The sequence below is a fragment of the Lagopus muta genome, chromosome 2 (genome assembly GCF_023343835.1).
Source record: "Lagopus muta isolate bLagMut1 chromosome 2, bLagMut1 primary, whole genome shotgun sequence".
NCBI classification, from domain to species: Eukaryota; Metazoa; Chordata; class Aves; order Galliformes; family Phasianidae; genus Lagopus; species Lagopus muta.
Window position 1 is genome coordinate 37656794 of NC_064434.1, and position 72089 is coordinate 37728882.

The 72089-nt window shown below is 38.0% G+C and overlaps 1 protein-coding gene across 2 annotated transcripts; it reads left to right on the plus strand.

The window, feature by feature from the left end:
* Positions 1–13430: 13430 nt before the first annotated feature.
* On the plus strand, positions 13431–31212 carry MANEA (mannosidase endo-alpha). 2 transcript variants are annotated; one of them, XM_048935785.1, is made up of 5 exons: positions 13431–13680; positions 17033–17630; positions 22492–22601; positions 24204–24280; positions 24976–31212. In XM_048935785.1, exons 2-5 carry the CDS (start codon positions 17081–17083, stop codon positions 25610–25612), a joined length of 1374 nt encoding a protein of 457 aa, XP_048791742.1. In that variant the 5' UTR covers positions 13431–13680; positions 17033–17080; the 3' UTR covers positions 25613–31212. The 2 variants fall into 2 exon arrangements, with proteins under 2 accessions (XP_048791742.1, XP_048791743.1); XM_048935786.1 differs by lacking the exon at positions 13431–13680 and adding an exon at positions 13761–13917.
* The last annotated feature ends 40877 nt before the right edge of the window (positions 31213–72089 follow it).

Below are 72089 nucleotides of genomic sequence, written 5' to 3' on the forward strand. Positions count from 1 at the left end.
AATACAAATATTGTACACAACAAACCTGCAAATTCCTTGCCTAAATGATGTCACAGTTTGGCCCAAATAGGCCCAGTTCTGTGACAAGGGAGCAAAGGGACCACAGTCCCACACCTCAGGAAATTGGGAACGGGGAACAGAAAAGGTAGGGAGATGGGCCTAGACAAGGAAAAAACAGCAGCAATAAGCTAAGGGAAAAGCATAACTTATTAAATATAATAGTAGCACATGAAATAATACAATATAATACAATATGATTGGAATTGAAGCTAATGAATCAAATAAAATGAGAGCGTGTTTTTGAAACTGAAGTCTTTAATGCTGTAGGCGAGACAGCCATGGAGTGGAGAGAGCAGAAAAAGAGCCTCATGATTCCCAGTCAGTTTTATCTTTCCCTCCTAGTGGACAATGGAAACAGAATAATGAAGTCTTCTGGGAGTTTTAGTTCACTTTTCTCTTCTGAGACCAGGTAACCAGAACTATTGACAATCTACAGATCTGAGCATTGGCTCTTTAACTCCCAGTGCACTACATGATGTTACGGTGTGGGATACTGATAAAAAATCATAAAAACATAACTGATGAACTGCTTATTCTTCCTTTTACTATATACATCATTTCATGCCAAATCATGAATTTACATACGTTTGGATAGGTTTGTACTGGACCTATTTATTAGTACTGCGAGTTATAAAATAATAAAGTAATATAAAAAATGTTTGATTTACAATTGTTCATTATTTAAAGAGGTTTCTTTGAAGGTAATAAGTACAGAAAAGCTCAGTTCCCATTTTCCTCTTTTCAAGGTATAATACTCATTCCATTTCCATAATATCTTGCATCAAAAATCTTAATAGTCTGTCCCTGAATGCATTATTTAGCTCTTCATCCATTTTAGTCTCAATTCATATTTCTTATTCTTCTGTTGCTTCTCAAACACCAAACCTCCTAAATCTTTCCAAGTTTTCTCCCATTTTTTGTTTGGTCTTGTGTGTTGTATGTTTTCAATAAGCCCATTTGTCTGGTAACACTTAAGCTAACTTTCTGCCTCAGATCATGATTGTAGCTGACAATTCATATATCCCACTTCCTTACTGTTTTCCAAATCCTCTGCTTCAGCCAGGCTTCAAAATAGCCATCGCTATCCACCAACCTTTGCAGCTGTCTCTCAACTAGCAGAAGTAAGAAACCTAGACAGACTATTTTCCAAAATTGTGACAAGAAAGGAATAATGAAAAGAAATGAGAGCTTCCCCCCAAAAATAATGATGCCTAACTTATTTATTTGTTGGCAGTTTGCAGCGTATGGTACAAATTATATTTAATTTTAACAAGCTAAATTTAATTTTAAATTGCTAAATTTCTTTTGCTGTATGTAATTGTGTCCATTTGGGATCACCATCTGGAGTTCAAAGAGAAGTAATAAAGATATATATAAATATCCAAGAGTATCCAAAATACAGACAATCTGCAACATAAGTGGGGAAAAAAAAAGAAGCAATTAGCAGAGAGAGAAAGCAGTCATTGCCAGCAAAGTCACATAAGCAATAGAAAGAGATTTATCAATGAGATTAAAACAAAATTGCCAAGAGTTTGCTGAAATAAAGAGAACTGATAGAAGTCATTCTACCAGTAGTAAGTGGGAAAGAAAGGACTTGTCCTACAAAGTAATAGAGGGCAAATAAAGATTTCCTTGTAAACTTGCTTTCTTTTCTAACAGTCACTTTTCTTTTTCAGCTTATTTTTGTCCAGTTCATATTTTAAGCAAAACTTAGTTTAGACGTCTAACCTTTTATTCCTTTTTTGTGTAAATAATCTATATGCCATCTCTAAGCAATTGGAAGAGAGAAAGATCATCGGGAATAGTCAGCATAGATTCACCAAAGGAAAATCATTCTCAACCAACATCGTAGTTTTCTATGACGGCATAGCTGGGAAGATGGGATAGAGCAGTGGATGTCATCTATCTTGACTTGACTTCAGCAAGGTTTTTGATACTGACATCCTGATACTGAAGCTGAGAAAATATGGGATAGATGAGTGGACACTGAGGCGGGTTGAGAACTGGCTGACTGGCAGAGCTCAGAGGGTTGTGATCAGTGGTGCAGAGTCTGGTTGAAGATCTGTGACTAGCAGTGTTCCCCAGGGCTTGGTGCTGGGTCTGGTCTTGTTCAGTATCTTTATCGACGACCTTGATGATGTCCACCTGCAGTAAGTACACCAATGATACAAATCTGGGTGGAGTGGCTGAAACACCTGAAGGCTGTGTTGCCATTCAGCAAGGCCTGGACAGACTGGAGAGCTGGGCAGCAATAAACCAGATGAGGTTTAACAAAAGCAAATGCAGACACTTGCACCTGGGAAGGAATAACTGCAAGTAACAGTACAGTTTGGGACATGACCTGCTGGGGAACAGCTCTGCAGAAAAGGACCTGGAGGTCCTGGTGGATGACAAGTTGGCCATGAGCCAGCAGTGTGCCCTGGTGGCCAAGAAGGCCAATGGCATCCTGGGGTGCATTAAAAGGAGCATGACCAGCAGGTCGAGGGAGGTGATCCTTCCTCTCTACTCTGCCCTGGTCAGGCCTCTCCTGGAGTACTGTATCCAGTTCTGGGCTCGCCAGTGCAAAACAGACAGGGATCTCCTAGAAAGAGTCCAGTGGAGCACCACAATGATAAAGGGCCTGGAGCATCTCCGCTATGAGGAAAGGCTCAAAACTGGGTCTGTTCAGCCTTGAGAAAAGAAGACTAAGAGGGGATCTGATTAATGTCTGTAAGTATCTTAAGCGTGGGAGACAAAAGGACATGGCCAACCTCTTTTCAGCAGTTTGTGAGGACACGACAAGGAGAAACAGCCACTGGAGCATAGGAAGTTCTGTATCAATAGGCAAAGGAACTTCTTCACAGTAAGGGTGATGGAGCACTGAAACAGACTGCCTAGAGAGGTTGTGAAAGACCTGCCTGGACGTCTACCTGTGCAGCCTGCTGTAGGGAGCCTGCTTTGCAGGGGGATGGACTCGATGATCTCTGGAAGTCCCTTTTAGTCCCTACAATTCTGTGATTCTGTGATTCTATAATCTCAGGAAAAATAGGCAGTCCCTCCAGAGCTTTAGCCTGTGATTCCTCAAAGTCTATATTGCTAAAGCAAATTTCCAATTTACATGGAAAAAAAAACAACACTTATTGATGATCTTTTGACAGGAGGAGATGTATAAAAGAAATACAAAAAAATATAATCTCATTCTCTTTCTTAGTCATTTGTGCAAAAGAGGTACAGAATCTACAGAAGTGGGAAGTTACCTATAATTGGCATTCTGTTTTACAACTGAGGAAAATAAAACATTAACTTACTGCATTCTTATTTATTATCATGGTAAAAAAGGGCATCATGACACATTTTATCTTTCTTATAAATTATTCAATTAGTTTTATTATACAATAAAAGCGATTTAAGGACCTGCTGGATATACCTCACAGTGGAAAAATTGTTTAAAAAGACCAGAAAAGTTGCATTTCCCTACTTTGGGAGAAAGTATTTGTTGGTTTGGAAAACATATTATTTGAAGTAATTTTATAATTTTTGTATGTATTTCTTAGGAATGGGGAATGTAATGTATTATTACTGTATTGTTATTGCCACTCTTATGCTTGATGGATAATTTTGGATATTCCTCCTTGCAACTGTACACACTGCATACTGGTACTCCAAGAGCAACTCTATGGGACTGCTTGATTAATGAGGTTTACTGATCTTGGAGCAACAGGTGGAAAGGGGCAAATGGGTGCTAAATGAGGCAAGGGAATTGCTTTATCCCCCCTTATTGAAGTGGGAAATAAATTTCTAACTATGTCATAGTCTTCAACATTACAGTCAGAAATTATGTAAAGCGTAGTCTAAAAGCAGATTATAAAATTGAACAGGGGCTATGGAAACTTGATTTGTCATTCACATGGAAGGCTGAAAGTTGACCGAAAAAGACTGCAGTGTTCTGGTGCAACAGGGACTGCTGGGGAGCATCTTCAGAAGAGCTATTTCTAGGAGAGCTGAATCAAATGGAATGAAAATAGATTGCCTTATTCTGAACAAAAACATTATGATTCTCCCATAAGAAGACTGATTAGCAACCTGGTTCAACTGTGCCTCTTCCATTAAAAGAGAGTCTGACTCTAAACATGACATGGTAATTTGCTTATTTTTGTTGTGATTCCGTTTTTTCCCCACAGCTTCATGGGAAAGATATTAAAACGAGATGCAGGGTGGTGTTTAAAAACACGCTCAAGTCTCTTCTGACATGCTAGTGAATGGCAAAAAGTATGCTGTATTGAACATATGGGAGAAGGACTTCTTAAAAATAAAAACATTCCTTGTATTTCTCAGTCGTGTGAGTTAGCAAGTTGCATACTTAAGGAATTACAGCACTTTGCATTGAAAACAATCTCACCTGTGTTATTTGATAGCTTTCACAGATTTTCAAGATTGAGAAAGAAGGTGCTGAAGACCTTGTTAAAAAAAAGCTCTTGTCTTCAAAGACTATCAAAGCAGAAACAGTAGCTTGTTTTTGTTTGAAAACAAAATGAAATGGAATGTGCTGGCTCTTGCAGAACTCTTGGGGGAATAGAAACAAGTGGAATATAATGAAAATATTTAGAAAATACAAGCACCTGAAGTGGCTCATGCATTTTTTAGATAGCATTTCCAAAGGAAGAAGTCATAATGTGAAATATTAACCCTGAGTCAAATCAGGGAAAATTATTATCATTAAAGATGAGATCAAACAACTATGTTCCATCTAGTTTAGACAACACAGCATCTGCAAACCTGTACAGAAATGTGCTTACAAAAAATGAATTTTTATTATTGTTGCAGTAACAATTTCTGATGAAGAAAACCACTTCAGACACTCTTCCTTAAAAGAAAAGCGAGGGGTCGGATTCATCTCATCCATAAAGAAAATTCTTGTGTATTTTTAAAGTCTAAGAAGTCAAATTTATACATTTTATAATACTTTAAATATTTACGATAATCTAATGATGTGTAAATATAAACACATCTGATAAAGACTACTAATTATGGGTGATTTTTTGATATAGTGAGAATCTAAATACAAAAGTAAGCATGTCGTTTTATCAGTTCTCTATTACAGGATCACTGAACTACAGAATTACAAGATGGAGCAAGACTCCATCACGTCTCCTGGTAACCTGTTCCAGCATTTGATCACCTTAACAGTAAAAATGTGCTCTCTTGTATTCAGGTGAAAATTAACGTGTGCCTACTGACTTCTGTCCTGTCACCAAGCCCTACAGAAGACTGACTCCCTTGTTTTAATTCCCTTATATCAAGTATTAATGTTTATTGATCAGACTCCCTCAAGCCTTTTCTTCTTCATGCTTAAAAATCCCAGCCTTCTCAGCCTCTGCACGTATAAAGGATGCTCCAGTCACTTAATCTTCATGAACTTTCTCTGGATTCACCACAGCATGTCCATGTCTTTCTGGTACTGAGGGACCCAGAATTGAACTCAGCACTCCAAGCAACTTCTCATCAATGCTGAGTGGAAGGATCAACTCCCTTGACCTACTGACAATGCTTGCTAATGCAGCCCCTGATGGTGTTGATCTTCTTATGCATCTCCTGGCTTATGGTCGTCTTGTCCACCAGTGCCTCCAAGGCCTTCTTTGCCAAGCTGCCAATGTTGTTATGGAAGACAGTGTTTCACCTGTAATAAAACCTTCCTGACACTCAAAGTAAGCAATATTTCCTGCTCTCTCCTCATCCACCAAGACTGCGATAAGTGATGGCTCCTACTACTATTAACACCTCATCCTATATCACTGAAAAAACTCATCTCACCTCCTACACAGAATTCACTTCCTAACCTAACTGGTGGTTTTTGATAAAATCTTACTACAATGATATTATGAAGCTATAAAAGTAAGAGCAAAATAGAAGTGTTAAAAATAATAATGAAAAGTGAGAATGCACCTTTCATTAATAAAGAAAGGTGATAAAGAATTAAATAAAGAAAGAACTAAAATAATGAAGCCATCAAACAGGACTGTGAGAAAATATCTTCTAACTACTTATATACTAGTGCTATGATTTCAGGCAATATAGGGACCAGACAAATAGTTTTCCAGCCAATGTCTTCTTTCATTGGAAAGTACAGTTTTGATAAAACACTGTTCTGTTGAAACTTTGTCATTTCTTTCCACAATTCATTTTAAGAAACAAAAATGCACATTTCTTTACAAGGTTATCAGAACAATTTGGCTAATTCGAAAAGAAAAAAAAGATGCTTTATTTAAAAAAATATTTATCTATATATGATGTAGATTTTTAAATTCAGTTTGAAAGACAGTATTTCAATTTTTGAATTTTAATTGACAGGAAAAACAAAATGATTTGAGAATACTGAATAATAATTAAAGAAGGATATATAATTACTGCACTCTTGTTTTGTCACAGAAGTTTTATAGTTTTCTAATTATATTAGTTATTTTGACGCTATGCCATATGTCATTTGACTTGCAATCTTGATATTTTTGATCCTGGAATCAAAATTATTACCACATAATACAATGCACAAAGCAATTGCATAAAATATGTTCACAATAGATAGAACCAAAGAAGTTTTCAGGCAATTCTAGAAATTATTCATTTTTAAACTAAAAGCTTAAAAAGAAATAGATAAGGATCTAAAACAAAGTTTCACTGCAGTTAGTCTACTTGTGGCCAAAAATTTTCTAGTCTCCTTACCAGCAAAATAGTAGTAATGATGTTCTCATGTTAAATAACAAAAAGAAAAGCAGCTGTAATAGTTCGGTAAACAGGGATGTAATCGTAGGTATGTGAGCTATCAGTACTGCAAAAACTATTGTAATAATACATTGAATTACAGTCTCTGAACAGATTTAATGATATCCTTTTTTGTTAACAGTTTTACCTTTGTATTAATATTTCATAGAACACCTGATCCTCTGATGACTCCTTCAGATATAAATGTGCTTTTTTGAAATGGTTTCTTCCTTTACAAAATGAAAAACTTCACACTGTGGTGATTTCCGCTTGATGGACAGCTAAACTTCACCATTTGGCTCTCTCAATCCCCCTCAAAGGAAGAGGAGAAAAATATAATGGAAAAGATCTCAAAGGCTGTGATAATGACAGGGAGATAGCTTACCAATTACTGCCATAGGCAAAACAGATTCAAAATAGGGAGATTTATTATAATTTATTGCCTATTAGTAACAGCCTGGAACAGTGAGAACTAAAAACAAAATAAATCTAAAGCACTGCTTTACAATATTGTTCTACAACAGTACACAAAACAAAAGAAACAAACAAAAATAAATAAACCTGATTTTAGCATTTGTTTTAGTTTAAAAAAAAAAAAAAGTGTCCAAAATTTATGCTCCCAATTGCCATTGATACCAGCTGTCACACTCCTCCATGCAACTGTGCACAGATTTTCTCCTGGGCTGATCAGCAGTGCCACGAAGGCCCTTTTCTGCAGATCCTACAAGGACCTAACCAATCAAATTCTAGCTTTTATTCCATTTTTGGTAATATCAAGATTGTAATGAAAGTAAGACAAGACAGTCATTAATAGTGTACCTATCCCTTCCAACTCCACACCGAATCATGCTTGAAAAGTTTGTAAGCCCTCACGATAGGCAGTACCTCTCCCCACCTATTTAAAGAAGCACTTTCATCCAGTTCAATGTCAGAAGAATTAAATTATTATTATTATTATTATTATTATTATTATTATTATTAAGAAGACACTGACCGCTGGAGAGTTTTCTCCTGTCAATAATCTAATGTCAAAAATTTTGATTATAATAATGAAAAGTGTAGTGTTTGATCACTTACCATTTCCATGAGAATTCCTCTATACTTTGTGATAGATCAGCTGCTAAGTTTCCCTACAGTCTCAAGTGCAACAATAACTGCACGGAGTTCATCCCTCTTCCACCATGTACAATAAGATCTTTGAATTAATTAGATGTCTTCATGATGCAGATGATTTTAACTGCATAATTACAGAAATTATTGCAGTCACTTGGCAACCTTCCAGGGACTAATGCTCGAATATGTAATGCAAATTGATACCTTATAGCATATTCTCGTTCCCATGATCTTGCTTTGCTTCTCCCAGTTCTAAGAACCTCCCAAGACTCCTGTACAAGAAAAGTATTCTGTCAGTAGAAGAGCTCTTCGGGTGCAATCTGTGTAGATAATAGCTGAAAGAACAATAGGAATTCTATTTTGATATCTGCACCAAACATTTTTTGCATCTCAATTACATCCACACTTCTATACAGATGGAAACAATACTGTTTTATAGAACAACACTGTAATAAAAATGCTAGTATGCTTCCCATTCTGGCCTTATGATCTCAAGCTAACAGAGATGTAATTGTGTTCAAAGTATTTCTGCCTTCCATCTTTTTTAATTTCTTTTTTTTAATGAAGAAAATCTGTGTTTGTTATCACTTTTATTTGGAAGTGCTCTTTTCGTAGTCTAATTCAATATCTTGCATTATCTTGTGACTCCGTCAACAGCAGCACCTTTCAAAGTGCAGACTGATTTGGCAGGATATAAATTTCTCTTTAACCTTGTATTGTTACAGCTGCACTGCTGTTGTAAGGCATGTAAGTGCTTTAAGATACTGCATATTTTCAACTTATCTTGAGCCAACATTTTTATTTAATATATGACTACAAATTGAAGCTTTTAATAATTTTTTTCCTGGGCAATACAACAATTTAACTCAGCCAGTAATCCTTAAAAAACAAATAAACCAACATTTTTTTACAGTTTATTTAACTACAGATTAATCATGTACCTAGAAGCAAAAATGAAGAAGTAGTAGCCTTTAAATTACAGTTACATTTCAGCACGAAATTTATGGATGTGCAGCAGAAATGCCAGGTCACAGCCCAAACCAATGGTTGAACAGCAGGTGAGGAGGAGTGACTAATCCAGGATGCTCAGGGACAAGCAATGAATCTGAGTGACTAGAAGGAGTAGAGCCTGGATCCACCCCTCCTCACCCTCTTTTAAGGGTTAACAACCAAGAGGGTAGTATTTCTCTGCACTTCTCTTGAGCTGCTATTGGTTGTTGGAAGCAGTAAACCAATTTTCCCTGTTTGTTACCTGCTATTGCTCTTACCTGCATCCCACTGGAAGACACTATCATCATCTTCCTTTGCCATATGTGGATAATACAATTATTCCTAAATTAAAAGCTACTAAAAAGCTAGAATTGCGAACAGCACATTGATATTAGTACGTTTTCATCACTGATGTTCCGCTCCTCCAAAAAAAAAAGTAGTACTACTAATACTCAGGAGCGTACAGCAATTAAGCATCTGATCCCTTTGAGCCTCACTTAGAACACTGGTGGTAGTTTAACTCTGCAGTAGTCATGTGATCTTTGCTGATTTCTTTACAAGATCAGAGGAAATTATCTTACCCTGCAGAGATATCCTGACCACAAATCAAAATCGCTAAGCCAATTTAAAAGTAAAGTTAATGGGCACTCTTAAATAGGGCCTCTTAAAATGTAAGAGTATAGCCTTGTCTAGAGGTACAATAAAGGAAATAAATGCATTTGCATTCTATATATATATTACTTTGTATATCAGTGAGAACACTACTTCTTCCTTCTGAAAGTTTGTATGCATTAATGCACAGCTAGCAAATGAAATGCTTGATTACTCTTAGTAATTGAAATATTTTTCTCTATTGGCATTAAATCAATTAAGAATGCTTAGGTTGTACTGAAACAACCTGAGTTCAGATTGATGTTTTCATGGAATAGGCACAGACCTAAAAATGTGCCATTTTTAACACACTCCCCTTGTCTTGGGTTCTTTGCTTCACAACATCACCTACCTCAGGTATTTTTAAAGCGTGTATCACCCTGTAACTGAAACATTATAATCTTTGTATCATCTTCCCTTGAAGAACTATCTCTTTTGCTGCAGTTGCTGATAAAGAAATAAATTAGTAATCAGTGCATAATATTATCAAGGTTCAATTAAATTTTCTACCCGAAGAAGAAAACTTCATTGTTTCATCAGTTTGTTTAATTGCACAAATGAGACTTCTAATTTTTGAAGGAGATGAGACTCTGGATCAAATACATCCACACATTGATAACTACAACAAAGAAAATTTTGGAAACAAAATGTATATTTTTCCTGTATCTCTTCCTGTATCACTTCCTTCATCAGCAGAGAAAAAAATATGTACGTTTTTTCTCCTAAAATACTATTTAACTTTACTTCTAACAAAAGAGTTAAAAGCAGCTTGCTAAATGACTCTGTCTTTCCAGAAAAGGCCTTAGAACCTAATGAGGAATGAATGAAAGAAAAAAAAAAAATACATCCAAATACGTGCTAGCCTAACCAACATGCAACATACTTTCTGTAATCTTCGCTCAGTTTATAGTCTCCATGCAATTCCAATATATGCAATAGCACTCTGTACTAAGCTCAGTAGGCATTTCTGTATCAGCAAGGTATACAACATTTTGACACTGTATAATTTTTAGCTATATTAGTACTATTTCTCTATGTCAGTACAGGAAATTTCTACTTATAAACATTGCGTAGACATAAAAATATGCATGAAACTGCTGAGGAGAATACAGTATCTTTACAGTGGCTGTAGATCATTAGTTTTTTTCTAGCTTATCCCAGTAGTTACTAATTTTACAACACAAATTAAAAAATATGCATAGTTTTCTAAGGAGAAACATGGATTTTCTACATTTGAAAATTACTTTTGAGTTTGACATAACTTCTATATGTAAAGAATAGTTTAATTTCTGAAAGGCTGGAACAAATCTCTAATAAATAAAACCGTGTAGTGAACCATTCTGTAAATCCCAGGATTAGTCTCATGAGAGAGAAAGACTATGATTTTTAATAGGACTTGCTTATATCTGCAGCTTAAGGATTTATAGTCATCCATGGTCGTTTCAAAATTACCTCTTCAAACTTGTAACAAGCATGAATAAAGCTATCCAAATCCAAAATCTGTCCAAAATATTATAGCATTTCTGCTGCTGTTGAAAGGTTGAGAAAAAAAAGGACCCACACTATGCTACCTTTTTGGCACAAAAGCAAGGTTGTCCTTAGCTTCTGCTAGAGACTGATGAAACCAAACAAGGAGCTCTGGAGTATGAACAATGACCACAATAATTTTTTTTTTGCTCACTATGTCCCTAAGGATCCAGTGTTATCAGATGCAAAGACCAGCATTAGGAGTGAAGCAGCAGGAACAGAACACTGACTCCACATTTCCAGTATCAAGAAAAAAAGAATGAAAAGGAATACATGTTCCACACGTACACGTAGTAACCTCTGTACTCGGTACACTGTTCTCTCCTATCTGGGAATATAACTCAGAATTAAATTTCAGTAACACATTAGGTTTCACTGGATTTTAGAAATTAAAAACCTCGTTTGTGGTGTCACTAAATGAACTGTGATACAACAATAAGGTTTCCAGATACCGGCTTCTTGCTGTTCCCAAGGGTATTTTTTCATACTTACAGCTGACAATTCAGTGTCTTCTAGGATAAAAGGTGGCTATTCTGAGGGCCTGATGAGTACTGAATTGTGAGAGTTTCATGATTTTATAACAGATAGAACTATTAAGAATAGATGAAAAGGCTACAAGCACAGGCTATTCCTCCTTTTGTGTTTGCTCCAAAGCCAGAACATGCTATTACAGCATAAAGAATAAGTGAGAAGACAGAGGATATAATGGAAGAAAAAATTATGAAAGCTACAGGAAAGATAAGTACATACATTGTGGGTAGATGAAAGGTACACCTTGATCTAACAAGAAAAACAAGCAAGTGCAAACTTAAGAATGTAAAAGATAGATAACATTGAAAAATAATCAAGTGAATAACCACGGGCACATTAATCTCCCTTGTCCCACATCAGCTAGCATGATTATTTAACTTCATTACTATGCAGAAAGGCTTTGAGGAAATTGTATGATATAATGGGTTTGTTTCTTTAAAAATCTGAACCAGTAGATTCAGCAAAAACATTCAGATGTAACAGAACAATATCAGAAGAAACACATTTATGATTTTTTTATCTGATGAATAGATTTATTCCTTTGCAGGTGAAATAATCAAACAAGGATTCATATTTACTTCTCAATTCTTAAGCTATTTAATTTTCAAATAAATATCACTAGTTCTGTAGTAGTTCTTCCACATTGTAAAGTACAAGTGAAAGTTAGTTATGCCCTCTATAAAATATTAATGAATGGCATCCTAGCAGTATCTTATCTTTTGAAGAAAGGAGGAAAGAAAGAATAGAGGAGAAAAAAAAAAGAAAAAGAAAGAAAGAAAGAAAGAAAGAAAGAAAGAAAGAAAGAAAGAAAGAAAGAAAGAAAGAAAGAAAGAAAGAAAGAAAGAAAGAAAGAAAGAAAGAAAGAAAGAAAGAAAGAAAGAAAGAAAGAAAGAAAGAAAGAAAGAAAGAAAGAAAGAAAGAAAGAAAGAAAGAGAGAAAGAGAGAAAGAAAGAGAGAAAGAGAGAAAGAAAGAGAGAAAGAGAGAAAGAGAGAAAGAGAGAGGAAAGAGAGAGAAGAGAGAAAGAGAGAAAGAGCAAGGAAAAAAGAAGGAAGAAGCAAGCAAAAAATTTCAGGTAAAAAAAATCTGTGAGCCAGTCAGTCAATTATATGGATATCAAATGTTCAAGTTTCAATCTCCAGTCTACTGATACACAAACTCATTTATCATTAAAGCACAGCATTCTTGATGTATTACAATGTATTGCCTGTTAATGAAATTCTTCAGATGCTTGCAGGAAGCAGTACTAGAAATACACATTACTGCAAATGCATTTCCTATTGGAGCACTCAGCATAGAGAAAATACCATGCAACAATTCTGCCTGCCCATTTCCTCAGACCGCAAGGAGGACTGCAAGAGCACTTGAATTGGTTCATCTTATTTCTTGTTGGCACAGTGAAACGCTCATTCCAACTCTTTCCAGGTGAAATCAATGAGGATTCTGCTATTGATTCCAATGCAGCTGCAATCCTAGTCACCGTTTCTGCTCCATTTCCCAAAGGGCTTAGAGAGGTTATTAAAAAATAAAATCAAACTGCACCACGGGGATCAAACTCATTACAGTCACTTTTCAGGAGGCAAAGAGAATAAATGCTTTTATTGTCTGGGGATACTACACTCTTCATTGAAGAGAAAATTTGTGTTGAGTCAGTCTGAGTGCTATCAACAACAGCTCTGCTCGACAAGCCTCTGATGCTTAACGGGGGAAAACGAGAATCTGTTTTTTCATTGATTTGTTTTGTAATCTCACTAATGAGAGCTTTTGCAGTTTACGTTCACAGTTCTGGGGAAGGAAAAAAAAAAGAAGAAAAAAAAAAAGGTGGCAGCCCAGCCCACGGCAGGAAGTTAGAACTAGACGATAGTTGAGACCCCTCCCAACCACAGCGCTCGGCACTGAGGCCGCCCAGCTCCCAGCGACAACCGACGGGCGGCACACCAGTCCCAACCTCCGGCCCCATCCTGCCGCCGCGCACGCGCGTCCGCTTGAGCATGCGTATCCCTGCGGAGCGGCGCTGGCCCGGCTCCCGGCGATATGAGCCCGCCCTCCGCGGCGGGTCCTCCTGGCTCGGGCCGGTGAGTAGCGGCCGCTTGTCCGCGGCACCTGGGCTGGGTGGGGTGGGGAGCAGCGCGGCGAGGGCGCTGCCGGCCCCCGGAGCGGGGGAAAGGATGTGAGGAGCCGGGCCGGGGCTCTCCCCGGGGCTGGAGGGAACGAGGAGAGCCGAGGGGCTGCCCTCACCCTGGAGCTGCTGATGGGCGGCCTGGCGGTGTTGGGGGGCCGGTACATCATCACCCGGTGTATCCCCGTAGGCTGTAAGCGCAGTTATGAAATGCTTGCTATGTGTGATGTCGTCACTTATCCTCAATGGTTTTCCAGTGCTTGCTTTTTTTTTCTTTCTTTGTTTTTTTTTTTCTTTTTTTTCTTTGAGAAAACCTTCTCTAAACAGTCGTGCTGACTTTTTTTTTGGAGAAATACCCTGTTTGTGTATTACTGGAACGAGTGCTAAGGCTGTTACAAGGAAGGCCTCGCAGGTCAACCTCTGTTGCTTTTTCTTTGTGTTCTCCAGACTGGAAGATGTTATGTAAATACGAGTTGTGCAGACCTTAGCAACCCCTAGGGAAGCGTACTGAACCTCACCTGATCAGTCACTTGGCACCTGAAGTGATGCTGCCAGGTGCTTATTTGCAAGGTGGTCCCAGAATGCAGCACAAGATCAAGAGTGGCATGTTTGCAAAGCATTGAAGTCTTTGAAGGCCTACAGACTTCAGCTTTGCTTAAGTCTGATCTATTCTTTCAGAGTTTTCAGGTTCTTGCAGCTGGGAATTCATAGCAAAAGTGAAGTTTGGGGACCTTAACTGTGAAGCTTTGGTATTTGCTAATGTTTACATCTTTGCTGCAGCAGTAGTGCTGGTGAGCACTATTTGCCTGTTACTATTTATGTCTTGAATGCAGTTGTTAAAGTACAAGTGTGTATGTCAGTGCTGAACCTTGACATTGCAAGTGGCATGCAGAACACCATCTGATAGGTTAGGTATTGTGTAGACATGTTAGAACTTTTGCTCTTCAGTTTTATGCCTCTATATAAGTATATTAGAGGTTCATAAAACACTGTGATAGACCAGGGTCTGTCCTGTTGCCAGTCAAATCAAAAACTTCTGATGGAAGTAAAGTTAGCATATATGCTGCTTGCTTCTTAATATACTTGAATTGTAAATATTTTATTGGAAAAAATATTTATTGGAACAACAGTGTGGAGAACTGACACCAGTTCCTGACACATCAGAAGTAACACTTCATGATAGTGAAATCTTGGTACAGTGGGGCAGGAGTTTTGTAGCTGCTATGTCAAGCAAAGAAAGAAAGGACTGCTTTCTCAGTAAAGGAGAAAGAGCTTGCAAATGTTCTAGTTACAGACTGTAATCTCTAGTGATGTGAAATCTCTTTACTGAGGAGGTGGGATAAAATAATAATTGGAGAAGAAAGTAAGTGTGTTTTCTGTCAATATCATCTGGGTTGAAAAACTGAAATGCATTAATACATTTAAGCACTTAAATGACAAAATGACATTGTTTCTGTTGTGGAAAAAGTAATTAAAAAAAAAACCTGATCCTTTAGAAAATTTAAAATTCTGAGGTGCAGCACGGTAAGTTAGATTGAAATGGTAACATTTCATGTACATTGTAAGTAAGATTGAAAATATCTCAGAAACAGTGCAGAAATAGTGTGCAAGTCTTTCTAAAGTTAATTTATTAGTAAGAGAAAATTCCAAATAAAATCTGCTAAAATTTTAAGGCCTAGGGATGGATTGCGTGCTGTATAAAAAGAAGTCTGTAATTTGATGTAAAGTGACATGAAGTCTGTTAAATGAAAAATTTCAAGTGAAGTGAAGTACTATAAGCATATATGTCATTTTCCCTGATGGTAACAAAGGATATGTTTTCACAGTGCAGTTGTGCTGCTTCATTTTCTTTTTTTCCTTCTTCTGTCTATGCTGTTTACTCACCTGTTGGCATTACTGCTGTTGTACTTGTTCAGCTGAGTCAAATCTCTAACAAAATAAAAGGGTATCTCTTTTTTGTTGTCTGTTTTTGAAATGTTAATGTGATTTTGCTCCTTGAGCATGTGTGTGACCATACTTTGAAACCAGCGTACCGGAGATAACAGGACACGGAGAGGAGGATCAGTGGAAAAAAACATTGGAAGCAAAAGCAAGACTTTTTGGCAGTGTCATAGCGGTAATCCTACTCAAACTATGTTGTTAAAGAAACATTCTAAAATTCTTTATCTAAATTTGTGACTCTAGAAGTGGTGACAAGCATGGTTACTATTGAAGCTATATGTTAATGTATTTTAATAATATTAAGTAACGGTAGGAAAATAAGATGAGATAGTTTGCATGTAAAAATGACCTGTGTATACCTTGATACTTTAAAGTCATATTCTACTATTTGGATGTCAGTTACAAAAATACAAAATCACTTCTGTGCCATATCTAATGACAGCTGAACCAGGTTTTTTTTCTAAAATCTTCCAGTTTTGTGCTTAATCATGTTCCACACCATTACGTGGTGACCTGAGCTTTTTTCATCACGTTCTCTCTTCTGTTTAATGTTGAATGGGAATTATTTACAAGGTAATCAGGAATTTTATTATAATGCTTTTCGTTCCCTTCCCTCCAGTGCTGAAATGTTGTGCACTATTGGTTTTACTTTGAACTTAATCCAGAAATTGTGCATGAAGTGCCATGCAGCTGTGATACTGTACTAACAGGTTACCAGCAGCTGATTGTAGGCTTTCTGCCTGAAGTACATCTTTAAAGCTACGCTCATTTTTTTTTGTAGTTCAACACATTGAATTTTAGGTATGAAAAGCTGGGAAACTCTACAGTATGAAGCTTAATTGGCCAAAAATGTTCAGTCAGTGAAGTTCCTTAACTTAACAAGAGGTGGTTGTGCCATTAAGTAGGTAGTGATAACAAACCTGTATTCTGAACATAAACTGTACTTTGTTCACTATCTCAATTTGATTTTTTTCTCTTTTACATTACTCTGTTGTCATGGCTTCTGCTTTTTTTCTTACTTTCTTTGCTATTTTGATCAGACTTACCAAAATAGAAGACTTCTGAAATAATATAGCCAAGATTTCATGGGATTTAATTAATTTAAGAAAAGAACAAAGTTCAAAAGTAAGATGTTTATTAAAATCTGGGTTTCTTCAGTGGTAAACTTTAATCTTTGACACACATTCTCAAACACGTGTTTTTGATCATTCTCCTTCACTTTAATCCTTTGAGAAAACTTGTCATTAATACAGTGTATAAGCGTCACGTAATTGTCTTCTAATATTTCCATTATGTAGAAACCTTATGAAAAAACTGTACTACTAGACAATAAGAAATCTGACTTTAAAATATTTGTGTTTTATCAGTTGCTGCCAAAATTGGATGGATTTTAGTGGATTCTGAAGTATGACATCATGGCAAGATTTCGCAGAAGAACATGCATCATTTTGTTGCTTTTTATTTTGTTTATTTGCTCCATAATGATGGCTTTGAAGACTCTGAGACCTGACAGAGCTGGCTTTGGGGACCCATTTGGACTTGGTTTATTACCTGAGCTTCAACAGCGGACAGAGCTCTTAGAGAGTAAACGAAGTTCACTGAATAGGGTTCAAGGAGATACTGTAACACAGATCAGTAACATGCATGCTGGTGTGGTCAATACTATGAAAGCATCCATGCCTCCTGTGAACAAGCTGGAAGGAGATCTGTCTTCTCCTAATTATAACTTCCATATATTCTATTATAGCTGGTTTGGGAATCCACAGTTTGATGGTAAATACATTCACTGGAACCATCCTTTGTTGCCACATTGGGACCCCAAAATTGCAAACAATTATCCAAAGGGAAGGCATAATCCTCCTGAGGACATTGCAGCCAATTTTTATCCTGAGCTTGGATCTTACAGTTCCAAAGATACTTCTGTCATAGAAGCTCACATGAAACAAATGCTTTCAGCTTCAATTGGTAAATGAATGTTAATGTTTCAGCATGTTTTTCATTTATCCAGCCTTAAATATTTGAATGAACACAGCTGACCAGTTTTTCTTTGTAACTCTGGAAATGGGTGAAGTTGCTAAATGTTTCTAAGTTTTAATACCTAACTCAAAACCTTGAACATCAGAGCCGCTTCTGATGAGCATAGAAACCAAGAACTGTGTAATCCTTCAGGTGCACGTGTTTCATGAATTAAACTGTTAAGCACTGTTAACATGTGTAGACAATACAGAAGCTGTTGTTAGAGTTTGTTGTCTGTCTGCATATTTTATTTTTGGAGGTGTATACATAGGTTTTAATAACACTTCGGTAAGTCATGCTGACAAAGTAGTAGAGCAGTCTGTTCAAACAAGAGAATTGTTTACAAACACTTGTTGTGTTACCACAATGTTATATTAGTCATGTCAAAAAATGTAGGATTACGGCTTTTATTGAATGCAATATATCTATAGGTGGTCTCATTAGCTATAGAAGTGTCTAATCCTAAACTTTTTATATTCAAGTAGGATAGTTTAAGTGTAGCTAATAATGGTTTATTTCCTTGTCCAAAAATACCTTTTTTTTCCCCACCGTAAGTATATATACCTTAAAGGGATATATAAAAAGAATATTTATTGCTTTTTTGCTCTCATACTTTATTGTTTTGTGCCTGTTCTACATCTATCATCTTTAAAATAAGAAGTTACATAGTCTAATACTAAGCTCTGAACAGCTTATATAAGTGTATGGAAACAGTATGATCAGAGCTTATAGAATATTCACAGTACTAATTGTGTTGAATTGCTTTCGTTGACATAGACACTAAGAATTGTATAATTGTTGTATTCCAAGTGGTAGTGTTTGCTTCTATAATATTTAATTCTTGTTTATTTTGTTTGTTACTTTTTATTCTAACCTGTATTTTCAACTATAATTAATACAAAAGTAGGAGTTCTCTTACTATTTTCAGTAATAGAATAACTTCATTAACAACAAGAACAGCAGCAGCAGAGGGAAAACAGATGCAGAAAAATCTGATATTAGTTGTCACAAAGCACTTTTTTAGTCATATCTAAATCAGACAATAATGCGTGGTAGTGTGATGAAAGCAGGGAGCAGGTGTGTAATTTTAGAACAATTTGGCATTTCTCATCCTCTAAATAAAAATGCTGATAAAGCAGAACTGGTAGTAGAAAAAGTGCAAAATACTAAGAAAAATGCTTTACAGAGAAAGGTTTTTTTTTTTTTTTAATGGCCTTAAATTACCTTTCCATTTAACTTTTCCAACATTAACAGGTCATATGTGCTTCTTGTAATGTGCTGTTTGATTATTTTTTTTTAAACTGGTATTTATCAAAAGTTCAATTTTTTTGGTTGTTATTCTGACTCTTGGATTTAATTATATTTGAAATTGGGGTTTTTTTTCAGTCTAGATTTGATCACCATAATTTACTTTTTCTCAGGTTATTGCTCAAATATTGCATCTTTTTTTTGTATGATTAATACTGTATTCATTTTTTGTGTACTCAAGTTACTGTTTATAGTTTCTTCTTTTACAATTATAGCCAGTTTCTAATCCTAACCTTGCTGTGTTTTACATTTATCAAATAATATTTTTTCTTACCTTTTTTGAGAGTCTTTGTCAAGAATCTTCCAAGAGAGGGGGGAAAAAAATGTGAATGGTTCTCTCAGCCAATATTGTGTGATTCTCAAAGGCATATAAGAGGTTGAAACTGCAGGAGTCTTATTCAGTGCCTTCATGCGGTGTTTTTAGTTTCAGAATGTGTTGTATTCATCTGTTATTCTTCAGGTTGCTTGATGAAACTTCATATTTTGCACTGCCCTGTTTTTATTGCAGTATGGTTTGAAGTCCTTCATTTGTCTGGTTTTATAATGTTACACTGATCTTTGGTTAAATCGGTCCCTTCTCAGTCTCCTGAAGTGATCTTTTCCTCTTATAATGTGTAACAGAAAATATGAGGGCTGCTCTGAAAGTGATGCCTCTTATTTTATTCTGCTGGTGCACAACTTCAGAGGCAGATGAGTTGTGTTTCCTGAGGGGTAAAAGGGAGTTGATTTTTAGTGTCTTTCAATAGAATATCTGATAGCAGACTTCAGTAATTCATAGAATTGAAATGTCACTTCTCCTTTGAATAGTGTTGGGGGAAAAAATGTCATAGATTACATAGTATTAATGCTCATATTTTTCACAATGAAAAGCTCACTCTGGCATATAAAATGTTAATGTAAATTACATCCACAACTATTGTCAAGTAATTACTAGTCTTTTTTCCTGTAAACTGCCCTCAGATTTAATATCTATGGTGACACTCATTTTAACTTACGTCACTCATCTAAAAGTTAGCTATATCATCTAAGTAAACTGTCTAGGATTCTTGAGTAGTCAAGCAGACAAGGAGAGAGGTAATCTCAGAAATAAATTGATGCTGTGTATTTTAATCTAGGTTGAACTGCACTTGGAAAAGAGGATCTTTCTTTCTTTTATTCCTCAATTAGTGGAGGCCTTGATTACATTGGGAAAGCCTAGAGTAAAAACAGAGGTCTGATCTATATTTGTTGATAGCCAAATTTGCATGCAGTTCCATTTCTTTTGTCTTCACACAAGTGATGATTTGATCAGTAGGAAGAAAAAAATGCTTTTAGTTTCTGTGAGTTTCCGATGCTCTTAGTTATGCTGAGAAAAGTTTATGGGCCTACCATACTGTTTTAATTTTTGAAGAAGAGCTTGATTCCAAATGCAGTTCGAAGGATGCATGAGGGTGTTGTTATCACAGGAATATCTTTAAAACTTTGTCTGTCACTTGGGGCAATGATGGTGTGTTAATTTCCAAGAACAATTGCCACGTACGTTCAAAGAATGAAAAGTTTATGTGGTACATATACTGACTGCCTTGAGACAAGGGCTGCCCTAAAAGTTACGCCATCGATTTTATTCTATTGACCAATGACGTCAGAAGTTAATGTCAATGGTATGGTTGAACTTCCACCAATATTCTGTTACATTGTCTTACTGTGTGACACATGGCAGCAGAGGGACAGACTGAGAAAATGCCTGACATGGAGGAGCAAAGGTGTGGCATTGACTTCTTCCCTGCTTTAAAAAATGACGCCCACTGACATCCGCTGATGTTCAGTGAGCAGTTATGGAGAGCAAACAGTGGATGTGAGCACAGTGAGGCTGTAGGTGCTGCATTACAGTAGTGGCAGCCGTGGGTCATCTCCACTCATGCCAATTTTTACGAGTGCTGCACTCAGGCTCTTTTTCATCGTTGGCATAAATACATTGCTAATCATGGTCACTGTGTCAAAAAAAGAGTGTTTAGTAGCTGAGAATTTGTTCTATCAAATAGATACAAAGAGGAAAATAGCTCCATTTTAGTTTCCATGGAAATAAATAGGAGACATTACTTTCAGAGTAACTTACATCTATTTAAAAAAAAAAAAAAAAGGAAAAAAAAAACTGAAAGAAAGACAAATGCGTTTGCTTCCTTGAAAAATTTTGTCTCCTGAACTCCTCCTTGTTTCTTAACGTGATAGAAGAGGCTCGTGACAGATGTTGTATGCAAGATATTTTGGAAAAATGTATCATGTTTGCATTATTGTTGTGCTTTTTGTTCATAATGTCTTTTGAATTTTGTCCATTCCTCTTGTGTTAAATAAAAGATAGGGTGATAAAATGCAGTAAACTATTGCATTTTTCTTGCCCTTGAACTGACTGTCGCTCTTGATAGTCTGTTTATGATTATTTTTTTTTTAATAAAATTTTGAGAGAATATGCTGTGAGTAGTTGGATTAACCTCTCCTTCGTATACTGAGATGAAATTTCTGTTTTTGACATTAGCAGCTGGTAGCATATTCATTCTAATTGATGTTTTCTTATTCATAATTTTGGACTTTATTCTGAAGTTCTTTGTCAGGAAAGTTACAGTATTAGTAAAGTCAAAGGGAAGTATATCCTCTAAATTTTTGTGCCTGTAAACTGACTTAGATACTTCAATCTTTAGATAGTTAAAAAGATCCACATTGACTTACTGTTCCACATGTTTAATTTAGTATCATTAGGAAAATATTTTTAAATCAGTATCATATGTATTTGTCTGTCTTATTGATATATTACGTTATTTCCAGCTGTATATCTAAGCAGTCTTGCTTTGTTTTTTAATCTGACAGCATTTCATTTTAGAGAGAGAGGTTTTGAGTCTTTCTGATGAGGTATGTCATCTTTTGCTTTTGAGGAAAGCATTAAGGAAAATTACAGTCTAGGAGCATTGCATTTTTGTTGTAATAGGGACTGCTTGTGTCTAGAAGGAGGAGCGCAGGATTATAGTCACTGCTTCCAGTATGAAATGATTATTTTGTAATAGAGCCTGAGGTATAATGCAGAAGTGTTGTAGGGGATAAGTCTTCATAAGAATCTTTTTGACATTTGTGTAGCCCTCATCTCTGGAGTATTCTCTACCCCTGTGCATCTTGGTATTCTCTAGTGTACTGTGGCACAGCTATAACACCACAGGAGCCTTTTCCAACATCTCTTAATAAAACTTGGAGATTATGATGCTGTGCTAGAGATGGAGGGCAACGTCTATGAATGTTATGCTTGGGGCATTGGGTACAAATGTGTTCCCTTGTTCTCCTGACAGATGCTTTTACCGCTGATTTCCTTCAGCAGTAAAGAAAGAGTGCTGAGATTTCACAATTGATTAAAAAATAGTTTGAAATTCTCATTTACAGTACATAGATTTTACATCAAATAATAATTATAACTCATGACAAACTGACTGCATGCTACGCTTTAAATATACAGTTTGAAAGCTGTGCTTTATATTTTCAGGTGTAATAGCACTTTCGTGGTACCCACCAGGTATGGCTGATGAAAACGGAGAACCAACTGATGATTTGGTGCCTATTATTTTGGATTATGCAAGCAAATACAATCTAAAGGTAAAACATTTATATGATTGATAAAATAAAACTGCATTGGAAAGTAAATCATGGTAAAAGTTTTTTACATTTCACCCATGATGTTGAGCAAAGAAAGTTTGTAAGGTAATTGTAGCTTCTGTCTGTATGCTCTTTTACTGCAATTTTGGGAGTTCCAAAAGTAGATATATGTGCACTTGCACTGTACTATGTTTATATTTAGAGTAAAACCTGTATTTTACCTTGGGCAGGCAGAGAGGGGAAAGGGTTGGGGGAATAAAGAGAACATGCACTGCTGTTTATTCTTAGTAGGAAAATTAAACGAGACACATAAGTAATTTTCAAAGTCGCAATGAGAATTTCACTGTGACACGTTGCAGTCTTTCTTTTTTTTTTTTCCATTTTCTTTTTAATAATTTACTTATTTTAAAGAAAACTATCTTCTGCTAGAAATTTTCAGATCATTTTATGGAGCCTGATCTCACCTAAGAGAACTCGTTAACACTCACATCTCAAAAGAGCAAGGCAAAATTCAAATAAGCTACCAAGGAAAATGCTTAAATATTATGGTAATAATAGCATTGTGGATGGAGCTGCTGTTACTGTTTGGATTAGTTATTGGAATACAGATATTAAGTAAAGATACTATCACTAAATTCTACTTCCAGAAATTTTTAAAAATATTCTTGCACAAGTAAATGGTTATTTAGTTAAGTAATGTCTGTAGACTAAAAACAGCAGAGAAAAAAATGTTGTTTTATAAAAAAAATAAAACATATATATCTGCTAAAATTTGTCCTTTTGATTTGCTTATTTTTGATAGATGAAAATAAAATATATTAAAGCACTTTTCAACCCATCTTGTTAGTTCTTGTAGTTTAGTGTAATACTGTATTTTTATATACTCTGGTACTGTAATTAAATTTGCTATTGTTGCAGAGTAGTTGAATGCTTCATTAAATGCTTTGTACTCTGAAGTTGCTTCTGAAAAGCTAGTCGCTTTGATTAATGTAATGTACTCCTCCCTTGAATTGCATAGCTGGAAACAAGATTTTTACATTGATGTAACTTCACAAACGCAGGATAAATAATTTCATAAGCCCCAAGCTTGAATTCAGAGCAGCAGAGATTCAGATTAGACTTAGTTACAGGGATAAAAGCATATCAGCAGTTATGGTGTTGATAACTCCATAAAATTTTAAATTAAAATTTTCATATACTGTCTTAAAATCTAGTTTGACAGTGGGAACTGTTCTTATTATCAATAGTAATTTGAACATGTTATGTGGAAATTCACTGCTTAACCAGTTATTTGACATTCGAATAAATAATCTTTTATTTCAGTTGTTACTTTCTGCTGTAGTTGTGAAGTTCTGTGAAGCATGCTTACTGTGCCCTATTGCCAAGGGAAAACAAAAGCAATGTTTAGTACTGATGAAAAAAATGAAATATTTACTCTTATTGCTAGACTTTCCTGGATCTGAAACTACTAATCTTAAAATTGATTTACATTAGGATTAACGGAAAATGTTAATATGACCACTACTTGCTTCACATAACATAGAATGCCCAAATATTCAATAAAATATTGTTTGTGCTGCTTCGCTATTTTTCATTTTTCAGGTCACTTTTCATATTGAGCCCTACAAAGATAGAGATGATCGCAGTATGTACCACAATGTCAAATACATCATTGACAAGTGAGTGTTTTCAAAATGTTCCTTTTGTGTACTCTTAATATTTGTTCAGTGAAGTTCTGTATACTGTCTAGAGCCTGGAAGAACATATTCAAAATACGTACTGAGACTGAAGAAAACTTCAGGAAGCGTATTTCATATTTTGGTGGTACTTAAACTCAGAAGTCTGTTTTTTAAATATTGAAGCATGAACTGTGTGTAAACATTCAAATGTATGTTGCTTTCAATATTCATTTGCAGCATGAGTGAGACACAGTGTTTCAGATGAAAGCAGTTGAAGTATTAAGTACGCAGCTATATGAATTAGACATGCATTTTTAGAGTGACAAATAAGCAGCAAGCCATAACGTGTTGACCTCTAATGATTTTAATTCAGCTTGACAAATTTTGTACAGCTACTAATTGTTTTGTTCATCAGTGCTACTTACAGTCTTGTTTAGAGAATTGCCTTTCAGAGAAGACTAATACCTATAGTGCAGTTTAACACAAATACTGATTGGTAGAAATAGTGATCTTTGCAGATTCATTATTCAATCCTTTAACTGATACTGAGATACTGGATTGAAAATGGATATGCGTTTCCTGCACTGTTTTATTTAGTTAGTTATTTTTTCGAAAAAGAGATCTTCAATGCAATTTGTAAGTCAATGTTTTCAAAATGGTAAATTTGGCTTTAATGATACTTGTTTGCTTTGTAGATATGGAGCCCACCCAGCCTTTTACAGGCATAAGACCAGCACAGGCAGATCTCTTCCCATGTTTTATGTTTATGATTCTTACGTAACAATTCCTGAAATATGGGCGAATCTGTTAACTGTATCTGGATCCCAGACTATTCGAAATACTCCATACGATGCGTTATTCATTGCTCTTCTCGTAGAAGAAAGGCATAAGCATGATATTCACAGAAGTGGCTTTGATGGAATGTACACATACTTTGCTACAAATGGGTTCTCTTATGGCTCATCTCATCATAATTGGGCAAGTTTAAAAGCCTTTTGTGACAGCAACAACTTAATGTTTATTCCGAGTGTGGGACCAGGATATATCGACACGAGTATCCGACCATGGAACAACCACAACACACGTAATCGTGTCAATGGAAAATACTATGAGACTGCCTTTAATGCAGCCCTTTTGGTGAGACCAGAAATTATTTCCATTACATCTTTCAATGAATGGCACGAGGGTACTCAGATTGAAAAAGCTGTCCCCAAAAAGACTGGACAAATAGTTTACCTTGATTATAAGCCCCATAAACCAAATGTTTATCTAGAGCTCACTCAGAAGTGGTCTGAGAAGTACAGAAAAGAAAAGGAGCAGTGGCTTATGTGAGCTATTTCTACTGCAGTTGTTTCTTAGCATATTGAATACAGTAAGAAAGAAATTGAGAGCTGAAGACTCTGTTATGAAATGCCTTTATTATTGGTATGTTTAAATCATTATATCGCATTAATGTAAATGCACTACTACTAAATTTTGAAGAGTAAGAAGTGTGAGAATATTTTCATCTCATTCATTACTGTAGTTCAAGAATGCTTTATTTTAATTAGTAATTTGCATGCTAAGCTTCAAGAACATCTGCATGGGATAACTACATGACTGAAGTAGTACAAAAATTTGACAGATACTTGTATACTTTATTCATGTACTTCTGTTTCTAATCTAAGTGATCCTTTAAGCTAAATTTGATCTTGATAGCTTGCTTTTTGCAGGATGCATGTCAGTAGCGTGCGTAAACTACAGCTACTGTTTTTATGCTTTGCACATTCGGAGTTCTTGATTATATGATTATCTTGTGGTAAGAACACTGTATGTATGTCTCATTGTATGTGTGCAACATTGGTGAGTTTTTGTTTATTTCATTTTTAAATATATATCTCTGAAAGATTGAGTTCCAAAGAACTACTGAAATATTTCTAGTTTACTCGTATTTGCTCTGTTCAGTACATGCTGCATACTTTTGCACATTACTGGAATGCTGACAAGTTTACATAGTTTTTCTGTGTCTGAATTTTATTTTTAAAAAAAATCCAACAACTAGAAAACATAACAAAAAATCCTGAAATTTGAGAGCGGGAAAAAAATTCTAAAAATATAGGGGGGAAAAAAAAAACCAACTATAGTTATACATTGTTTGTTGACTGCAGACACAGATTTAGTTTTTAAAAACATCAAAGATTCTAAAGCTAATATTTTGCTAGTCATACAATAAATAATAATCTTAAATTCTGCTTTTTCATTTATAATTTTTGGAGCAATGTAATCTAGTAGCAGTGACATCAGCTACTCATCACTTTTACTTGAAATCAGGTTTCTATTTTCATGTATTTCCAAGATCCAGAACAATAGATACTAAGGTTGTGTTAGTGTTCAAGTAAGCTGCTCAACACTACTTTTAACAATATGGTGTGCCTGGAAATTAGTTATTTTTAGATCTGAGAGTCTCACCTTTCCAGTGTAGTGACTACTATTTGTTTTTCTTACTGAAGCTTGAAAATGTCAAATTGCATGGATATGTCTCCTCAAGAATCCATTTCTGGAAGGGGAGTTTTTTGCGGGAAGGGGACATGGACTTTTTCATACAACTTTACAGGAAAACAGTAGACATTAAATTATTGCAGTATATGTCAAGTGTTTAATCTGTAACAAAGTGGCTTTAAAAAACAACTGATCTTGCTTTGTAGTTAATATATTGTAACTGTTGTAACCACTAGAATCCTCTCAATTTCAACAGGGTTTATTGTAATTATTCATACTTCTTCCTTGGTTAATTGTAGTGCTCTGTTCATGAAGTTGTGAGGCGGATGTGGGGATTTGTGGTTAAGAAAGAAGATGACAAACAAAAAAGAAAAAAGTATACTTTTCTTTCCAAAAACTTGAGTCGTTCCAAATAAACATAAGTTACTGTGTGGGTTGTTCTGAAAGTAATGTCTCCTATTTGTTTCCATGGACAGTACAACAGATGCAAAGAGCGCAGTATTTATCAGAGTAAATTCTCAGCTAGAAAGACCATTTTTCAGCATTGTCACCACTATCAGCTATGCATTTTGGCCAATGATGAACAGGAACCTGCATGCCACGTCATAAAAATCTGCAGCAGTAGAGGTGACCTGCTGTTGCCGCTGCTGAAATGCCTCACTCTGCACACATCCACTGTTTGGTCTCCACGGATGTTCAGCAAGCATTGATGCTTGTCAGTGGTTGCCATTTTTCTGCCTGGAGGAACTCAATGACACACCTTTGCTTCATACATATTCCTGTGTCAGGTGCCATTCTGTTGGACTGCCCCTCTGCTGCCATCTGTCGTGTGGCAACAGAATAGAATGGGATGTTGACAGGAAGGCTCAATCTCTACTGCCGTAATACCAACATCCGCCTCTGACATTGAGAGCCAATGTAATTGGAGACATTACTTTTGCAGCAGCTCTTGTACAATATTTTCTAGAGTCCTTCTGGTATGAAAAAAATGTTTGTGTATCTACACTTATTTGCAAATTCTCATCACTTGTCTGCAATTATTAAAAGTTTGAGGTATTGCACAACCATCTCAGCTGTTTTCAAGGAAAAACTGTGGAAATTGGATTACAGATAAATGACTTGACATTTGGAAGTGCACTTCTGGAGTTACTACAGTCTTACTAGTATTAATTCTTTGCATTTTCCTGCTGCATCTCTGCAAACTTCAGAGTGTTTCTAACGGAAACTTTTGCTTGTTTTGTTTCAATTGCACTCAAGTGGATAAGCTAAAGAAGATACAGCTATGACCCTGTTATGAAATTGTGTCTGAGACATTTAAAGCACTTGTTAAGAGTTTACCACTTTCAAGTGAACTGCTCTCTGTTTATTAAGGAAAATTGTTGATACATCTTTCCTGTAACTCTCTGATATATCTATACATAATTTGTTTTTATAATTTGATACCTTTAAGCTTTGCAGTTCAAAGAGCCCATATAGTTGAAGGGCTGACTAACTGCACTGTATATCTCTATTGAATGTATTATTTAAAAATTCTTCTGAATTCAGACCTGTAAGGACAGATCTCTTTCTCTGCTTAAACTTTGCCATCCATTGTCACTGTAGTTGCCTGCACTGTTTACTAGTCATGAGAACTGGTCATCTTTTTTCCCAGTGACAGTTTTTATTCATGTCTGTAAAAGTTGTTTCTTTTGTTGCAGTTTATGGAAGCATTTGAATTTTTTGTGCAGTGTTTTACAGCTGCAGTAATCTGTTTTTGTTTAAAATATCATTTATGGTAACAGTGTAGTGTATCTTCCTTAAAAAAACTTCTGTGGTTGCTGCAAAGACATCATTTAGCTCTTGATGTGAAGTGATATGGGCCATGATGCACAGGTGTCTAATGTGATCTTTAGAAGAATGTAAGAATTTCTCAAAATATGATATAAAGGAGTACTTAAAAACTTATCACTACTGAGCACTTAGTGTATTTTTATGTGCTTAATATGTTTTCAAGTCTAAATGTGCCACCTGGAAAAAATGTATGTCCAAGAGTAGAACTGAATTTGAAGAGATCTCATGGAATAGCAGATACTGGAACTACCCCACCTGCCTAGCCAATATTTTTTCTGTGCTTGGAGCAAAAATTGGATTGGAATTGGATTGGATTGGATTGGAACAATAGAAATCTAATTCTGCTGGTAGGTTACTACTGCAGTCGTAGTCATTTTTGGAAAAATGGCTGAAATATTTCTGTGGGAAAAGTTTTATACAGATGCAAAGAAATGAAATTCTTAAATGTAAGAACCCAGTTACTAGGCACAGGGGAAAAGGTGGGTGTATTTAGAAGGTAATTGTTCCGAACTTTAATAAGAAAAAAAATCCAATCAAAATTAGGTGGAAGAGAAAGCTCTATAATGAGTTTCAGATCTGAAAAGGAGTTAAGGAATATCTGTATCACTTCAGCCTCACTCCCCTACTTTTTTTTCTTTCTTTTTTTTTTTTTGCCTAATTCGTTAAAAAAAATAGTAAATGATTACTTTTAATGTATTGACTCTGAAGAATTGCAGTTGACTCATCTTTTTTTATGTTATAGTACTTAAAGTAAATCACGTACCAACTTTATGCAAGCTGCAGAATAAACAGAATGGGAAGGTTAAGTTGATCACTCTTCAATGTTCTTCTGCGCATACAGAGATACCTGAAGTTACTGTTGGAGCATTTCTAGAAGGAAAAGGCTTATGGTCTCTGAGATAAAGATTTTGTGGTGTGAGGGTACTTAATTTCAAGGGAAACTCTGGGTTCATTTCTACTTCTGTCAGTTGTGATCAAGTAAATTGTTTCAGTTCTGTGAGCTGTCTGAGAAGTGAAGCTCAGTACATCTTCTCTGAAAGCAGGGTTTGTATTATCTTGCACAGATCTATAAACTAATACTGTGTTTTAAGGGAAAGAGCATGTGCATATGCTGTTACTATTTCAGTGCAACATGTAAATTATGGTGAATACAGATTCTGTACCAGGGTATATCGTGTTTGCCTAGTGCCTTTCTTTTGACAGTGATTTGTCTCTTAACAGGTTTTTGAAACAGAAGGATATTTATTTTTATTATGAAACTTTATATATACAATGTACATAATTTGAATTTCATTTCACTCTTGGCTCTTGAAAAGTGTTTTACAGGACTTTTTAGCACTGTGATGATAGTAGAATATATCTCTGCGCACATGGGCAGGGCTGCTGTTGGTGTATTTCTTTTTTTTTTATTATTATTTTGAGGTGGTGATTGCTTTTTTTTTTTTTTGGTTGAATGTAGTGTACCTAAATCATAAAGAGGAAGTAAACTATTTGTAACCTAATAGCCATTTTAAGATAAGTTGAAAATCTCACTGCCAGTCTTAAGGGATTTTATAAGTATTGATCCTCAACCTTCTACTTGCTTAAATTAGTGTCAGTATTTCATTTTTTTCTGTTACTTATGACCACTACGTTAAATGCTGTGTAAACTTCTAAAGTAATTTTATTTCTCAATTTCCTTAAGAGAATAAAGAAAAATATTAGCAGTGCGGAAGAGCCTGATAAAAGTTTCATGTTGTACAGATACGATTTTGTTGTGAATGTATAGTGTATCTTGGTTGTGTATTAAACATTGATTTAAAAAAAAAAAAACTTGTTTCTTCTAATACTCTACCTGGCTGCTGCAGAGATGCATTTGCTTACATGCATATATAAAATGTGTCTATTTGTATACATTATATAAACATAAATATGTATCTGTATGCGTGCATATAGCTTAAGTAATTATTTTTTTAAGTACTATATCATTGATTTAAAATTATAAGCTAGATTTGGCTACCTTTTAATCAAGCAATGTTTTTAATTCCCTATGGTGTTTACAAAAACAAAAGTTGGTTATGTATGAATATTATCATGAAAAATAAACACATGCCCAAAAAGTGTAGCTTAAATAGAGTGTTTGACAGTATTTTTTGATAGTTTGAGTTTGGAAAATAATTGTTTTACTTTTTTATCACAGTATGAGTGTACAGTTGTATTGAACTGAAGCAACAGGCTTACCAGTGCTTTCAAACAGACTGTGCTCCTGAAGATTTTAGGCCTATTTGTATTACATCTTTTGAGGCTAAGTTAAACTTCTTGTATGTGTGTGATGTGCAGTATGTGTGTGTGATCTTCGAGTCCTGAGGTACTTCTCTTTTGACAAAGTAAAGCTGAAGTTTCTGGTTTAAACAGAAGGTTAAGATGAGGGACACTCACAGCAGATGGGTTTAGAAGAGAATGCTAGAATGGTGTCTAAGAAATCATCGTTGTTCTTATGCTATATTATGCTGTTTGGGCATAAAAACCATCCAGAAGATGGAAACGAAGGGAAATTACCTTCTTAGTGTTTGAAATATATATATATTGTTATTCCTAAAATGCTAACTGCTGAATAAAAAAGAATAAAGCTAATTCACACTTCATTTAGTATGTATGTTTCTGTACATGAATCAAGGTGTTTCATGCTGTTGAGTAACTTCATATTTCCTTTGTCACATTGTAAGTAACTGTTGGCTGTAGTAAAGATGGAAGATTTTGCTCCACAACACAAATTATTTCTTGAAGAATTAGTGTCTCAGGAAAGTCAAGAAGTAAACACAAAGCATACTTAAAATTTGAACTTCTTTATGCACCTGTAATTGATGCTCTTGCAGGGTACTGTGCAGTACTTCTGCATTTTAATAGATGAAGTATCTCCTAAGCTACTTCATGTTAATTTAGTAAGTCTTAAAGTTTACAAACATTTTAAGTTGCCTTTCTGTTTATATAACATGATCACTTTCTATACAATATATAGAATGTAGGTTCAATATTTTTTGTGTGGAAGATAAGGAAGAAAGACTACCTTTTTGGTGTGGATAGAGGAGGCAAGTGGTACAGCAAGAAGTTTTCATTTCTTACACTTCAATTACTGTAAGAATATTGAAATATTCTGAAAATTAGCAATAAACGCATGAAAAATGAATTTCCTGACCCATATTACTGGTAGATTTGGAGTAAAAGCAGCTCAAGTCTGTCAAAATTGTGTTAATATTTGACAAATAAAAAGGTACATTCTGTTACCATTGAGTCAAGAAAGAAGGTATTTATATTACTGTGCATTATAGCAGAATTGAATGGGTTGGAAGGGACCTGTAGAGATCATCTACTCCAACCTTCCTGCTGAACCAGTTTCCCTGGAGTAGGTTACACAGGAAACTGTCCAGATGGATTTTGAATATCTCTAGAGGAACAGACACTGCAACCTCTCCAGATAGCTTGTTCCAGTGCTCTGTAACCCTGGAACTTTTTCCTCATGTTTGTGTGAAACTTCTTGTTTACCAGTTTGTGCCCGTTGCCCTTGTACTGTCAGTGGCCACCACCAAAAAGAGCCTGCGGCCATCTACTTTGTTCCCAACTTTTAAATATTTGTAATCATTGGTAAGATCCATCCTTCCAAGTTTTCTCAAGGCTGAACAGTCTCAGGTCTCTCTGCCTCTTCACATAAGGCAGATGCTCCAGGACCCTAATCATCTTTGTGCCTCACCACTGGACTCTCTCTGTAAGTTCCCTGTGTTTTTTGAACTGAAGAGCCCAGATGTGGATGCTGATGTGGATGTGACCCCACCTGAGCAGAGTAAAAGGGGAGGATCACTTCCCTTGACTATATCACTATCACGCTATTTTTAATGCACCCCCCCAAGGATGCACTGCTGTCTCATGGCCAACCTATTATCCACCAGGTCAGCCCCTAACCTGTACAGTTGTGTGTGGTATGTTCTTGTTGTAAATATGTGCATTCCACTGTTCAAAGCATATTCAAAAATGGTGACAAAATTTAAAATGAATTTTGATCTTGGGATATACATATGTAAGTATGTGCACACAGAAATGATTGTCTGCCATTTCTACATGAAAAATGTAACTGTCTTTTTATGGCAGAGGAGATCTGGTGCAATTTTCAACTGTTTGCAGATCGTCACCACTCAAGTAAATGTTTGTTCCAAAATAGCTCTCTTTTTGACCTCTCTTCTTGACTACGGTAATTCAAAGATATAGTTTTACTAAATTTTTCACTAGATATTTTTAATAATAAATAATGATTACATGGAAATGTTTTCAACGTAGGTCTTTTAATGTAACAGAAGTGTATGATGGTTGCCTAAAAATCCACGTTAGAGCAAACAAAATTTAGTATATTTTAAAAATGTAATCTCTAATATGGCACTTTGGGAAATGGTTTTGAAGATCTTTCTCATCCCTACTTAGAATATATAAAAGAGATATTTTTTTTTTATTTGAAATAGTAGTATTAAAGAAATTTGAAGTGAAGTTTTGCTAGTTCTATGTGGAGATGACACAAATAGATGTGAATATTTTCTTTTTTTAATGTATCAAAATGAGCACTATGGAGGACCTGGCCTTCTGAGCTGCTTTTGTAATTTGAGGTCACTACTATGGAAACACGGCATGATGTTTCAAAACTGGTTTCTCAAACTGCAATGTAATTCATCAGAATTCATCAAGATCAGACAAGAACTTCAGTTATCTTTTGAACACAAGTGAAATATTAGATGTGCAGCCCGTGATTCTTAGTAGAATTTTCTTAGAAACATGTCAAACATTGTGACAGAAAATACTCCTCGTAGAGCAAAGATTCATGATTTTTTAAGATGAGATACCTAGTTAAATAGATATTACAATATGTATATATTTCAAAAATGTAGTATCTGCCCCTATCTGATCAAAATAATATGAAAGACAAAAAAATATTGTTTGCTAGTAAAAGATCTACATGGGTATGAGTAAGGAGCTGACTGAGACCTTACAGATCTGGATTAAAAGGAGTGTAGAGACAGATGGTACAATACAGGGGACAATCACTTTCTTGCTCATTCTGAGTATGCTATTTCTGATGCAAGCCAAGATGCGATTGGCTTTCTTGGCCATCTGGGAACACTGCTAGCTCCTGTTCAGCCAGCTGTCAATTAACATCCCAAGATCCTTTCTCTCTATACAGATTTTCAGCCATTCTGGCCCAATCCTTTAGTGATGCATGGGATTTTTGTAGCCAAAATGCAGGACCTGGCACTTGGTCTTGTTAAAGCACAGTTAGCCTCAGCCCAGCCAGCCAGCATATCCAGATCCCTCAGAAGGGCCTTCCTACCCCCAGGCAGATCAACAATTCCTCCCAGCTTGGTGTCATTGCAAGCATTAAAGGTAAGGTCAAAGTCATCAGTGAGAATACTGAACAGGACAGCCCCAATACAGACTCCTGGGGAACACCACTTGTGACCAATCGCCAATTGGATTTCACTCCATTCACCACCAGCTCCCTGGGCCTGGCCATCCAGCCAGTTTTTTACACAGCAAGAGTACGCCTGTCCAGGCTATGGGCTGCCAGCTTCTCTAGGAGAATACTGTGAGGGACAGCATCAAAGGTTTTGTTGAAGTCTAGGTCGATTACATCCATAGCCTTCCCTCATCCACCAGGAGGATCACTTGGTTGTAGAGGGAAATAATGCTGGTCAAGGAGGACCTGCCTTTCATAAACCCACACTGCCTGGGCCTGATCTCCTGGTTGACCCACACTGCTGCATGATCACAGTCAAGGTGATATGCTCCATAGTCTAAATCAGGCACTTATTCCCTGGAATTGCACATATTTGGGGCATAAGCTCTGGGAGCCAACAGAGGCCCATGGTAAGCTTGTCACATGGATAACAACAGAGATGGGGAAAAGATGCTCCTCCAGAGAGAACTGGGAAAACTCTGTTAGAGAGGAGGACAGAGCAGCCAATTTTGTGTTAATTGTTCTGTAGAATAGATGGGAATAGAAACAACCAACAGAACAAAATGGAAGCTTAGTCTCTGCCTTCTGTGTCAGAATTGACAAGGATAGAGTGTAATGTCAATAATGTAGTGAGAATCTAGTGCTACCAAAATGCGTTAGAGTAAGATATGCTTAAGTTTCTGAGCTTAGTTCTGAAATATTTTTTTCCCCATTATCAATCAGAACTAATGAAATTATAGCAATATTATGCCATTCACAAATGTTTCCCGTAAGACCTTCCTGCTCTCAATATTTTTTATGTTTACATATTTTATAGTATCACAGATGTAGAAAAATAACTACATAATGTCACTTGGTGAAATTCTTAGAGGAAGGGCATTTTATTTATTTACTTATTTGTTCATTTGGTTATTGCAATTATGACTCTAGACACAAGAGTTGTGTCCCAGTTATGTCACAAAAACTTGCTGGCCTTAGGCAGTTGCCTCAGACTCAGCTTTACATGTGTAAAGCTGAAGTCATGCTTCTTATCTGTTACGATTTGGCTGCTTGATTTATTCAGTTGTTAAACGCATTTCTTCAGGAAAAGACTGTTGCTTGTGATGATTTGCCTGCAGAGCAGAGTGGGCACCCTGTCTCTCTCACATTCTTATCTACATATTGCTAAAACAAAGATCTTCGTAAGTCAAAAATCTATGACAGAACTTTTGTATGGAAGTGTTTCTACTGGCGTTTCTGCTGTGGTATTTAGAGTAGTTAAAACTCTGTTTTAAATGTTTTAAATGCATCTGGACAAGAATAAAGGCTGTCAGCTTGCTTTTTCCTAAACTAGAAGAAAATGATACATGTGATACATATTTTATCAGCAGATACTATTATTATTTTAACTGGGCTGCTGAGAGGGGTAAGAAGTAAATAGTGCACTTCCCTTAAGCCGCAGCCAAAGAAGAGGCCCAGAGGGTCTTGAAAAAGACTCCAAACTGCACATGCTGATCATATGAGAAAAAGGTTGTCCTACAGCAACAATCACTTCTCATGAAGCTGCAGGCACCTGCGGGAAGGGAGCGCAGCTCTTCTAACTTTCCGGTTTCACAAGCTGCTTCCATGGTCAGCTGGGAGAGAGCTCCCAGTACTTCTTTCTTCACATCCCCTTTCTATCTCACTATCCAAGGTGCCCTTGGATTGTCTTCCACTCTTGCTGCCACCTGCTCACTTTGCTGTTACTTTGACTACACTGAAGACTAACTACATTTTCTAATGCTAACATTGCTAACATGGAAGGAAACAGAAGGGGTGGACAGATGGGGCAGAAGGGTAGATCTTTCAAAAAAACTCAACATCTTTCCCGTTTTTAGTTGGGAATGGGACATTCAGTAGTAGCATATAAACCAAAGTGTGGCCTATGAGCATGGAAGGTGACCTCAGTGCAGGACTCTTAATGTGTTGCCCACAGGAACTGTGCATAAAGTTGTAGGTTGTACTGCAGCACAAGCATTAGATTAAATGTACTCTGAATTGCCAATCACTTAAAGCCAAACTTCAGTTCTTTCCTTTTTGAAATTTCTGGTTAGATTTCACTTGCCAGTCCGAGCAAAATTCTGAGCGTGGATCCTTCCCACTTCCTCAGGCAGACTTAATGCATGAGGTGGCAAACTGGATAAATGCATTATGAACAAGCAGTGCAGTGAAATTCAAAGCTTGTTCAGAGCATGAGTGGGGAGGATCTAAGGAAGTAGATTAAAAGGAATGGGGTAAGGGTGAGGCAGGAGCTGTCAAGAAAATAAAAGAGCAGCAAGTGCAAAGAGAAGCACTGTTGTGCTCTAGCCAGTGTCCACTTCATGAAAAAAGCAGAACTCGGGCAAATTATTGAGTACACACACTCAGGTGCTCAGAGTTCAGCCAAGGATTGTGTTATGATGAGAGAAGCAGCAATCACAAACCATACTGGTATTAGAAAATAAAAGAGAAATGAATTTTTGGGTTAGATTAAGTGTGAGAAAAATGGCAAAAAGCTCTTCAAAAGTTTGCAGTTGACAGAGTTCAGAAAAAGAGCACAATTTCATGTGGCTACTTCCATTTCCTTCTGCACTTTCTTTGCTCAGATTGCTAAGTGGATGATTTTACAGTGAACCTCTCACTGCTGTTGGAACTTCCCAGGAACAGGGACAATGTGTAACAAATGTTGAACAATTTTATTTTATATTTTCAAGTACATTTCCTCCTTCCTAAGTGTGGGTTAAGATTAACTGAATTATTTGGTCTGGGGGTACTATGCTTTTAAGTGTCTTTATCATGTTATTATTTTAAGTGCCATAAGAAGACAATAATTTGTTCTACGTGTTAACCACAATCAATGTTTCTCAATGAGCTTTAAATGAATTTATAAAATGTAAAAATAAAATAGCTTTATGCACACATAGATATTAATTTGCCTATGCTTTTCACGTAGATACAGAGACTCATTTAATTTTTTTGCATTTTTTACAGCCTTTGTATCTTTAACAGCTTCTAGTTACAGCCAAATGCTTCAGTTTACTTTGTTCGTGTGTTTTAAAGGTGTTTAAATGATTCTTCTGTTTTTACAAGCTCTGTTGATTTGCTACTGAGCCCAGGAAAGCTTAGCCTGGAGTTTTGGTTCATGTTGTACCTGAAGTGTTGAAGTTGTTACTGACAACTCATCACATTTTATCAGTATTAGTAATAATGATATTTTAGGACAGGAATGCCTGGGGATAAAGTAAGAGTGAAATCCCTGCAATTTTCTGTTCCAGAAACATTAATAGGACAGCTCCTTCTGCCTTATGTGCTAAGTCTGCTGAGCGTGAACAGAGAACCTGCAGCTTTGAAGAAACAATTATGTTAACAGCATATGTGTGAAACATTTTCTTGCACGTGGGCAAAAGACGACCTGTTGAAAGCCAAGAGCACAACTGCAAGACAGTTGTTCAGTGGAGGAACATGAAAACTCATACATAGCTTGGAAGCAGAAAATGCAATGCACATGTGCAGAGATGAACTGTTGCACGTGCCCAGGATGGTTGGTGCTCAGGACATAGCAGTTCACTTGTCCATGGATGCCTGAGACTTCTCTGAGAAGGCAGCTGGATGCTGGCTGCTCTTGTATCTTCTTCCAGGACAGTTCCTGAAACTGTCTTCAGCTAAAATGGGACCAGCACCCAAGTAAGCAATCCTGCCTTATACAAAAGAGAATAGATTAATTTATTTCATTTTCCCACTAATGACTATGTAATTGACATAGGCAAAAAATATACAGAAAGTGGAATGGAAACAAGCTGTAATTCATAAGTAAACTAAACTGTAAGGGGAATTGTGATCAAGAACAAATTTTGTAACTGCATTTGCTAGTGTATAGTAATGTATTTGTTCATGAATTTGTTTCTGCTGACAACCAATTAATGGATCAATCTATAGCTTGTAAAAATCTCAACAATCTATTTAGCAATTAAGAGAGATGTATTGTATTAAGCTGCTTTGATTAAGTGGGATGTCAGCAACATTTACTCCAAAATTATGCAGTACCTAGATAGAGGGTTTCACATAATGTTGTGCTAAGACTGCATTAAGTCACTGTATATGTATTTTTTTCTCTCACAGCTGCAAACATATGTGGTAAATTATTTCAATTCTTTTTTTTTTTTTTCCATGAACTTTTTTTCTTAAGAAAATTAAATACATGATTGTTTTCTAATTTTTCATCCAAATAAGCAAGAGTGGTCATGATATAAATAATATGAGCAGTTTAGCATTTCAGTCAACACTTGGACCATTAAAAACATTTGAACAGCTATGTTAATTGTCGCCTTTGTTTCGGCGACCCTGACTGAAGTCTCCTTGTGAAAGTGTTCCGACAGCCCCGGCCAGTTTCGCACGCTTTTCATGACACCAATATGGTGAGTGGCAAAATGGCGTTAATTGCAAGGAGCACACCCTTCTTAAAACTTTCCCCATGCCTTAGGGCTACTACCATTATCTCTGACCAATGGACATGTGGCACCTCTTGTTTCCTCCTTATTTGGTCTATCCTGTTCTTCTCCCTTATCTTCAGGTCATTTGTTACCATGGTTTCCCAGGGGCCAAGGGGCCCCTGTCGACCCTGGTGACTGCCCCAGACCATTCAGCTAACTACAGTTAATGCAATTCCACTTGCATTTTTTTTCTCAAAAAAATTTTTGCCAGTGGTCATTTAGTATCTTTTTTCTCTAAGAGAAAGCAGAAAAGAGAAGATATGGAGCTTAGCAGGAGCTTGCAAATGAGTATGTTATTATGCATCATTAAAAGATATGTTAGCAAAAAGATAATTAACATCCAAAACAGAATTGTAGTCCCTTACAGAACCAAACTGCATTTATTTCTGTTAGAGTTCATTGTCAATGATATTGAATTTAGCTGCACAAATCAAATGGAAATGCTGTGATACTTAAGTGACGTACTCTGCTGTGGGGAAGTGGGTTTGACTATAGTACTTCATATAATGCACATTAGCTTGTACCTCTGCAATGAAATTTCTGGTTGCTCAGCTGTATCTCTTGTATCCACAACATTAAAGTGTATCCTGTACATTCATAGAATACTTGGCAAACAGAAGGAAAATGTAATAACAACATATTATATTTGTCCTGCTATGTAAATCTAGTATTACTGAAGATTCCCCTTCATACAGCATTTTGAGATCTACAGATGACCAATGCTATCCAAAGCACTGTTTCTTTGCTGGCAATATTTTCTCTTATTTGGAAATCCCAGCCTTTGTGTGCCAGCTCAGTTGACAAACAATGAAGGAATATTCACATCTTTCTCACACTAGCTATCTAAAAACAAGGTTTTGAAGACACTAAAAAATCTCTCTGCCTGGTTTCTTTGCACAGCGACTGATGACAACAGACAGATTCAAGAGATTTTCGATGAAGTGACATGAATATCCCCTTTCAAATATATTATATTTTCCTGGGCCCTGAAAAAGCTCAACAGAAGTAAAGGAGTTGATAAATGTGAATGGAAAAAATAAAGGAGAGTTAAGGGCTCTTGCAATTCAAGAGAAGAGCTCATGATATTCAACATCTTTATAATGATATAGATGAAGGAGTCGAGTGCACTCTCAGCAAGTTTGCAGGTGACACCAAGCTGGCAGCCCCCTGACACAGGCAAAGCACTTTTGCTGGCTGGCTTCAAGAAGCCCCCAGAGGAGCATTTCATCGGCCCTTTTTGCTTCAGATCCCTTCCCCAGGGCAGTCTTACATGCTCTGAAACTGCTCATTGCAGAAAGAGCTTGCTCTTATTGCTAAAAGATATAAGGATAACAATTCTCTGAAGGGTATTGAGACTTTTATTATCTTTTTAAAAATCTGAAAGATCTCAGTCTGAAATGGTATGATGCAAATGGCGATCTTAGGGCTGAGATTCAGTTTTCTATTAATATGTGAACAATAAAACCACAGCAATGAAGGCAGAGTCTAGGCACTGGCAGGTTTCAGTTCTGTGGTCTTTTCTCCAGGCCTGAAGCTGGTGGTGGTCCTGCTGCTGCTCCTGCTTTCTTGTGCACTTTGGGAAGTGCTGGGGAGAGCATACACCAAAAACGCCTCTTGGTCTCGTAGTCCCACCAGTGTTTTCTCTCCTCTGTTTGAACGAGGCCCACCTGGAAGACCTTCCCTTTCACTGGTGGCTTTGTGAAGTTGGAGATCTCAGGTGGCAGGTCTTCAACTCCACCGCCTAGCCTAGGACACTGACGGAGCGTCCTGGGGGTCCCGCGTGCCACCAGAATCTGCGGGTGCTGGTCCTGTCTGGGAAGCCTGCCGGGTTTCCCCACAGAGCTCGTGGTACCAGTGGCAGAGTCCGTGTGCAGAGAGGGGCACCGACTGCGCAGCAAGAAAGGCCGGATCTTTCCTGGCTGGATGAGATGGGGCAGGATGGGACTGCCCTGCACCTAGCCTCAAGTGACTCCCATCCTCAAATTTCCCTACCTGTCGGCGCCAGGAAATGGTGAGCAGAGACACCCCAGCCACCAGGAGCAGGAGGCTGGGGATAAGGAGAACGCTGTCGACAACCATCGCTCAAAGCAGGTCACGACCGCACTGGCAGAAGCAAAGTGCTGGCCGCTGGATCACATGGGCAGAGCCATGAGATCATAATCCAGCGGGTGGGGATAACTCTGTGAGGTCACAGCGCACATGGAAGTAGAGTAACCCCCAGCATGGGGATGGGGGGAGTTATGGTCATGACTTGAGTATAATAAAAAATACATAAAATTGGAGCTTTGTCAACAAGGGAACACGTGTACCAGTTTGGGGAGCATCCTTGAGATGCGCTGCTGCCATCCTTGCTTCAAACACCTGAGTTAGGCTCAAGTTAGAATGGGAAAGCGGTTTGAGATGGCTATTAGTTCTCACCATCCCAGTTCTTTTTTAATGGGTAATTAAATGAATCCTCTTCAAACTGAAACTGCTTTGTGCAGAGTTGTACCTGGTGTGTGACCTCCCCCTCCTTATCTGAGTTGTTCCATCATATCGTTCACCCCACCACTGTGAGCAGCGTAAGCAAGAGAGCAGATGGGGGGCGGGGGCATGGCAGTCAAGGTCAGTGCCCCCACAACTTCAGGATTCTCATAAGGTAGCATTCCAGGCACTGGTGTAATTGCTTTTGTCTGAGCAATGCAGATCTGGGCTCCTCAGGACAGCCTCCAGCACTACAGGCAGAGACAGTGAAGGCATTTAGTAACTCCGCCTTCTCTGTATCTTCTGTTACCAGGGCACCCACCTCGTTCATCAGTGGGCCTACCCTGCCCCTGCTGTTAGTTTTGTCTGCAGTGTACTCGAAGAAGCCCTTTCTGTTGTCCTTGCCCGCTCTTGCCAGGTTAAACTCTAAGGAGGCTTTAGCTTTCCTAGTGGCCTCCCTTCATCCTCTGACAACAGTCTTATATTCCTCCCAGGTGGCCAGCCCTCCTTCCGTGATCTGTAGACTCTCCTCTTCGACTCGAGTTAGCCCAGCAGTTCCCTCTTTATCCACACAGGTTTCCTGACTCCCTTGCTTGACCTGCTACCTGTTTGGGATGCTCTGATCATGAGCTTGGAAGCTGCAGCCCTCGAATGCTAACCAACTATCTCGGGCCTCTTTACCTTCAAGTACCCTGTCCCATGGGATTTCCCCTAGCAATTGCTAGAAAAGGACCAAGTTGGCCCTACTGAAGTCCAGGGCGGTGAATCTGCTTAGTTTTCTATTCCTGCCACTTGAGATCCTCAACTCCATCATCTCCTGGTCACTGCAACCAAGGCTGCCCTCAACCTTCACCACTTCAACTGTGCCCTCCTTGTTAGTGAGAACAAGACCCAGCAGCGCTCCTCTCCTACTTGGCTCATCCACCGTTTGCATCAGGAAGTTATCATCAGTGCACTGGAGGAACCTCTTGGGTGGCTTGTGGATGGCTGGCTGAGTAGACCTTCTGGCAAAGATTAGGGTAGTTAAAATCCCCCCTGATAACCAGGGCTTGTAATTGCGAGGCTGATACCAGCTGCCTATAGGAGGCCTTGTCAGCTTCCTAGTTCTGATCCAGCGGCCTGTAATAGACACCCACAACAGTGCCACCCATGCCAGTCTGCCCCTTAATTCCCACCCACAGTCTCTCAGCCCGCTCCTCATCCAGCCCTGGACAGTACTCCATGCATTCCAGTTGCTCTCTCACATAACGAGCAACTCCACCACCTCGCCTTGCTGGCCTGTCTTTCCTGGGAAGGACACAGCCATCCACGACCACATTCCATCCATGTGATCTGTCCCACCACGTCTCTGTAATTGCCACCAGATCTCAGGGTGGAGGCCAGTCACAAGAGGTGTCCCCCAGAGGTCGGTCTTGGGACCGGTCCTCCTCAACATCTTCATCAATGACACAGACGAAGGCGCCGAGTGCACCTTCAGCAAGTTTGCAGGTGACACCAAGCCGAGCAGTGCAGGCGATACACTGGGAGGAAGGGAAGCCATCGAGAGGGACCTGGACAGGCTGGAGAAGTGAGCCCATGAAAACCTAATGAGGTGCAATAAGGCCAAGTGCAGGGAGTTGCACTTGGGTCGGGGCAATCCCAGGTATTTATACCAACTGGGGGCACATCTCCTTGAGAGCAGCCCTGCGGAGAAGGACTTGGGGATCTGGTAGATGCTGGACATGAGCCAGCAGTGTGCGCCCGCAGCTCGGGAGGCCAACTGTGTTCTGGGCTGCATTAAAAAGGGGTGGCCAGCAGGGAGAGGGAGGTGATTGTCCCCCTCTGCTCGGCTCTTGTGAGGCCCCATCTGCAGCACTGCGTCCAGGCCTGGGGCCTCCAGTACAGGAAGGACACCCTCCTTTTCATCCCAGGCCTTTCTATGATTCTATGATTCTATTATTGTAACGGAATTTAAAGGCAGAAATAACGAAGAAAACAGAACGAGAATAATAGACCGAAAATAAAACAAAATACAGTTTAAGCTAACACTTTAAGCTAACAATTGAACTGTTTCTTTTAACTCCTGATCTGATGGCTCACTTACTATAAGTCTTTTCAATCTGTCTTTTGAAATCGAATATAAAAAAAAAAGTCACCCTCATGATAGCTTGATGTTGCATCTAGCTAATTTAGCAGTAATAATCCAATCTTCCTCTAATAAGCTGTGAAATTCTTTATCTCATTGATTAACCCAGATAGGATTATAATCTAATGTATAGGTTAATTCCTCAAGCTATGGAATAAGAAACAAGAGGTAGAGAAAAAGGGTCTCTTTCTGCTGGATGGTCATGTAAATCTACTAGGTGAGGTTTGCCCAAGTTCAGTTCTACCAGATTGAAATTTTACGGAGGACAAAATAAAAGTAGGTCCCTATGTAGTCCTATTCATGGACTTCAGGAACATCTGAGTGACCATAGAAAATCATTTCAAGGCCTTGAAAGAGTGTATCAGGATGTAACTTCTTTATCTAAAAGCATTCATTCTTAATGCTCATTGAAGTATTATTTAATTGTGTTAGAAATTACTGAAATGTCAGTAGATATATTTTGCTACTGAAGCACCAGAATACTTCTGAGAATCTGGGTTTCAGTGCAGGCTTCAGCTAAATCTGTCTCCTCTGGAAGGAGGCCTTGCTAGTCATGGATTTTTACACAAGGAAAACCAAAGCATGCAGAGGCTGCAAAATTATCCAGTTATTGGATAACTGCAGAACTGAAATTGAAGGCTAAGTCACATAGGAGCAGATAGACAACCAGTCTTGATCTCCAGCCCTTTTTGTTTGTATAGAAGCTGATCTGTAGCTTTCATCATGAGACTGGTATTATGAAGGAATTTTGACTCAGAACATCAGAGCTGTGTTAAGCCCACTTCACAGAAAGAACAGTGGCATGCAATCATGTGCACTGTTCAATTTTTAGCATGCTGCTTGTCACAGTTTTGATTCATGCCATCCTTCCAGACAGTATATAAACATGGTTCAAGTGACATGAATCAAAAACTGCTTACAATAGTCAGTATGAATGTGACTGTGGTTTTTTGGGGGAGGAGAAGGATGTTGGATGCAATCTGTGTATTGTACTTAAAACACAATAAACAAACAAACAAAAAATATAAATGAATATTAAATATAATTTTTAAGAGGAAAGAAATGAAGGTATACTCTTTCAATCTGGTAACTAGTATAGCGATAACCCCTCTAGATCTGGTTAAGATTTTGCCGTGTATTTAGCTATATAGCTCAGTTAGCTGTCTGTATGGGGAGAGAAGTGTCAAACTACCAGCTTTCTCAGAGGAAATTACCTTGAAAGCTAGGCCATGGCTAAATTAGTCTAAGTGATAAAAGTGGAAATACTACTTTTCTGAAACAGTGGTCAGGCACTGGAATGGGCTGCTAAGGGAGGTGGGGGAGTCACCCACATCCTGGAGGTGTTCAAGGATTTTGTATTGAGGGATACAGTTTAGTGAGAACTATTGGTGATAGGTGGATGGTTGGACTGGATGCTCTTGAAGGTCTTTTCCAAACTTGTTTCTATAATTCTGAGATTCTGTGATAATAGGAGCAAAGGACTCGCTATCCACTGGTAAGCAAAAATGGATCCACCTTTACAGAAGACATAAAGACACAATCCAGCACAATCCACTAGTGAGGTAAGAATAGAAAGAGGAAAACATTTTCATAATGAATTATCACCATATTAGTTTGCAAACATATTTTTCTAAAATAAAAATAAAATTTAGTTGATTCTCTTTTCCTTAGGCCTCTTTAGCTGGAACAGTTTTATTTAGTTAGAAGTTATTGATTTAAAATACAGAATTAATGTCTATTCTTTAAGTTCTGAATTAGAGCTTTAACTAAATCAAAATGTTAGCTGTTATGAATCAAATGAAGCTGTTATTACACTTCTTTCCCAGTAATGATGATGATGATAACATTATTTAATTCAAAGTTTTCAATATCATTTGTTTATTGTTGTTGTTGTTTTCTTTGTTTCTTTGTTTTTTAATTACAACTTTGGAATCATTTGTTTTCATGCTAATAAATTAATTTTATCTGCTGATTAACCCAGAGAATTTCTTTACAGATTTGAGTGTATATAAAAACAAATTTTAGCTATAGCTTGTTCTCATGGTTGCTGATGTTTGAAAGTTTAGATCTCCTACGTTTGTTCAAATTTTCTGGTAATCATCATGTTAATAATATGCACAACCTGTAATAATAATGTGTTTTACTGTTTTCACTCGTGTTGGATTTGAAGGTCATTCACACAATTATTGACAAAATGCTCATGACTTACTTAACCATCAGCTAAAGATTTGTGGTCCCCACTGATCTTTCTTTCAGATGTGAATGTCAAGACAAGATGCTGAATCCACATTCATCTTGCTTTTCTCAACAGATGTCTGATCTTCTCTCATGTATTGTAATGGATTGCATTTGTTTCTTCAAGACCTTTAGAAGTTATATTTACAGGAGAAATTTCATAGTGACAAAGGCCTTGCTTTGTTGTTTTTTTTTTTTTTATAATTCATACTCACAATGACTATGAGGGCTGCTCCAAAAGTAATGCCTTCTATTTTATTATGTTGGCCCAAGGCATATGTTAGTGATATGGCAGTAGAGGTTGAACATTTCTGCAGCATTCTGTTACATCTTGTTGCCTTGTGACAGATGGCAGCAGAAGGGCAGTCTGACAAAATAGTGTCTGACATGGAAATACATGTGAAGGAAAGGTATGTCACTGAATTCCTCCATGTGGAAAAAATTTGCATCCACTGACACTCATCAGTGCTTGCTGAACATTTCTGGAGACCAAATAATAGATATGAGCACAGTGAGGAGGTGGGTAGTGTGTTTCAAAAAACCATGTCAACAAAACCATGATAGCAACTGTGAAATAGTGGGTCACCTCTACTGGTACAGATTTTTACAAACATGGCATGCTGGCTCTTGTTCATTGCTGGTGAGAAATGCACAGCTAATGATTGTGACTATGTTGAAAAAATGGTGTTTTGTAGCTGAGAATTTACTCTATCAAATAGTGCTATTATGCTCTTTGTATCTGCTGTAGTTTCCATGGAAATAAATAGGAGGCATTACTTTCAGAGGGACCTACATATTTAGAAGGTGCTGAGTGAACCTAGCGAGATCCTGAGCAACATCAGTTCTCATAGAAGCTAGTGATGTTAAGGGTAGTTTGCTACCCAAGGAGACCTTTAATATTTCAAAGTTAGTTAATCCATTTGTCTTGCAAAATAAATGGATAAGACTGGTGAGGAAAGCATCTTACCTGCGGCTCCCCTGAGGTAGATCTGTACTGCAGTCACAGAACTGCAGGCTGGCTTTCCTGGCACAGAGCTCTGCATGCGTTTCAAAACCTGTCCCAAAGAGAGAGCAGCAACTGCCAGCAGGGTTGATAAGTTAGGCATGTGACAGAGTTTTCAGAAAACATCTGCCAAGTCCAATCATGGGTAGACGATAGTTTATGAATCTGACAAAGCACAGTCATGAACAGAACACATGTTTGTGCTTTAGCCTGCAGGGACTTGAGCAGCTCTGAGTAGAAGTTAAAAATCCACAGTGTGGGTAAGAAAAAATCCTTAGGTATTTAATCTTAAAATTCCTTATGTACTCTGTAATGTTCCAGCCTGCTGTCATAGTCCCAGGTAGAAAACTAGGCCTGTATTCTTACTTCCTAGTCTTAGGCACAATGCTAAGACCTCAGTTGAATCCCTGAGCATGCAAATAAGACCCGTTTAAAGTGCGTGACAGAGATCCTCTGGGACTGGAGGAGTGACACTTTCTGCAGCAAAGCTGGGACTCCTGCACACCACACCCATGCATCTGGCTGTACTTGGGCAGCTAGGAGCTAGAAATTGGAATATGAATGTGTGCCAAATTCACGTAGCTGTATGTCTTTGGCTGTCAGTTGGCTGCCACAAAATCCACCCAAATAATGGGTGCCAAACCCAAGCAATAAAGTTCCATTCAATATAGACACACAAATATCCATTGAGTATGGACCATTTTCAGCCATTTAGGACTGTACTCATGTCACAGTTTGTCAGAGTTGTTTGTGGAGGGAAAGTAGATAGGACCCCCAAGCTACCTACATGCTTTTAAAGGCTTTGGCCTTTGGACACCATAGAGCATCTGTGCTTTCGCACCCAGTGTAGTGATGCTTGGTGGTTAAATAGCAGATGTCAGCCTCCAGTTGACAACTGTCATGAATACTAACAGATACCATAAAACATGAAATCCATTCACAGATGGCCTTGTTCTGGGGGAAATAAACATTAATTTTATGTCCATATCAGAGGCAGTGAGCTGAATTTTCTTCACTCCCTTCTTAGTGGCTTAAAGGCAGCCAGCTCTGCCAAACAAAACTGAGATCCAGGACCTCAGTGTTTTATGGGCTGGTGTGGCAGAGGAAACAGATCTAACCACTGTTTCCCCTCCCCCTGATTTCCCAGGAGCCGGAGAGCTTGCTCAGGATCCCTATCAGAATTCTACTCAAACCATCTCATCTTTTATATAATCAGCCTGACAAGCTGTTGGTTTCAAAGAGAAGATAAGACTTGGCCACAGCTGAGATGGTAGTTTACAAGGAGTACCAACCATTTCAACTATGCCTCATTAAGACACCAGTATTTTGCCAGAGATGTTCCTCTCCTCTTGCTCTGTGCCCCAAACCTTTCCTGGCAGTCTGGCCTCAGGTCAAGTGTGTGTAGCACCAAGTTCTCTAAGACTTCAGACTCGGTCAACAATGAATTGATTTTGTTTTCAGCTTGTACAGAGATCACCATCAGTTCTCCTAGACAACATCTAGGACTTGTGCTAATTTTTCTCTGATTTTGTCACTGTAAGGCACTTCAGTTCTTTAATACTGATGTGGCTGCACAATAACAGCAATGAAGATAAAGTACCTTAAAAATAGGCAGTAAGCCTTTTAACTCTTATGAGCAAATCAAAGCTACTCTGAGCAGCCCACAGAGGTAAGAATGGCTGTTTATCTTCATTTACAGCTACTGTGGGGAGGCACCAGCATGTAAATTCATCAGCCCAGGGGCAACAGCTGAAATAATTCTAGAGTCACAGTTTGCTATAGGGAAGGGAGAAACTTTCTCCTCACCTCTGCCAACTCATCTCATCATGTACCAGGTGTTGCTTCTGGAGCCACCTAAAGATTTTTAGTTAAGGAGTGCTGGTCACTGTAGGCAATGCCATCCCATGCTGCTGTGACTAGTGCTAAGCTGAAATAGTAACAATACAGAAAGAAGTATTTAAATGCAACCAAATCTTTAGACTCCTGGAGTGCAAGGTGTCCCTCCTAGCACAGGGCACATGAGGGAATCATTGGTCTGCATACAGCATGTCTTAAAGAGAACTTAAATTACTTCCTTTTTTATTTCTCACAAGATTTTTTTTTTTTTTTTTTTTTTTTTTTCAATGTGAAGAGCAGAGTTTCCTTATTCAAACTTACCCAGTGGTTAGTGGGCATCTGAGATTTGCCCCGAGAGCTAATTCTCATCTTGCCTTGCAAGTGAGGCACTCTTGATTATCAAAAGGGAGTACCACATTTCTGTGGATGCCTACCTGTGCGACCTGGTGTAGGGAACTTGCTTTGGCAGGGGGGTTGGACTCGATGATCTCTGGAGGTCCCTTCCAACCCCTACAATTCTGTGATTCTGTGATTCACGAACAAAAGGCAAACAGAAAGCAAAGGTCCACAATATCTAAGGACTAGTATAGTGTTGCAAGCAAGCATAAACAGAATATTTTGTGTAATTACTTCTTCAAATCACCTGCTATTATGAGGAGGCACATAACTACTTTATACACAGATAACCAGCTCAGGCATAGTGACTGTGTTTTCTTTCTGCTTCCAGACAGCAGGAGGGGAGCAGTTAATGATGCTAAGCTTGGTTACAATTTTCTGTCATCACTATCAAACCCTGTAATTCCTTATTTCTGTTTTTTGCTGAATCTCCTACTCAGCAGTACTTGCTTAGTAGAAACTCTCTGGATATTTTAGTTTCAGGTTTCATCTGGTTCATTGTCTCTAACAGGACATCACTTTGTGTTGGGTCAAAAGCACCTTATCTGCTACTTCATAAAATTTCTTATTCAGAGCAAAATAGGAGGGGGAGGAAGATATATCAATAAGATAAAAGTAAACACTTAATGCCACTACAGTTCGATTTTTTTTCTTTCCTGTCATCATATTTTTGACAGTGTTTCACACCTCAGGATACCACAAAGGGTTGTTTTTTCAGACAGGAAGGAATAAACTTCAGAATTTTAATGGCAAAAAGACTCAATGCATTTGTTGACCAACTCGGAAATGGCTGCAAGCATTCCACATGGTGAGCTTGTCCTCGTGCTGTTCTTCCTTCTAGGGAAGGAGAAGAAGGGTAGAGAGAGGAAAAACTAGGCATTCATGTGAAAATCTAGTTGCTAATTTAAGGTTTCCCTTCATGTTAGATTTTAGGACTTGGCTATCTGAAGTCTAACTTGCTATTGTTACTGCACCTTGAACTGGTGGAACAGAGGAAAAGAAGAATTGTAGTAGCGGGAATGACAAATCAAGGAAGAGTGCTGATTTAGGGTTAGGGTAGGGTTCTATCCTTGGGATAGGGATTCTTCTATCCTTAGGGATAGGGTTCTATCCCTGACTTAGGGATAGAAAGTGAGGCACACCGAGTAAAAGCATCTCCTTCAGAAAATCTGCACTGTTCTGGCTGGATGAGTTTGGTGTGGGGGATGTAAGAACATCTGGAGAGGAAAAAAAAAAGGTGGTGACGAAACTTCATTGCTGCCATCCAGTATTTAAAAGGAGAGAATAAAAATGAGGGAAATATTTTTATATGGGTGAGCAGAGACAAAACAAGGGGGAACAGCTTTAAGCTCAAGGGGATGTGTAGGTTGGCTTCCAGAGGTAAGAATCCTATGGAGAGAGTGGTGAAGTGTGGGAATATGCTGCCCAGTGAGGGTGTGAATAGTCTGATCTGTGAAGGTGTTCAAGGACAGATTGGATGGGAGCCCTGGGCAGTCTGGTCTAGTATAAGACCTGAAGCTTGATGGCTTTATCTGTGTTGGGGGATTAGAATTCTATGATGCATAGGGAATCTTCCCAAAGCTGTTAAATGGTTCATGGGAGGGTGGTTCTGTGTGAAGTACCTTTGGGCCATTCTGTTGCAACCCCTCCCTGGCCCGGTAGAGGGTGCAGGTTCAGGTACTGCTTGTGGCTGGGGCATCCTCCCCACTGTATGGGTGGAGGTTTCTCTCTGGGCTCCTGAAGATATGGTGGATTATTGTGCTGCAGCTGGGCAGGCCAGCCTGTACCTTGTGTGTTGGGCATTGGTGGGAGCTGCGTGCTCTGTGGGGCTTTCTGGAGATGCTGAGACATGGGGTACCGTCCTGTAGGCAGGGCTGTGTGTACCCATTGTGCGTGGTGAGATGTGTTCTCAGGGACCCCCAATACTCAGGTGGGTATTTCTGGCCTGGCCTTCTAGAGATGTGGTGCCAAGAGACATGGGGCTGGGATCCCGAGCTCGGCTTTTGGCCATGCTGCCCCACTGTCTGGCGGCTGAATGCTGTTCCTGCCACTGAGGGGGAAACTGAGCTCTGTGGCTCCTGGGTGTCATTGCCTTGCTGTAATCAGGGTCGAGGGGTGGGAGCCTTTGTGCTCCACTGGCAGCCTGCATGGAGTGACTGCTTTGTTAGAGGGGTGCAGGTCAAGATGCCCCTGACTGGGAGAGAGGGAGCCTCCCTTGGTCTTTAGGACCTGGGCTACCCTGTAAGGGTGCTGTGATGCCCTGGAGTCCCAGGCCTTTTGCGATGGACATGGCAGCTTGGGGTGCCCTGTAAGCCGGCCCTTTGCCCGCTGCTTTGCATGCCCAGCCTTATTTGCCCAGGGTGCCCGCCTCTGTGGCCTGCTGCATTGCTTTTGGGAACCCTGTGGGGTGTCAGAGTGGTGAGAAAAGCTGCTTTTCAGCTGTTTCTGCTGGGTCGGCTTGGGGGTGGGGCATGCAAGGTCTTCCTTGGCCGGGTGGTCATGTGCAGAGCTCCCTTGGGCCATTGTGTAGCCTGTTTTGTTTGGGTGGGGCAGCTGGTGCTCCTTTGGGCCTAATGTTTTTTTCCTTCGTTTGCAGGAGCTGCTGCAGGAGGAAGAAGGCAAAGTGGCGTGTGGAACTGGGAGGAAGGAGACAGCAAGAAGAGGGGCCATGAATTGGCTTTTTTTGTTGGTTTACTTGCCCGTTACACAAACTAGGACGACAAGAAAAACAAGTAATATTTGTTCTCTTCCTATAGATTTTCATTACTTTTGGTGATAAAGGTTTCTTTGTGTTTTGTTTTTCATATGGTGCCTATTTGTTTTGCTTTTTTAGTCCTTTTTTCATTTCATGAATCCTTAGGTATTCTTTAGTCTTGCTTTCATTCCCAGTACGTTTGGTTGGCTGCTTTTTTATGGAATGAAGAAAGGTACTTGTAACCTTTGCATCATCTGAATCTCTTGGTGACTGTTATTTGTGTGGAAGCACTAGCAGCTGCGGTAGCATTTCTTACTTGTCCAACTCCCTTTCCTGTTTAAGGTAGGCCTATATGCAGGTTCTGTTTGTGCAATATAATGTCCGTGTTCTAGCAGTATTTGTGCTGGGCATGTTTTTTTCTGGGCTGTTGCAGGGATATTATTAGCCTGTTGGTGGATGCTTCTTTGCATCGATGATTTGAATGAGAAGCTCTCATGGAGTTGTGTAGATGTTTAGTCCTAGCTGTTTATGAGGTTGTATTTGCTAGCGGTTTGTCCTGTGGATTCCTTTTGTAAAACTGAATCTTTTGTGTATTCCAGGGGAAATTGAGTTCTCATTTTCATGTCTGGTGTTTTTTGTTTCTCAGTGTTATGGTTATAGGTGGCAATTATCTGGCTCAGCACCATGCTTTTTGTTCTGTTTCCTGTAGGATGGGAGTGAAAATAGTTGACAGGGATAGTGGCAAATGAATTAGATCTATTGAATTGAGATAAATGTATCAGCTATGTCTGTGGATAGGAGGAAGGTAAAAAAGAATATTTGTTATTATGTCCATGTGTGTATATATGTATATAACCAGATGCTTTCTAATTGTTTGCCACTAATTGGCTGACTCCCAGCTTGTTCCCCAGGAGCAGAAGGAAGCCCATTGAAATACCATGCCTTTGAAAACTTCCTATGTATTTTCTCCTTAGCCAGTGGTGATATAGAGAAGTTTAATTATTTTTAAATTGTCCTCTGATGCTGTGCTGGATAAGGAAAACCAGTTATATTAGGGATTGTTTTTAGGTGCTGTATCTTGACCATCTGTGCCACTCGTGTCTTGTGTTGGGTCTTACCGACTTCAGGCTTATGGCAGTGACTCCTTCCTGCTCCCTGACTCTTCCACGTACCCAACAATTTGACCTATTTTGGGCATTGACAACAATAGATTATTTCCAAAGGTTAGCTGTGATTTGAACTTCTTGTGGCTGAATAACTTAGCTGTGTAGCTGCAAGCTGTTCTTTGTCAGTTGTGAACAGCAGCAGACAATAATGTTGAATATATTTTATTTACAAAAGAGTGGTGACGATTGGACTTCTTTGTAAATTTCAGCCACAAGTACTTTGTTTCATGTGTTGTTAAGTGTCTCCCTAACTTTGAGTCATCAACAGATGGAAGGTAGTGACTGGGTGCATCTGGATCAGATATGCAGTATTTTGCATTTTCCAAGCTCGTTGCAAAATTTTATCATATAAACCTTCATTATTATTATTATTAGTAACACACTTGCAAAAGAATTTATTTTCACAGATTATTAGTAAATTTGTTAATACTTAACACTTCTAATCTCGCTATGATTCTTTCTTACATCTGACAAGGTTAGCTCTTCTGCAAGTGACCTTATTAGTTTTGTCTATTTTTGGCAAGTGCCTGGCCTTGTTCTTGGCTGTGGAACAAGCTGAGCAACACTTGTGGAATATTTAATGTATTGGTATTTAAGGGCACAACAAATGCAAATATTGTAGCATAGAGGTAACATCTGTGTTTTACAGGAGGCAAATCCTGACATATATTAAATAAAGTAGCATGACACTGCAGCTTTCTGTTGAAGTTTACCTGCCCAATGTCTAAAGAAATACAAATGAAAAAAAGAATTAGGGGACACTTGTTTGCAATATCTGAATAGGTTTATGAATAGTTGAACCAAAATGTGTTACTTGTGTATCTAAACAATAGAAGCTAATCCGGGTAATCATTTAATGCCAGTGGTTTTTAATTTGTAAGATTTTATTTTTTTTTTTACAAACAGCTATGTTGAATGAACACAGGAGCAGATGAATGAGCTCATATGAATAGTACCTGCAGCCTATACAGTTTCACTACTTTGTTGTCAGTACTTTTAATTGCAGCACAGCAAAACAGCATGATGTAACAGTGCAACAATGCATCTGCAGGGGAGCTTTGTTTTTTTAACTCAGACAGTTAGTAATTGATATTTAACATGGAGCATGAAGGTTTGAATTTCCCAGTCATCTTAAGCTGATTCCTTGGCTTTGATTTTTCTTTTTATTCTTACAATAGCATTTGATATCCTATTGTACCTTGAAGTCAGATTAATTCTACTGCATTTAAGTACATGCTTTTCACCACTTCTGAATGTGGGGTCAGGCAATTGTGTTGAGGGCAAGGCTCTGAGGAAGGGTAAGCAGGAATGCTAAGATGACCTTCATACGTTCATACATTCTCTAAAGCATGTCACTTCCTATTTGTCTCAATCACATTGCTCAGACATGGCATCTTCCAGCCATAGCATGAGAGAATGCAGATGGCAAGGGTATTGGCTTTGATTACTGTTCCAGTTGCGGAAATACACTGTTTACAACTGTGCTTGAGCAGCTGCAGAATATAGGGTGATTTAGCAGTTTTCAGCTCCTTATTGTAAATTATTTTCATGTTCACCATAAAATGTGTATGTTGATCTGTCCATTGGCATGGGGAAAAGCTAATGAGGCTCTATCTGGGGATGTCTTTTTAGGCAGACAGAGTTTGCACAGCCATTGTAGCTAAAGGTAACATTTAGTTCTTGTACTGCCTGCGTGTCCCAAGTACATTTTCCAAGTGTCAGTCTCAATCTCTGTTTCTTTGCCCTTCCTTCTCTCTGGTGCATGTAGCTGACACTGTGAAACATATTTTTCTTCCATTTGAATTTCACTGATTTCTTCAACCCTGTTTGCCTGGGGGCAGAACAACAGAATATTTTCCAGTCTTTTCCATTTTGCTCTTACACACAGTGCTCAAGACTACACTATATGTGGTCTGTACTTACAGATGATCAAAAGTACTCCCTGTTATGGCTAGCTCTTCTTTTTATATTATTTTCCTTAAGTATTTATTATTTAAACATTACTGCTGTGTTTCCTGTGCCCATTCAATCCTTTCAGCTTTGTGTCCTGAGCCACTGCTAAGTCATCTTGCTTACTGAGAGTACAGGGGCAGGCTATGCTATCCAGGAGCTTCCCTCAATCCAGTTGTATTGAGCGGGGGCATGATGAGCTCATCCTACCAAAATGATATCGTGCTGCTACAAGGGCTCCAGTGAGCAGAGTTACCAAAAAAAATTCTATCTATCTGGTTGTTACCTTAGTTTATGTCAGACATAAAAGGGCAGAAGCATTGCTGCTGGCTTTGGATGAAGCCAGGTGAAGCTGGGTTTTTCATGTGCACTTGTGCTTTTGCAGAGCCTTGACTTCTGAAGCTCTGTAATGTGGACAAAGATTTCAAATAAAATTCAGCAACAGGACAGACACTGTTATGGCAGAGGTGAGTGCTAGATTCAGAACTGCAATCTGAACTTCTCCCTCCTTCCCCCACCCAAATGGCACTGCCCAGTCTCAAAGCAATAAGCATGAGTTTATTTTGTTATTAGTCCATGTTTTTCTAGTCCCTAGAATTCTCCCTTTTTATGTGACTAGATTGTACTAACCATAGATGAGTAGTTTAGGGCCTAGACTGGACTGGTGCCCGACAAGGATCTATCGGGAGAGATCTTTTCAGATCATCCCTAAGATACAGCAGAGATCTTGGCCTACTTTAAAAAGCGCAGTTACCGACAATTGCTTTCCATTGAGAACATGACTAGAGGGAAAATAGGTCTCCTTTTTAGAAACTAGCCTGCTAGTCAAATGTTTTCTAAGGAAATGGGAGAACCAGCTCCTCTGAGGGTGCATTGTTTTAGAAAAGCATCCATGGTACTGTGCTACAAGTGTTTTAAAATAAGAAAAGCACTTCCTTGCCTTGTAATTGTGTGTCACAGTGCAAAGAAGGTGTCAAGATTAATTGAGCTGAAGAAAGAGTGTTTACTAAAGAACATGGTAGCTAGAACATGTACTGGTCCTTGTTTTTATATGTGTTTATTCTGCCTAAGACAGGGACTTCATGGAAGGAGAATGTCTATAGACTATTTAATCAAGCAGAGGAGGTGGATGATGGCTGTAAGCAGAGAATTGGACTTCAAAGTTAATGTTAAATAGCAAAGAACCATTGAAAGTAGAGCTGGGAAGTAATTTTGGCTTCTGGTGCCATTCTTACACCTAATTCCGACTAAATTGATATTTTATTTCTTTTGATTCTGTCTCTTGTCCTGAGACATGAGTGAGATGGAAAAGAAGGTGCAGTTGAATTAATTTATTATTATTATTTAAGTACTTTGTTAATAACTTAGAGAATACTTGATCTGTGATAATTTTAGTGCTCTAGGGATCATCAGTGCTATGTTTTTGCTGAGCTGAAGCCTGTTATTTTATGGGCCTTCAAGGTGTCAGGTGCTTCAGGACTTCTGTTTCAGGCGTTAATTTTCAGTGAATCCTTATGCTAATTATAGGACAGCCACAAAACATTTCTCTGTGCTCTGCATTAAATGTTGTGTAAAATCCTGGTTCTCTCTGTAGTAACACAGCTACCAGGGGACTCTGGACATGTCAGACCTGTGAACAAGGAGCCTGCAGAAAATCTTGCCCTGGGTTTCAGCTGATGTTACTGCATCAGCCTGAATCACTGCAGGAAGGACGGAGCAGCGATGCTTTTCTGTTTCTCAGCACCGTCTCTTACATTAGTCTGGTTTATGTAACATGCTACGTTGCATAGTTTCATTTCAATCTCTGCAGTGTTATACTGTTGGCATGTTACTATTGCTATTCGCTTAAAAATAGAGAAGGTATAACAGGGAATGTATGCTACAGCGAGGGTGACAGATGGAATTCTTCCACTTATATAAAAAATGCAATGTAATGAATATTTATGCAATTGCTTTTTTACTGTGTAGCAATACAATGTATGGGTCTTTTTCCCTGATCGTAGTCCTTGCAATGCTACAGCTTTCTGGAGATTCTCATATAAATCAGATGCTGAGGAAGAATCTGCTTTCTTCTCATTAGGAAGCAGGAAAAAAAAGATGCACCTTCTTTCAGAAAGTAGAAAAAAAAAATCCCATGGATATTTAATTATAAAAAACTTTTTTATCACAAAAAAGTGATGTCATAAAATCAAATATTCTAGCAAGGAAATATAGCATGCTTTGCATGTTCATATTGTTCTACCCTGAATCAGTTCTTTTTCGGGAGAGACCTTCCAGATAGTTGAAAGTTTTATGTTTAGCCCTTCTGCATGTCTTTGTAGCTATTTTCCATACTAATTTACAAAACCTGTGAAAGAACCTGTAAAATTTCTCTCTTTTAGATCTTTGGGACACTAAAAAAAAAAAAAAAAAAAAAAAAAAAAAAGTACCCATAAAAAAGTATTTTCAGAAGAAAGCAGTTCCTAAATGATTGATCCTAAACAAATTCAGTAATTGGGAATACAGAAGTTCATACCTTACCTTCCCAAATATCTAACTATGGCTCAGGAGCACTCTCAGGAAAGCAGAACTCCAAATGCTTTGTCAGCTGAATACTTCTTGCTGCCTTGTACTGTCTGTGAATCCACAACCAAAGGGATTGTTTGTAAGCAGATGTGGCAAGCTCTTAATAAACCCTTGAACCTTGAGCTTCTAACTAAGTGTAATAATAGTGACCTGTTATTTTTAAAAGTTGAGCTGCTCAATTTAAAAATCTAAGATTATTTAATCTACCATCATCTCCAGCAATATCAATGGACTTTTCAGGTCATTGCACTAGATTTGCTAAAGAGAGAAGAGCTGAAATGAGCATGTTCAGCTTTGCCATCTATCGTACTCTACTGGAGAGCGTTCTGTTTGTTTTGCAGCATAATTAAATGTTGTCTTTAAGGAGTTCACTTATTGCTTATTTGCATTCTACAGTTATAAAAGGAAAATTGCTGTATTTTGTAAGCTTGGGCTCTACAGATCTGTAACAAAAGTGTGTTTATTTACTATATTTTGGAGAAGACTCTGGGGAGGCCTCATTGTGGCCTTCCAGTACTTGAAGGGAGTGTATTCACAGAAGAAAGTACATCTGTTATCTGAGGGTAGATAGTGATAGAACAAGGAAGAATGGTTTTAAACTGAGACAGGGAAGTTTAGGTTAGATATTAGGAGGAAGTTTTTCACCCAGAGGGTGGTGACGCACTGGAATTGGTTGCCCAAGGAGGTTGTGGATGCCCCATCCCTGGAAGCATTCAAGGCCAGGCTGGGTGTGGCTCTGGGCAGCCTGGTCTGGTGGTTGGTGACCCTGCACGTAGCAGGGGGGTTGAAACCTGATCATTGAGGTCCTTTTCAACTCAGGCCATTTTATGATTTTTAGATAGCAGAAATGCATTTCACGAGGATGGAAAAAGGGTGCTATACTGTGCTGGAGCTCCTCTGTGTTTTGGAATGCCTCAGAGTGACACCCACAGTATTTTCATGGGAAAGCAAGTGCTATACCCCTTGTCCTCTCCTTGGCATTTGGTCTGCATAACAGTGTAAAGCCGATGACAGCATGAATCTCAAAAACAGTGAATATTAGTACATTATAATACTTCAATTGTTGTTTTAAAAGATTATTGACTATGAGAAATCTGTAATAAAATCATCCTTGTCATTCACTGCTTTTTAGAAGCACAAAGAATATGGCACTAATGCAAATACCATTTACTTAAAGGCATGATTTTAAAGCATTTTTTATACTCTATCAGCAATGAGGTCTGTATGTATTTTGTATGCAGGCAGATAATTTGCCCTAGCTTCATGCAACATTAATTTGCTAAAAAAAATGAAGTTATTGTTACATGGAATTATGTAGAAACACCAGGAAATCTTCAAATTGACAGAAAATAAAAGCACAAACCTGAAAAGTAGCAAGAAAATGAATACAGGAATTCTTTTTGCTATAAGACTTCTGATGCTTCAACTGAGAAAAGAAAGAGGATAAAGAGCAGAGTTTTATATAGGATCATAGAATTATAGAATCATTAAGGTTGGAAAAGATCTACAATATCATCCAGTCCAACCATCTGCCTATCACCAGTTGTTCTCCCTTAAACCTGATATGTAATGATTCTTTGATTCCCAATTCAAAATCTTTGCAATTTCTTCAGAGATAATCTGGCCTTTTCACATAGGCGATGCTTGAGCATCATCCTCATTTCTTGAACAGTTTGTTTGACACACCATTAAATAGCAGTAAGAAAATGAAACTAAGGGAAAATAGCCCTGTATTTTTTTTCCCCACTGATTATTTTTCCTCCTTCATGAAGAAGATAGAGACTTTTAAGGAGTTTACATCTTTTTAAGTGCTCCTGGAATTTTTAGGCTAATTTTCTTTCTGATTAATTTTCTTTAAGCTTCTGAGCAGCTACCTTGGTCAATAATGTCTGTAAGCTGTGACTGCCAGCTCTTGTCACACCTGTGCCAAGTCAGCATGACAAACAGCATTAATAACTGAGTGCTGAAGCAGTCTGCATGGACATGCTCTAAAGCTGTTAAATCTGCTGGACACTCAGAAAAAATTCACAATGAATATCTCAAAGGAATAAGGGGGAAAAGTAAAAGGAGTTTCTGAAGCTAAACAAATTCTTCCCAGTAAAATATTCACATAGCTTTGCCTATTCTTGGGAAAGGGTTAACAAACTCTGAACAAAAATATAAATAAAGTAGTATGAATTACTTCTGCTGTCTGATCCAAACAAGTAGAAAGGCCACGGTTAAAGCTACGTGCCAACATCCACATATTGAGAGTCAGAAGAGATTTTTCAGGTGCTCAGCAGGGAAGGACGGGTTGTCACCATGCTTTACACAGCATAGGAAAAGAGAAATGTCCCTGTGTCCTTTATTCATTCACTGCTCAGTCTTGCTCAGACATGTTCTCTAAGGCTGGAATATCAGGAGCTATTTGTCAACATCACCTTCTGTGAATAGGCAGAAAAGGAGGGGCAGGAAGATCCCTGCTCTTCCTGAGAGTGCTGGCAGCACAGTATTATACAGAGTAGAAGAAGCAATCTAGGAGGTTTCTGGAGTGGAAGATAACATTCTTATGCAGCCGGTAAGAAAGCCTACCATGGCAGGTGCCCCACTAGACCTGCTGTTCACAAACAGAAGGACTGGTAGGAGATGAAGAGGTCAGCAGTGCTCATAGGCAGAGTAATTACAAAATGGTTCACAATTCTCGGTGAAGTCAGGAGCGAGGTCAGCAAAACTGTTGCCTTGTACTTGCAGATGGTGGGCTTCAAACTATACGAGACACTAGTAAGAAGAATCCCTTGGGCGTCTGTCTAGAAGGATAGAGGGGTCCAGGAAGGCTGGATGCTCCTCCTGAAGGAAGTCTTTAAGGCACAGGAGCAGGCTGTCCCTGAGTGCTGCAAGATGAGCTGGAGGGAGAGAAAACTGGTGTGGGCTCTGCTTGACCAACCTCATGTCCTATGATCATGGGACCCACCTGGTGGATAAAGGAAAGGCTGTTGACATAGTCTACTTCAACTTTAGCGAAGTCTTTGTTCTTGTCTCCCGCAGTATTCTTCTGGGTAAGCTGGACACCCTGGACACGTGTACTCTTTCTGGGTAAAGAACTGGCTGAAAGGCCAGGCCCAGAAAGTGGTGGTGAATGGAGTTAAATCCAGCTGGCAACCAGTTACAACTGGTGTTCTCCAGGGGTCAGTAGTGGGGCCTGTCCTGTTTAATATCTTTATTGATGATCTGGATGAGAGGACTGAGTGAACCCTCAGTAGGTTTGCAGATGACACCATGTTGGGAAGAACTGTAGATCTGCCTACTTGTAGGAAGGCCCTGTAGAGGGATCTGGACAAGCTGGATAGATGAGCTGAGGTCAGTGGGGTGAAGTTCAACAAGACCGACTGTAGGGTCCTGCATTTTGGCCACAACAGCCCCAGGCAGTGCTGCAGGCTTGGGGCAGTGGCTGGAAGACTGTGCAGAGGAAAAGGACCTGGGGGTGCTGACTGACACTCAACTTGAACATGAGCCAGCAGTGTGCTCAACAGTCAAGAAGGCCAATGGTATCCTGGTTTGTATCAGAAGTACTGGTCCTGCCAGCAGGAGGAGGGAGGTGATAGTCTCCCATTCAGCTCTGGTGAGGCAGCACCTTGAGTACTGTGTTCAGGTGCCTCTCTCAGTGAGAAAGACATTGAAGCCCTGATGCGTGTCCAGAGAAGGTCAACAAAGCTGTTGAGGTGTCTGGAGCACAAGCTTTATGAGGAGAAGCTGAGGGAATTGGGATTGTTTAGTCTGGAGAAGGGAAGGCTCAGGGGAGATCTTTTCGCTCTTTTCAAGTACCTGAGAGGAAGTTGAGGCGAGGTGGGAGTTGACGGTTTCACCCATGTAACAATGACAGGACAAGAGAAAATGACCTGAAGTTGTGCCAGGGGAAGTTCAAGTTGGATATTAGGAATAATTTCTAAGAAAGAGTTGTCAGGCACTGGAAAGAGCTTCCCAGAGAAATGTGGATTCTCTGTCTCTGGAGACATTGAAGATAAATGTACATGTGGCACTGAGAGACATGTTTAGTGAGCAGTATTGTTCGTAGGTGGACTATATGATCTTAGAGGTCTTTTCTAACATTAATGATTCTATCATTAAAGCCTTAATGGCAAGCACTTTATGAGCTTCTTTCCATGCAAAAATTTGCTACAAGTGTCTGCTTAACTCACATACCCACATGTAATATACTAGCTCAGACTTTCAAACAAGATAACAGTCATAAAATTTCCTGGTTTTTATACGATAACTCCAGTTTTTAGGCAAAAATTCCTTCAACCCAAATGAAAAATATCACGCATGACCCACACTTCAGGTCTGTTGGCTGATGACCATCTTGCATTTTCTCTACAAGGTGCTAGCATAGCGCTGTCATCTCTTACAAGGACACACTTCCCTTCTAAGCCTCAGATTTTCAGTCTATAGACATGCTAAAGGCAGCTCTTGGCTGTCATCACTCTAGCAGTAGTTCATATTGTATGTCAAATTTCATGCCTCTTAAATGTTATCTTGCTTTTAAATGAAGTGTTCACAAAAGTGGATATTCCTTCAAAATATTAAGAAAATCTGTCATAATGTTAAAGGTTGCAGACCTGCCCTAATCTTAACATGTGCTTTTTTAATCATGTTTTCCTGACTGCCCCAATGTCTTCTTGCTGAGAATTTTACTAGAAGTTAAATATCCTGGGAGCCTTGGACACTAGCCAAGCTTTCATCATAGATTCCTCACTTTGATCACTTACTCTGGTGAATTTTATTAGGTGCTAATTTTCTGAGAACACAGTAAATAATATTTTCACTTATGTTAAGAGCTTAACGGAGGATTACCATTGACTTAGCTTTAAGTAGCATTAGTCCCTACGCAACAGGATTGTTTCACAGAGATTTACTTCATGGGCTAAGTAGGGCTTCATGTGGCACATAAACAGTTGCTGTGAGGCTTTTTTAAAAAGAGAAAAAAGCTCACAGTCTAAATCTCGCTTTTGTGTACAACAATAAAACTAGTGAGATTCTTAGCCAAGGGCAGTTAGTTTTCTTGCTCAAGGACTGTATGTATGCACTATGGAACAGTGCCACAGTTGTTAACTGCACCTTTCTAGTGCTGTAGCTCTTTTTCAGATGCATTGGCATACTGAGAAACAGATGGAAGCATCTGGGTAAGACAGGAAATGTCAGATCATACACTGTGACTCTCACTGATTTAGTGGCAGTTTTTGTATGACTGAGAATATGAAAAGTAGTGATTTTTCACAGGCCACATGAAGTAATTTTTGACTTCTTCTTTGGAGTATAATCACAGAATCACAGAATTGTAGGGGTTGGAAGGGACCTCCAGAGATCATCGAGTCCAACCCCCCTGCCAAAGCAGGTTCCCTACAGCAGGTCGCACAGGTAGGCATCCAGGCAGTAATAAGTATTGTTAAAACAAGGATGTGTCTATACATCACTTTAAAGAATAACAAGTCTTGTTTAACGATTAGGCTGTTCTTTTTTTTTTTTTTTTTTTTTTTTTAATGGTGTGTCCTATTTTTCATAATTAACTCAAGGAATGCCTAAATTCTTATATATCTTATATTTGACCTCAAACATATAAAAATAATTGGTGACCATAAACTCAAGGGCTCTTACAGAAATGCGTAGATATATTAAGCATTAATGGTCGTTTTTCTGAAATACAAAGAAAATCTGAGTGCAATTCTTAGGCATATGCCATTAAAAAGGTTTATTAATACAATTGTAATCTAATTAACTTCTTTCCAGTTCCATTGAAATCTAATTACTCATCTAGATTTATGTAACTGGGTCCAGAAATTAATGATGGATGTTTCTTTGTCGTATGTTTGCTAACCTTAGTCAGAGTGACTTCAGTAAGCTAGGCAGCCAAGATTTGCAATTTTTCTTTGGAAAACTCCAGCTGCCTCTGAGTTGATTGGAATTATTGCTGTACTTTCTTACCATTTATAATGTTATTTTCTAGAGATGATCTGCATTTTTCAGTGTGGCTGATGTGATCTCATTAGCTATCAGATCTCCTCTATGCATTAATTTTTCCCTTTTTTCAGAGCTAAAATTCAGTTATTTCCTAATTTCTTATAACACGTACCTTCCCATGAATCCTCTAACATTATGAACGGACTTTCAGAAGTGCTTAGGCGGTAGTAGTTCTTGTAAGAATGATTTTAGAGCTGTTGGATACCAAACATTTCCAAGCTGCTTCATCTAGATGCCTAACGAGGGAGAGAAGTCTCCTGAAAGATTAATCAGAGGCTGCAATAACTTTGCCCTATAACGTCCTGCCCAGTGACAGTGACATTCAATTGCCAGAAACACTGGAAGAATACATTTTCCATAAACAGATGTTTATAATTAACACCCCTTGGTCTTTTATGTAAATTTTCTTAGTTTACTTCATTTCAATGGGTGTATAAAAAGTTAAAGGTAATCTCTGTGTTGTATACTTTGTTATTGAGCTTATTTATGTTACAGACGATGGCAGGCTTCCCAAGATTCCTTATGGCAGTTTTCCGTGAAAGTGAAAGGGAATCAGATCAGGTTCTTCTACTATCTATTTTGTGACACAAGTGCACTTAATCATTTCAGTAATGAGTATTCTTATTGCTAAAACCAAATAACAATATTCTTTGTCATTCTCCTTAGAGATCTCCTGAGGAGAACCTACCACACAAACACTAAAATAAATTACTGATTTTTTGCAAATGGATCCACAAAAAATGGTCCTTGAATCACATAGATTAGGTAGATTTTGCAGTCTTTAAGACCTCTACCCTCATCTATAATGTCTTTTTTCATTTCATCAGTCTCTGCTTTTCTGTATGATGTCCTCTTAGTAGTTAGAGAAAGAGGAAGGAAGTAAAGCCACGGGAAGGAGAAGTCAAAAAGTTTGTTTCATTGAAGTTTCACCAATAGAAGAAAGAAAAATCTCAGAGCATTGGCACTCTGTCAGCCACAATAACCATTCTGTACAATAGAAAAATTGTATTTGAAGTAAACTTTCTTTTAGAGTCCAGCCCATTTGTGAGTTAGCTATGTTTCAAGTCCCTTTGTGCTACCTAATTTTCAATGTGACTGTAGCACATGTTCTTTAGAGAAATCTAATTTCCAGAAACAACATTCAGGAGGGAGAATACACTGAAATAATTGCCTCAGCTTCAACAAGCTGAAAGAACCTCTGATCAGCTCTTAAAGGTGTATTCTCTATGAGAAAGGACTCAGGAGTGCTGAGGGATATAGCTGGCATTCATTGGCCTTGCTTTAAACGTTTCAGAATCAACATCATAGATAGAGCCTGAACCCTGAATGGAACAGAGCTAACATTACGGAGGAAGCAAATTTAAAAAAAAATTTACTTGCAATTTCTTGGGGAGTTAATTATAATGAAATATGTAGTTAATAAATTAATTTTGCTGTTATTACTATTGAATGTTGAATTATCTTGGTAGATAGCATAAAGATATTATTTTTCTTTAACCTCTTTTTCCTACCCATCACTGTAACCAAGCAAGCTGATAAATGGAGAACAGCAACCAATCTCTGTATGTGCTGAGCTGACTACTGTCAGAGAGTTTGTGATTCAGGCAAAATTACCAAGTTTCAGGAGTGGGGGTATGTGCTTTCTGTCCCAGTGACAGGGCTGCTTTGAGGAGTGGTAACACTAAATGCCATCTTGTTAGAAAATAATCTCTTCTGGCAGGCAGGCAATAATCAAGAACCCATAGGCAAGAAAGGTGCTTAAATGACTTCTGACTTGGAGAATAAAGCTTCTCGTGACTAATCTATTTCCAGAGAAAGAGTTACATGGGGAATCAAATGCAATCACTCCATAAATTCTCTATGTGAGTTTCAGGTATAAACAGAGTTCTGTTATGTCTGTGAAATGACCAAACAGGCAGACTTAAAAGCACAAGTTAAAAAATAAAAAGGAAAGGATATAGAAAAGATTAGCAGTAAAGAGTTAGCCAGACGAGTCTGTGTTATCCTTGTGTCTTAATATAACATTTTTTGTATTGCACACTTCAGAATGAGTTATGTAACTGTTACCACCATTTTAGAAATGATCAGACAGCTCAGACATATGAGATATTTGGTAGGTAGTCCTCCCATTCTTACGCGCTTCCAGAAAGAACCAGCTTTCTGCATGAAAATGTCCTTGACTAAATGAGTAGTCATAATTGCATATAGATCAAAGTGCTAATCAGCTTGGCTGACAGCACCAGGGATGGAAAGCACTAATATTCTATTCATCTGAAAAATGTTCTTACCTACTGTGAGACACAGACATGCCTTGCATTTACTGGTTTAATATGTTTTGAGGTTCATAAGATTTGGCTTCTGTCTTACAAGTTTTTCTTGGCAGATGTCTATCGATTGGCACCTTTTCATTAAGCTGGCAGCCACTGTAAGAAACATTTAATCTCTGAGCAGTTCTGTTCTAGTGAGGATGTGCTGGAGTACAGGTCCTTGTACAGGACCCTGTAACAAAAGATCCTTGTAACAGAACTCAAAGCCCAAAGCTCTGATTTTGTAATGATCTGTCTGTCCAAAGATCCCTGAGCCAGTGAAGAATTTGTTATGTTGGCCTCTCCTGATATAAAGGTGTCTTGAATATGGGAAATGGTAATAAATCAAGAAATCTGGGATGCAGCGCAACAGTCAGTGAAGGAAAAAATAGAAATATAATTTTACACTTTTAAAATGAAAAAAAGGAAGACAAAATGCTCTGTTTGTGTAAGAGAGCTGATGATAAACTGGCAGGCACGCTGATAGAGTAATGCATTTTCTAGTCTCTACTCAAGAATTGCCTTTAAACACCCTTAAAATGCACAACACTAAATCAGGCATCAGCAGAGCTCTGAGCTTCTGGAAGACACTGCTGTGATCAGGCTTGTGGGCTTTGTTGGCTTGAATTCTTGTTACAGTTATTTCATGACAAAATGTTGAAAGGTGTTACCAGAGACAAGAAGAAGCCAGAAGAAAATAAAGATATGTAAATATTAGAAGAAGCATAGTTTTCAGGTTCTGAATATTACTGTATATTCATTTTTGATCCAGTTATCAGGATAACAAATGCCTGTAATGGGACAAAGGGCTATTTAGAATATATGATCATTGATGTGATTTAATATTAAGTAATAAAGAAACAAGTACTGGCCACAACCTCACTTTTCTAGTCTGTATGAAAGAACTTTTACTAGTCCAGCTGACAGAGTTGGAAAAAAAAAAAAAAACACAACCAAAAGCCCACTTCTTTTCTCCTTCTCCACATAGAAGCTGGAGCAGAAAATTCGCAAATTAGATGCAGGGTAAGAACAAGCAGTTTCTGCTGTGCTTCTTTTATGCTAATTGATACTGATAAGCACACATGGGAGCAGAAAGTTTTCAAGAGAATGGGGATTACTTCAGGATCAGAACAGAAAAGAATATTATTTATTCGACTGAAATAAAAAAACCAAACCAAAAAAACAGTACCTCTGTGGGCTTATACTGGATCTTTGACTTCAAATATTTATAAGAGTTATGAGTTTTAGTTCCCAGGTTTTTCTTTTGAAGGACTTTATGTCTCCTTTGAATATCAGGACTGAATAATGAAAAATGAAGTCGCTGCTTTGTGGAACTTTTCCCCAGTGGTAGCTGATATTTATGTCTTGCATCAACTGCGTGTGTGAATTCATTTTAATACACAGTCGGGATGTTGCTTTACCCAAATAATTTCAAAGATGTCATTTTGTGCACTAGATAAAATTCTGGAATGTACATATGATGCTAATGATTCTATTGTGAGAAAAACACTGCGATCTGTTTGTATGCTCAGGTTCTTTTTGCACTCCAGCTTCTAAGAGCAGAACATTTATAATATTAATTTGCTTTCTTTGTTCCAGTGTCTTTAGGAGTTTAGATTAAGAATGTTATTTGACATTTGATTGCATATGTCCATCAGAAGCCATAAATAACTTCAAATTTATTGATACATCATCATTTCCCAGCACTCTGGTTTTGCAATTCAAACAATCTAATATATAAAGTGGCTGGAATAATGAGGGAGAACATTCAGTTTTTCAACCATCATAGCCTTGTCTGGGAAAACATGATGCTAATTTCTGGGAAACATGTTGTCAAGCAGCATTATGTTTCACCTTGATAGAAGACAGACCAGTACTGCAAATGAGAAAAAGTAGAATTAATTTATCAAAATAAACATAGATAATTAATTCTATTATTTCTATTGGAAAGCAGCTCCAGAATCTAACTACTTTACTTGCTAGGAATACATATATAATTTTCAGTCCAAGCATATGGTTTATTACCTTCTAGCTTAGATAACCATTTCTCCTTCAGCCATCATACTATCCCAGTATATACAGAGAAAGCAACAAATTCTGTGCTTTCTTGCAAGTTTATTCTATTCTCAGACTTTGATTCAAGGTTAAAGAAGCCACTCTCTTTAGCCATGTTTATCTGAGAGTCATTTAATCATAGAATGATTTGTGTTGGAAAGGACCTTAAGGACCATCTAATTCCATCCCCTCTTTGAGATCAGAGTGCTCAAGGTCCCATCCAGCCTAGTCTTGGAAACTTACAGGGATGGGGCATTTGCAGCTTCTCAAGACAACATCTTCCAGTGCCTCACTGTCCTCACAGTAAAGAATTTCTTTCAACTGCCTAAACTAAATCTTTCCTCTTTTAGCTTTAAACCACTGTCGCTTCTCTTATCTCTACACTTCCTGCTAAATAATCCCTCCCCATCTTTCCTTTTAAGTATTGGAAGGCCACATTAAAATCACCTCAGAGCTTACACTTCTCCAGCATGACCAACTCTGGTAGCCTGTATTCATAGAAGAGGCACTCCAACCCTCTGATCATACTCATGGTTCTCCTCTGGACCTTCTCCAACAGGCTCGTGTCCTTCTTATGTTGGCGGACCCAATGCTAAACACAGTACTCCAGATGAGTTCTCATGAGAGTGGAGAAGAGGGGAAGAATCATCTTCTCTGAACTTCTAGATGCATTTGTTCTGATTACATTCCAGTATCCAGAGTTATGGGCAAATGTGTGCAGAGATGAAGTCATGCTTAAAGTGCTTTCATGAGTTCAGAATTCAGGTCCAAGTTACAGAAGCCTGGCTAGTTCCAAATGCAGCCGTTTCCCCTCTGCTACAGAAAACTTGTGGTTGTATTTGCCTGTTCAAAACAATTTACTTTTCTACAGTTGGAAATGTAAATAAGCAAAGATTGGAAAAGTTCACAGAGAATGAATTTCAGGCTTTAATTGTGTATCCTGAGATTGATTTTTAATAGAAAGAAGAAAAGGAGTATAATCAATGCAATGTAAGGGGAAGCTTAATAGGATAAACCATCACAAACCATTCAAACCATTACAAATTTTTTTAACTTAGTAATCGGTCTTTAATTTTTACAACATTTTAGCTTTCTAAAATTCATCACAAAAAAATAAACAACATCATAACTGGACTAACATGAAATGGAGGCGGAGATGATGCCAATAAGTATCTATAAGAACTCTATGTTCCTAAATTTTAAATTTTATTTGTTGTAAATTTAATTGTTGGATTTTGAAATGACAATTATTTCTAATTTTCATATTTTTAATATTTTCTAATGTAAAGCTAACTGAAGAAATTGGTTTTTACTTCCTATTTTTGAAACAGATGTGATAGCATGATATTATGATACATGGTAAACAGTTTTTGAAACTGCAGCTGATATGCACATTCTTTCCTCCTTCACAATCTGTTCTCCCTTCTGACTTTTATCTGTTAAAAAGGTCAGCTAAGTAATTTAGTCTATGAGCTGAGGCAATAAATGGCACCATTAGAGGTAGCAAAATTTGTATGAGACCAGTTTATCTGTATGCCTACTGTATGTCTTATGCAATGACCTTTCCATAAAAGTGGTTTTAATAAGGAGTTCTCCAATGTAAAATTGGATCCCAGTTTCATTTTCATTTGTGCATCTGTTACCATCGCTCTTATTCACATGATACAGGCAAATTATCTTGGTCTACTTTGCAAAACCTATGTTTTTTTATTTTCTGCTTGAATTGTAAATATCACATTTGTGGGACTAAACAATGAAGATGCAAGTTGTTTATATACAGTCAGGTATGTATGGAAGTTGTGTGTAATTCATATAACTTCAGTAAATCTAGGTGCTAGTCTAGGATCTGAAAGCTGTCCAGTTACGCAGTATTGTTCCAATTCTGGACATAGCTGTAAAAAAGATGAAAGTAAGACACTATAAAACCCATAACACTGGAAATACTATGGAATGTTTATAATAGAAAGAAGCTGTTATATACTTTTATGTCAAAGATGCAAGACAACAATGACAATGAGACAAGAAAAACTTTTAGAAAGTCACTGAAAGATTCCAAGTACATCGATAACAAATGAGGCATGAAGTGTCATCTGTCAGAAGAAAACAAGTACTTGAAAGGACAAAGGTCTCACAAAGCGCTGATTAAATGTAACACGCTACATGAGGATGCACAAATGTGAAATGCCTCAGTGAAGAAGATGAACAACAGGTCCTTCACCATATCAGGAAAATAGATTCTTCTTGCAGAGTTATATTATCATTGAGAATTTGTACAACAAATAAGAAAAACTATGGAAGTAAAAAAGATGATCCAGATTCCAAAATTTCTAAAAATATAAAAGCTCTGAATTAGTTGCAGTCATCAAATACCATCTTTTTGGTAATCCCAGGTATTAACAAATCACATCAAAAGAAGCTCTGTCTGTGGAGTAACACGGAAGCTGGTTCAGCCGTGGACCGCATTCATTACAAACTGAAGGTCAGCTTTGAAAGAGTACTTTGTATTATTCCCACTGACTAAGGGAAATTTATTATATACCCAAGATAAACTTGCCATAGATTATCTACTGTTAAAAAAAGACAATAAAAGCAGCCAAACCAAAAGCAATAAATAACCATGCAGTTTGGAGAAAAGTTGATTTACAGATAGGAGGTGACTTTAAAGTAAAAAGTACAGATAAGTTTTGGTATTCTCTACCTAAAGAGTTCAATCAGATCTCAGTAAATTTTCACACCAAAGGATTAATTAAATTCATTAACAAGTACTGGAAAAAATGATAATATTATTTTGTCAAGATTTAATAGCTATGGTCACTAGAGACAAAACTCATCCACCAAAGCAAGTGATGTTTGTGGAGAAGTCAATAGCAGTCAGTGTGAAGTTTGTTTGAATACTAAAAGAGATGGGATGCAAGCTGTAGTTTATTCACTAACTGATAAGACTGTACTTCCAGAAGCACGACTAGCATTGGCTCCTATCTGTATCTGACCTTGTCTTAGGACAGTATGGACAGACCTGAGGAGAGACTAAGCACAGGGGAAATATTCCATCATGTAAATGAAATCCAGTTGCCAGATTGCATTCATTGGACTGCCTCCTGAAACACCATTACTTAATTGTATGATGATACAGATGACGAACCAGAAAACAATGAGTGTTACGGTGCCATCTTCGCCGAAGTAGGCTCCAGTGGCACAGAAAGGCTTTGGCATATACCAAAGATACAGGAATATATAAAGGGAGATGACACCATAACTATTGTGCATGAATCATAGAATCTGTTACTGATCCTTCCTTGCTTCCATAAGTAGATTGTATTTTATATTCTGATCTCTAATGATGTCTCAGTCAGAAAATATATCATAGGCTATCTGCACTTGATAGCCCTGTATGAAAGATGTCTTCTGTCTATGTCACTATCAACCAAACCCTTGGTAAAGCTATCCAGAACAATTTTTACACTTGACATAGTCAAAAATGAAATGAATAGCATGAGAGCTCTAGAATATGTCTCCACACATCACTGTGAGAATGAGTAACATCTGAATTATGATGTGCAATATCTTCAGTTTTCTGTCTGCTACAGGTAAATAAATCTGACTGTTCTTTTTACGAAACCATGTTAAGAATCTTGCTCAAGGATCTACTAAAACATAGAGGATAAGAGGTATCAACACTGTATTTAGACTTCATGTCATACAGAGGTACAGCTCCAGAGAATTATGGAAGGAATTTTTCTTGGTTACAAAGCTATTTCATTGTTGTTGTGGTCCACGTGGAAGAGGCATCGTCAGCCATCATGGCATCTGTTAAACATGTCAGTACTGTCATTTATAATTGTCTTTTTTCATGAATCATGCATGCCTTGATGTGATTTTTTACCACAAACCATTGATAAGAAAGTATTCTGGTTTTATTGCATTACTACCAGATAGGGATTAAGACAGCATTCAAAGAGCAAGACTGATGGCAGATTTACATCCCACTACTTCCTTGGCTACCATGTATGATCAGCTGAAGTAAACATATTACTGATTATCCAGTGATAATCTATAAATTCCTAATGACTGCTCTTTGATTTCCTAAAGGCATGTCTCATTTTAGCTGAAATATTGAAGCTGTTTGGAAGAATCTCATTGTTTCTACTAGGATACAGGCAATTGAGGATACAATAAATACTGATGCCCAGATTTCAGGAGTAAAAATCTACAGGCTGTTAGATTGTACCATGTTTCAGCATGTTGTCTTAGATATTATTCTCCTATATAAAACAAGAGGGATTTATTTTTCTTTAATTTTTATCTGCAGACTCTTAGTGTTTAAAAATACAGGCAAATGTAGAAGCCTTGTTTGAAATTATTTAGAATCACTGAATAATGTGCACATTCATCACAGAGCTAACAGTAATGTTTATACTTATGCTTTTTTGCAAACTATTAACCAGAAATTTGAAAATGGTCCATTCTGTACTCTTCTGCCTTACAACAGTTCTTTATCTGAGGTGATAATAAGTATTAAAGTTAAATTATAAAGGAATTGGCTACTTGTATCTTTTATGTAGCAACAGAAAAACATTCAAAGGGAGCTTCAGGACTTTCCTAACTTTTTGCACTCTGGTTTGTTTCTAACATTTATGTCCAGTACACTCTGCTGATTATATGCCTATTTGCTGATTATATGCCCATTGACTTTTAGCCTTCAATAATGTGTCTCCAGTCAAGCAAATATTGCCAAGCCTTTTGACATATGTT

Coding starts and splice junctions, on each gene's coding strand:
- MANEA (XM_048935785.1), top strand. CDS start 17,081: ATGGCAAGATTTCGCAGAAGAACATGCATCATTTTGTTGCTTTTTATT. Junction 22,602..24,203: donor CAAGCAAATACAATCTAAAG/GTAAAACATTTA, acceptor TTCATTTTTCAG/GTCACTTTTCATATTGAGCC. Junction 24,281..24,975: donor GTCAAATACATCATTGACAA/GTGAGTGTTTTC, acceptor TTTGCTTTGTAG/ATATGGAGCCCACCCAGCCT.